This window comes from Anopheles ziemanni, chromosome 2, assembly GCF_943734765.1.
Source record: "Anopheles ziemanni chromosome 2, idAnoZiCoDA_A2_x.2, whole genome shotgun sequence".
In the NCBI taxonomy this organism is placed as follows: domain Eukaryota; kingdom Metazoa; phylum Arthropoda; class Insecta; order Diptera; family Culicidae; genus Anopheles; species Anopheles ziemanni.
The window spans coordinates 57,840,515-57,909,719 of record NC_080705.1 but is presented as its reverse complement, the minus strand read 5'-3'; the positions used below and the strand labels follow the sequence as shown (position 1 = coordinate 57,909,719).

General features: G+C 44.3%; 9 protein-coding genes across 9 annotated transcripts in view; 6 read left to right on the top strand and 3 right to left on the bottom strand.

The window, feature by feature from the left end:
- The window catches only part of LOC131281412 (putative sodium-coupled neutral amino acid transporter 11), a 25,359-nt gene extending 25,233 nt beyond the window's left edge, over positions 1-126 (bottom strand). The window contains exon 1 of the mRNA XM_058310741.1: positions 64-126. Coding sequence (XP_058166724.1) covers positions 64-126 — 63 coding nt within the window. The remainder of the gene's footprint in view (positions 1-63) is intronic.
- Positions 127-6,838: 6,712 nt separating this feature from the next.
- On the top strand, positions 6,839-14,941 carry LOC131293951 (uncharacterized). The gene is given in 12 exon segments (XM_058322000.1): positions 6,839-6,966; positions 9,355-9,956; positions 10,018-10,210; positions 10,302-10,438; positions 10,503-10,683; positions 10,745-10,852; positions 10,935-10,987; positions 10,990-11,204; positions 13,135-13,307; positions 13,380-13,719; positions 13,789-14,047; positions 14,127-14,941. Coding segments are annotated over 12 exon segments (3,195 nt in total). The 5' UTR covers positions 6,839-6,847.
- A 3,006-nt stretch (positions 14,942-17,947) lies between these two features.
- Positions 17,948-19,630, top strand: LOC131293950 (fatty acyl-CoA reductase wat-like). Its single transcript, XM_058321999.1, has 3 exons — positions 17,948-18,412; positions 18,476-18,734; positions 18,798-19,630. The coding sequence occupies exons 1-3, from the start codon at positions 17,948-17,950 to the stop codon at positions 19,628-19,630; spliced, it is 1,557 nt and encodes a 518-aa protein (XP_058177982.1).
- Positions 19,631-37,300: 17,670 nt separating this feature from the next.
- LOC131282027 (protein anachronism) lies at positions 37,301-46,749 on the top strand. Its single transcript, XM_058311408.1, has 6 exons — positions 37,301-37,602; positions 43,538-43,765; positions 43,846-43,970; positions 44,056-44,280; positions 46,138-46,213; positions 46,299-46,749. Exons 1-6 carry the CDS (start codon positions 37,301-37,303, stop codon positions 46,747-46,749), a joined length of 1,407 nt encoding a protein of 468 aa, XP_058167391.1.
- Positions 46,750-51,008: 4,259 nt separating this feature from the next.
- LOC131293949 (solute carrier family 28 member 3-like) lies at positions 51,009-54,227 on the top strand. Its single transcript, XM_058321997.1, has 7 exons — positions 51,009-51,053; positions 51,135-51,188; positions 52,138-52,357; positions 52,439-52,616; positions 52,699-53,478; positions 53,545-53,872; positions 53,946-54,227. The coding sequence occupies exons 1-7, from the start codon at positions 51,009-51,011 to the stop codon at positions 54,225-54,227; spliced, it is 1,887 nt and encodes a 628-aa protein (XP_058177980.1).
- Positions 54,228-55,657: 1,430 nt separating this feature from the next.
- On the top strand, positions 55,658-57,774 carry LOC131293948 (solute carrier family 28 member 3-like). The gene is made up of 6 exons (XM_058321996.1): positions 55,658-55,708; positions 55,816-55,969; positions 56,031-56,982; positions 57,058-57,385; positions 57,452-57,632; positions 57,698-57,774. The coding sequence occupies exons 1-6, from the start codon at positions 55,658-55,660 to the stop codon at positions 57,772-57,774; spliced, it is 1,743 nt and encodes a 580-aa protein (XP_058177979.1).
- A 300-nt stretch (positions 57,775-58,074) lies between these two features.
- On the bottom strand, positions 58,075-59,405 carry LOC131294961 (ceramide-1-phosphate transfer protein). Its single transcript, XM_058323015.1, has 3 exons — positions 59,064-59,405; positions 58,775-58,986; positions 58,075-58,630 (listed from the first exon to the last, which is right to left on the bottom strand). Exons 1-3 carry the CDS (start codon positions 59,177-59,179, stop codon positions 58,335-58,337), a joined length of 624 nt encoding a protein of 207 aa, XP_058178998.1. The 5' UTR covers positions 59,180-59,405; the 3' UTR covers positions 58,075-58,334.
- A 1,173-nt stretch (positions 59,406-60,578) lies between these two features.
- Positions 60,579-62,253, top strand: LOC131293716 (large ribosomal subunit protein eL14). The gene is made up of 4 exons (XM_058321789.1): positions 60,579-60,601; positions 60,980-61,081; positions 61,366-61,560; positions 61,890-62,253. Exons 1-4 carry the CDS (start codon positions 60,599-60,601, stop codon positions 62,103-62,105), a joined length of 516 nt encoding a protein of 171 aa, XP_058177772.1. The 5' UTR covers positions 60,579-60,598; the 3' UTR covers positions 62,106-62,253.
- A 271-nt stretch (positions 62,254-62,524) lies between these two features.
- On the bottom strand, positions 62,525-64,602 carry LOC131293947 (cytochrome P450 302a1, mitochondrial). The gene is made up of 7 exons (XM_058321995.1): positions 64,517-64,602; positions 64,366-64,448; positions 64,046-64,289; positions 63,744-63,970; positions 63,162-63,680; positions 62,767-63,089; positions 62,525-62,683 (listed from the first exon to the last, which is right to left on the bottom strand). Exons 1-7 carry the CDS (start codon positions 64,600-64,602, stop codon positions 62,567-62,569), a joined length of 1,599 nt encoding a protein of 532 aa, XP_058177978.1. The 3' UTR covers positions 62,525-62,566.
- Between the last annotated feature and the right edge of the window lie 4,603 nt (positions 64,603-69,205).

Below are 69,205 nucleotides of genomic sequence, written 5' to 3'. Positions count from 1 at the left end.
TAGTCGCAAGGTAGTAAATTCTGAGAGAAGAGGAATTTAGAAAATGATATAAGTTATATTTACTTGTCGCTGCAGCATGTAACTAAACTCCGACACGGTGTTCTTCTTAGTGCTGGCGGATTCCATCGCTGACAGCTGGCTCAAAGCCGTTGCCTTGCCGTAAGTGGAAAGCACGATCTCGCTGGGGATGAGAAACTTTTAAATTCACTTCCACCTGAAGAGAAAGCACGATTGTCTGAACCTGTTGCAAGGCGAGGAACGTGCGCACTTAATTACGAGCCGCCGTTTCCGTTACGTATCGGAGGAGGTTTTGGTTTTCTAAGCACGCACCACACTCCGGTTTAAAGGGCCCCAATAGTTGAGGGAACCGGTTGGCATCGGTAGACGCAGACACTCGGTACCATTCACTTGCACGAAAATCACTTTTCACACGGGACAGGTGTGCCTGGAAGTGGTGTGGATGTTCGGGACGCCGGAAGGATGCGCAGGGAATTCACTGAAAGACTAGGACTAGGACTCATCAATTCGGTACAGGCATTCGCTACTGCCGAGAAGCTGGGCACGTGAAGAGCTGAGAATGGGCTAATCCACTTGGGAGCAGACCACTCACGAGCCTTACGGTTTCCTGTTTTCCTTTCCGCTGGTTCCGCTGGTCGATTGAGCAGCATTCAGCAGCACGTTTGACGCTTACGCACCACGTTCCCGTTTGACGCTGCAGAGCGCTAGTCCCTTGGGTCCCATCAGAGGCGGCCTACCGGGACCGAGGACCAGTACCGGGCGACTGCCTAACGAGGGATTACGCGTGACACTGACGTGAATAAATGGTTAGCAATCGGCACGATACGATCGGACGTGTTGGATGCGAGATTTGTTTGGATATTTGATGTATTCCGTTGTGCACAACACACCAAGCTAGTAGGGATCAGGAGGTGACAAGCGATTTGAGGGAAGAATCGTGAGCTTGGATGTGACTTAGGCTGGTATCCAAAGGTCAATCCGGACAGATCACTGCCTGTAACTTCCACTTCAATACACGAACGCGTGGTGATGCAAGATACAAATGTGGAAAGTGACGTGCAGGTGATAGGAGGAGCGTTTAGCAGAACCGATTAAAACCGGGAGCACACGTCCGCACGCGACGAAGCTTCACTGCAGTCTGTGCGAAATGTGTGCTATCTAGCTCACCGGAACAGCGTCGACTTGCGGCCGAGACAGGCACGCCGCTGATGATGGCACAAGTGCAAGGATATATCCATGCCTCTCGCAGGTGTTATTTGGCTGGCGGCAGAATTGTTCCATTGGGATGGGTTTTATAGGAGAGTGTATCCTTGCATTGCGTGAGAGCTGAGAGGTGGCGCCCGAAAACAAATCGAACTTGTTTCCCGCGCAATCTTCTCTTTGTTGCTTTCTCTCTCTGTACTTCTCTCCTGCATGACATCCTTTTGCCACCAGCAAGCAACAGGAATCAGGACCTCTTCTTATCCGCCCCTTGTCACGCTCGTGGAGACAGCCTGGTTTTGTTTACGAAAAACGCACAGGCAAAGAAGAGACGGTTAATGGTTCGGATGAGACACGGTGAAGACAGAGATAGAGCAGCGAGCGTGCGCAAGAAAGGCACGAGCAGACAAAACCATTGATCTTGACATTCAAAACGTGCATCCCCCACGCACGACCACCAAAGATTTGCGAAACAGTAGGCAAAGGAATTTGGAAGAACTGCACCCGGTTTCGAAAAAGCTCTTCGATCAGCGAAGTTCACAGCGCTGAAAGCTCCATCGAGCATTTGGTTTCGAAAAAGCTTGTTTGTGCTTTTGCTAAGGACTATACTTGATAATTATCACTTGAAGGTTAAAATATTTAAAATTACGATAACTTTTCCCCTTTCCGTGGATTAATGTTTAGAGTTACAAAGCACTGACATATAAACAGAAAACAAGTAGAGTCATGTAAAAATATTATAGTTAACAAAAAATCGAAAATAATTCATCACAAAATTCGACAACACAAAATGACTTACAAGAAAACAGTTCTCACGGGCATATTTGACCAACTTTTCGAGCTGGGTATACAAAGTGTGTCTTTTTAATGAAATTGCAATTAACTTACTAGACGCATTACACCGGAGTAAAAATCAATCCAAACCGACCGGCACTCGGTTGCCTTCAGCTTTCATGGGTTCCAGCAATTATCCGAACTGACGCTGATCAACGCCATTGGCCATCCTCCATGGGCTATCCGGATCGCACAATTAGCTAAACAGTTGATGGTCATGGTCAAGTTGGAAGACGAAAATGAAAAGAAAAATGCTGAGTACACACCGACCCGAAGGTATAAATGTTTGATTTTGAGCATTCACTTACCAGTGCAAAGTTCATCTTTTTCCGAAAAAAACACACCTTGAGATAGCGGTTGACGGCACGTGTGGCAAGAGTGTTTGATGAGTGAGCTCAAACAAAAAATGGCCCAAGCTATGGTGTTTTTCCAATCGGCTGTTGAAATCGTCTGCGAATCGTACGCGATAGACTCATGACACCGGGACTGTTCTCGCACGGAAGCTGGCCAAGTGTAAACCGCATCGACAACACCTCCATCGTGATCGAGTATCGTCCGATCGTCCCTGTGTACGAAACTGAGTACTGTTGTCTGTTTGCGGATGTAATTGCTGGCGTACCTTCACGCATCAGTTCTGGCAATTCATTCTCAACCACGAAGCTGCAGAACGGTCGACGTCATTGGGGAATCGCTGGCGAGACGGTAAGTAAAAAATCCCCAAAAAATCAGACCGTTCCAAAGGCGGTCGGTCACTCTGTATTCCTCGTTATCCTGTGATTCGTGAGGTACCCGCCAAACATCATACACATGGATATTCCGCTGATGAGGCTTTTGTCGATGGGAGGCCTGAAGAGCAAATGCGATAAAAAGTTGTAACAATTGGTGTTGAGGCTCAAATTGTCGGTAAACGCTTAAATTGATCATGTTGATAAATAATATTTACGCGAATTTCGCGTCATTCCGCCAAGCAAACTACGTAAACCCGAAGAAAAGATCCCATTTTTTCAGCTTTTCGTTGAGCCTCGTTTCGGGTTGGTCTGTGGATTTGGGACCAGACATATGTACAGTCTGTTGCAGTCAGAACATAATACATTCAGCGTTTTATACCTTTGTTTAATGTACCAAACTATTGTCCAACGAATAACAAGAATTGTTCAATCGGCGAGGTGTCAGAATGTTAAGTAACACTCGTTTTAAAGTGGTTTGAACAATGTCGGTACCGGCACTTGGCTTTATCAATCCTACATTTTGTAATGTGTCTAAGTCCATCCGAGTAAGATCCATACGTGTGTGTTAGGGACAACTCAACAACCAAAAGTACATCCGTAGCCGTTGTTGACACTGTCCATTACATCGGGGATGGATAAACGGCGTTCGCTTGTTAATTAGTGGATGATTATACTACGCCGAAGTAGGTAGCGCAGAAGGTTTCCGTGATGAAAGCCATGATGGCCACACACTGATTGTAGAGAAACAGAGAGCGAGGTAACACGTGGTGGTTGGGTGGAGGAGTTACCCAGAACGTAATTTAACTCTGGCGTTGGCGGAAAAATGTTGCAGTGGTTGATAAGGTTAGTGAGCTAGTCGAAGACTGAACTAAGGATAGACAATATTCAAGAGATAATTGCTGATAATGGTATAATCCATTTCCGGCTTCAGAGGATTCTGGTTAACAGTGGTTTTAAATCTTCCAAATACATCTTGTGATACGCTGGCAAAAAAAGATGTATAATAATTTTGTGATAATCATTTTATGTGACTGGACGTAAAATATGAAGCAAAATGAAATCTTATAAAACCAAATTCTACACATTACTATTTATGTCGTAGTTTTGACAAAAAAACTCTAACCGTATAAAATGTTTGCACAGCTTGCTGTGATAGATCTGCGATATGTGCACTTCATGGTACGGCCAGGCTTGCAGTATCATTGTTCGTTTATAGACTTCCAAGACGAGAGTGATCGCGACATAACACCCACTATCTTCCGCGTGCTTTGATTACTGTATGTAAGTAGTCGTAGTTCAGCGGGTGTGACATTCCAAAGACACCGACAATTATTCTTCTAACGCGACGTACACTCGGCAGTAAATCGATCGGCAGTAAAGCCAGTAGGCTCATTTCAATCGCCTTACTATTTAATGGCCCCGGTTCAGCTACCATAAAACCGGCGAGAGTGGTTGCCTGCAAAACGTTTTGTTTTATTGCAGTTGCAGATATCGCGTCCCGTTGCTTAACACCCCTCCGCACCGCACTGCGTTAGTCATCGCAACCTGTGGATCGAAAGTGGAAAATTTGTGATGCACCGGGTAGGTTCCAGCAGTCCAACTGTGACAGATTCCCCGGAGAACCGGATTCGGTGGGACGTGCTTAGTGTTAATTTGCGTGCTTCAAGAAACTTGGGCCTATCTGGTCCGGAAACCCGCGGAGAACCCGCACCGTACTGCGGCTGGGATGAAAGTTGAGAACTGTGAACTTTAGAATGTGGCCTGACTAACGTTTTCTTACTACCGTATTACTCATTTGTACTCACATCGGATCGTAGGCGTTCCGGTGAGGGTTATGAATCTAGATTACAGATGTATATCCACTTCAAAGTAATAAGATAAGTAAGAACATTCAAAGCATTACACTTCTTTTCCATTAACTGAAAAGCTACACGCTTTTATAAGGACGTATCCTACTTTTTCTTCAGATTCGTGCATTGATTCAATAACTTCACAAACAACCCCAACGGGAACACCAAATACACTTAACGAGGATGGCGTAATTTTACCCTTGGAATCTTGGGGAAGCAACAACAAATGGAAGTCCAAGTTGTTCCTGGTTTCCTTGATGTATATTTTTGCCCCCACACAAAGTATCCGGGAGTACGCGATGCCAAGGGTGTGCTCTCTTCCAGACGAGTGATTTACGTCATTTGGCGGCGGTGTGTGTAGCCTATACTACACCTTAGTACCGGGTTGAGCAGAAGGATCGCTCCGCCGCGACACTGATCGCTGACGTAGACGTTGGTCAGCAAATTTGTGCCATTTGTCGCGGGGTTGAAAGTATTTCTAATGGCGTACTCAATATCTATCGGGTACGGGATGAAGTGACGAAGTGAGTTAGGTGTTGTTACACGCCGCAAAGGTAAACACCGGCACCTTACCGAGTATCAGTGCAACCCCAGGGGGCGGGGAGGAGAGAAGCGGGTGGTTGGGAAAAGGCACAGTCATCACCATCATCATCATCATTATTTCAGTCGAATCTTTCCACTCGTAATCTGGTGAGGATATCAGCTTCCTGGTAGAAATGGAGGGGAGGTTCTATTTGCCATAGGATCGCCTCCGTATGGCGTGTGCGTCCATGTTCGATCAATGGCGCTATCCCAGGTGCCACTGTTTGACGGGTTGTTATAAGGTAACTCTGCATCGGGCACCACCAATCAACGTACAAACGTAACGTGTGTCTGCTCACACACTCATTTGCGGTTACAACTATCGCACACATGCGCACACTTCCTAAAGGTTCATACCAACAAAAACAAACAGCCCACGTACGTGTACGTATGCGAGTGTATGTACGACGTACGAGTACTGCCATTGTGGGTCGTCGTTGAGGTGGCCACCGGAAAGGGGGCACTCAAGTTTCCGACAGTGAAAATTGAAATAATCTGTCTGCTGGAGCTAGTTTTGTGAATCAGCTCAAGCTGTACGGACGTAATTTTTACTGTGATCCTCCGTGTGCTGCCTACAGTGCACAGTAAATACGCGCATCAACAGTGAGCCACCTACTGGACCGGTCGGTGAATCGATCGATCACCTACAATAAACGCACGTAGCAGCGTGAGGAACTACTATTTTCAAGCTGAGTGCGTGATCGTGCAGTCGTGATCGGGAGGGACGCTGATTTTCGAGGTAGAGAAATTGTTTGTATCCGTTTGTTGAATCGTTAAATATGTGCACGTTGTGGTAATTACTAGCGATCGTCAGACAGATTAATATAAACGGCCGTTCCGTTTTAGGGAGAAAATGAAAACATTTTCGAGGCATGTAGCCAGTTTAATTTAGACTACTAGTTTTTTAATGTAATTTTGTATGGCCACAGGATTTAGAGGTTATATTAACTGATGAGACACTAACGTTAAATAAAGGATCAAGTGAAAGTGCTTTCCGTATACGGTAATCGTTTGAACAAAGTGTTTACTCTCCTCTTGTTTGTCGATCATACAAAAAAGATGATGGTCGAAATACTGCCCACCAGCAATTATAATATAACATTTGTAGATACATGAGTGATTTTTTAGGCCAATAAAAAGTTCGTTGTACAAAATCTTAGTTTTGAGGATGATCTGCTCAAATAAGAAGCGATAAGTTAGAGTCAAATATGAAGCGATATTAAAAGTCATTCAGTGAAATGCACCGATGAAAAGCGAAAGCCGTTAGTCGCGTACCTAACATTCCTTTTAACTGTCGCCGGATTTGTTTTTAATTACCTAAGGTGTTTGAATATGAATAAGGCTAAAAACGGCATTGCCCTGTGCCGTCGTTTGGAAGACCGGTACGGCACAGACGGACAAATTTTGATGGAAAGCCAAATCGCAATCGAAAGTGATTTTGTATCGGAATTTAAATGTTCTAGATAAATCTCCTGTGTAGAAATAAACACTAACACAATTTGTTCAATTTACTATTTTTGTTCTTTCAGAAAATTTCCAAACTTCATCCGAAACCCTACCGCGGAAAGGATTATTACAGGATAAAAAATGGCTCTGCATGCAACCATTGAGACGAGCCATAATAATGAGCTAACGATGACGGAGGAGCGCAAAATCACGACCACTCCCGTGATGGAGTTCTATCGCGACAAGTGTGTCCTGATTACCGGTGGTACCGGCTTTATCGGGCGATTGCTGATCGAGAAGTTGCTCAGGTAGGTTTGCCGGCAGGGTATGTATCGATCGTACGCTGGGTGAGGTTTCACAGTCACATTCTAGACCTTTTCTTGGTGCGCGACACATTTCGCTCCTATTAATTAATTATTCAAGCACAGTTGTCAACAAAGTGGCTTAAAGGCAAAAAGGGATTGAAAAATAAGCAACTTGTTGTTGCTTGGATTCGAGCAATTGAGTCATTTGTTTTGTTGGCGAGAGAAATGGAAAATTTGCTCCACGAAGTGGTTGCTGTAGAATTCCGTGATTTCTTCATTAGGAAAGCTCCGTTCGCAGTACTAATAATCTCTCTGATCGACACGTCGCCCAATTATTCTTTGATGGAAAAGTACTGTAAATTATTCATGAACGGATTTGAAACCATATACTAAACCTATCCGATCTGCTGGTCTGCTATTGCGTCATCAATCTGCTTTGTGTATGATTATTGTTCACCGATCATACACTAACAAGTGGGTGATAATCACTATAATTGTTAATACCAACGTTACTTCACTTTCGGAAGGTAGAGTGCAAGCATCTTTTTTCTTTGCGAAACGATTTATTTGTGTAGCGCTAAGTGATCCTACAAATACAGCTGCCATTTCCGATCATCCATGAGAATAACCATGCCCTGGTGCAGCGCATAGCAGCATGATCGAATGAACTCAATACATGAAAGATTAGGGCGGAAAAAATGATCTTCCCAATTTCTCCTTCTATTTACAACATGTCAAAGCAATCGCCTAAAAATATAATCATTTGCTTACTTGACAACCTCTTGTTTGTAGAATTTTGGGAAAGAATTCGATCTTTAAAAGTTCACTTCTATACGATATGAACATTTTCTGATGGATTTTTCATTCTAATTCATAAGAAGGCCCAGTATTCGTCATTCGGTGTCGGAGCTCGGAGTACCATCTTCATAAAATAAATAGCCTTTAACAGATTGTTTTGTTCGTCTCAAGACCATATTCAGTTTAATTGAGGAACAAAAATTGAATCAAATGGAGGTGTTACATGGTGGCCTTGAATGTATTGCGAACCGTGCTCGGATCGTTCAACCGGTCGGAACTATTCGTGTGATGCATCTTGAAGCATAATATAACGAAAGGGCTTGAAATTAAAAAAAAACTATTTAAAATTTTGTTTGCTGGATGAACGTTAACGTTCATTAGTAGGGTATAACAAACCGCAATTTATTTACCATAAGGTCGAGTGTATAGTAGTTGAAAAACAGTCTAAAAACGATTTGCACTTTTATATTCTAAATCAACATGGAATGCCAATTAGGCACGTACGTACTTCGCTGTTATAACCAGAAAATTGCATTATACAATCAAGTTTGAAGTAGCATTTTAAAGCATTGAGGTGATGTGAGCCATACCCCGTGGAGTGTTGACATATGTGATGATAACGTGTGCAAGATGGAGATGCATAGTGAAGATACCGGTGAGAAAAAAGGCGTAAAATCAACTCGCATGTAGAAAAGAAAACATTTACCGTAAATCGGAGAAGGTACAATAGGTGGTTTTTTTTCAAAATTGTTTGTAAGAAACAACCGAGTTGTTCTGTCGAATGGTCAGACATTTTTACTGCGTATCTGTCTTCTATAAACGCCTGTGGCAAATTGTAAGGGTTTCTGTTAATCTCTCATAACCGGTTTTTTGGGCGCATCAACGTTTCCTGGCTGGTGAGCAATTGAAGGTTACTTGAAGTTCAAGAAGCATAATCGTACAATTGCTCTTGCTCGGTACAATTTGTTTAGGTTTTTTTATGCGAACACTGGCAAACGGAATGGCGCAACCAATTGTTGGACTACGGTTAGCGAGGCGTTAGAAATGGAGTGGACAAAAGGAGGAAGGAAAAAGTTTTGCCTATCAAAATGGTGCCTACTCGTGACGCACTGAGATGTACGATGTGTTCTTTTGTTATTTGCACGATCAGCAAAGAAACTCGCGGTTTGAAAGTCGTTGCCCGGATTGATCGGTTTCCTTGTGGTTGAGTTAGTAAAAAAACTAGCTTCTCGGTAGGTGAAGTTCAAGTGCGTAAATGTCGTCAGAGTCGGCCGAGGTGTAGCGGAGCTATGTTCGACAGTACTCGAAGACATAGTAGCTAGAAGCTTCGAACATCGGCGGCTTGCCCCACCGTGGCTTCTGATTTAGAATTAGAATTGATAATTGATCCAGAACCGGCGACCCGGCGTTCCGCGAATGGCGTTGCTCGATGGGTCGAGTTGATGGTGATTAGCATTCGAACATGCATCCAACCTTAGCATTACCCAGCGTGTGGACGAGAAACCAGTCAATGTCATGGACTGTGGATTGCGGCGTTTGCGTAGATACTTACCCTAACACCAACCGTTGCTTTCTTCGTTCCACTTTCAACAGAATCAACGTACGACAGATCATCCTGCTGTCGAGGCCAAAGAAAGGCAAAACGGTGCAGGAACGATGTGATGACCTGTTCGGCAGCGTCGTGTTTATGAACCTCAAGAAAGACTGCCCGACGTTCGTCGAGCGCGTGAAGCTGGTCGATGCCGATCTGCAGCATCCATCGCTCGGGTTGTCCGACGAGTCGATCGAGTACATCGTCAACAATGCCCAGATTGTGTTGCACGCTGCTTCAGATGTACGTTTCGATCAGGCCCTGAAAAAGGCGATCGAGGTAAACGTGCGAGGTACACGCGATTTGCTCCGGATTGCGGAGAAGATCGTCAATCTGGAGCTGTTCGTGTACATCTCGACGGCGTACTCCAACTGCCCGCAGTCGGTGATCAAGGAACAGTTCTACACGCCACCGTCCGATCCGGAGAAGATGATCCAGTTGGTCGAAGCGATGGATGAGCGGTTTGAGGAGCACATGAACAAGACGGTGAACGAATTTATCCACCCGTGGCCGAACACCTACGTCTACACCAAGGCGCTGACGGAGGACATTGTGCGGCAGTACGGCGAACTGTTGCCACTTGCCGTAGTGCGACCATCGATTGGTAAGTACTCCCGATAAGTACTAAGTGGAAGGTGACTTCATGAGCACTTCTTTCAACGCAGTGATTGCCACCAACGAGGAACCCATCTCGGGTTGGACGGACAACATCTACGGCTTGAACGGGGTGATCGCTGGCGTCGCCCTGGGCATCATTCGCATCATGCACGTGGACGACAAGAACAAGGCGGATATCATCCCGGCGGACATTGTCGTGAACGCAGTCCTCGCCGCCGGCTGGGAGACCTACGTAGAACGGTAACGTACCAGCGCACAATCCATTCCGCACCCATGCGGAAGGTTTTTAACGCACCACCTTTGTTCCGAATTTGTTTTCTTGACGTGGCAGTTTTATCTATCATCACCTTAGGAAACTGGACCGGCCCCTCCCGGTGGCCAAGTCGAACGGGGAGCTCAGGGGAGCGGAGAAGCCCCGGACGAAAATTTACAACTGTGTCACCGGAAACGACAACCCTATCTCGTACCGTAAGTTCCTTTTGGGGTTGGCCAATCGTTCTGGATGGTTTGCTCATTTCGTTCACCCTTACAGAGAAAATTTACGAGTACTCAATCGAGGTCGGCAAACACTGTCCACCGAAGAAGTCACTGTGGATCGTGTGCCACAATACGACGCAAAACAAGTATCTCTACGAGTTCTACAAACTGTTGTATCACCTGCTGCCAGCGTTCCTTATCGATACATATTTACGAGCCATTAGACGCACACCAAGGTACGTTCTCAAGAAATAGTTGCCTGTGAAGTTTTAAAAAAAAACCATTCGTTCTTTTTAGAATTATGGATCTTTATCGAAAGGTACACAAATTCGCAACGGTCATCGCATATTTTGCCAACGGTAAATGGGCGTTTGAAAATGAAAACATGAAAAATCTCAGAGAAAGGTTAGTCTCGCTGATATGCCGCGCGAAGAAATTATTTATTCTGCGTACTTTTTCTAAAACAACCCTTTCGTTTATTTTCCAGACTGACGCCCGACGATCAGATAATGTTCCCGTGCAACATTAAGAAGATCGAGTGGACCGACTACTTCTGGACGTACATTCACGGGCTGCGAAAGCACATTGCCAACGAACCGCTGGAGAACCTGAACGAAGCGATCAAGCGCCACAAGCAGATGCGGATAGTTCACTTCTTTATCCTGGTCGCGTACTACTCGCTCCTGGCGCTGTTAGCTTTCTATCTCTGCAAAGCGGTGGGCATGCTGGTGTTTTAAAGGCCAAGCCGGATGCGGTGGTAGTGTTACGGTTACCTTAGAGCCTTCCCGTTTTGAAACATTCAAGATCTTTCATCTTCGTGGCTTTGGGAGATACGATGAAGCGACGAACTTTCCTTCAAGTGAAAAACCCCCTCTCTACGGTATACGTATGCGATTGGCTCGTTCGTTCGTTGTACAAATCATTTTGAATATTTACGATCATCGTGGAATGGTATAAATATTCGATTGGAGTATGAAAGCGAGCAACGTGAAATGTTTTTCATAATGTTAGAATTATTCTTTCGATTGTACGTTTTTATTGTCTCTTTTCATGTATATAGCAAAGAAGTCCCAGCAAAATAAAAATGCATTTTACGGTACACGGAAATTATTTGGCCCAAAGTATGGGAAGATCTCTTTTAGCATTCTTTAAATAATATACTATGGGTAAGTATGTGTGGTAAATGTGTCATAATAGATCTAATCGTCATCTAATACCCAAGTCATATTGCTTCACTTGTTAGACTAACTGAGCATAATACAAAAGATTTAACTATCGTGGATCAGGAAGATATCGTGAGGCAAATGTCGCAAAAGTTCAATAAATTTTCATAGACATAGTATTTTTCACTAATTTCAGGAAAGAGAGGTAGAGGAAAAAAACAACATAGAGAGTCGTAAAATCCTTTGTAACAATATTTCAATACAATAACAAAAAAATAGTACCGAAACTACATAAAATGGGCGCTATCATCAACATACAGTTTGTCAAGACCGGCTGAAAAATGAAGTAAAACTATCGAAAACTAGCAAAATATCAATGTCCGCTCATTTTGCGTATTTTTTCTGTGTAAACACGGATGCCTATGTCAAAAAACTATTAACACGTTGACTGCCATGGCTATCATTTTTGATAGCCAGCTGTCATTAGTTCTAAAAAGTTTTTGCCCCATAAATCAATGAAAATGCAACATAAAAAAATATTACTATTTAAAACAAATTCTTTAGGAAGCTAAGTCTTAGCTTGGCTTTCGAAAATAGTCGGTTTAATAAATGTTATAAACAAATTTTATCAAAAAAGATTGTACTAAAGAAGAGTGCTAACGCTTGGCAGTCAACCTGTTAAAATGTGTGAGCAAAGCCAATCATATGTCGAGATTAGTTGAACCATGCCAAAGCACATACTTCAATCAGAACCATCTAAAACAACCTGCTGAATTAAAAAGGCAAAACATGCGTGGTTGTTAGTGCATGAAAAAAGTGTTTTTTGCCAAACATATTACTATGTTTGGGTAGTGTAAAGTGAACATCAAATGGGTAAGATTTTAATAACCTCATAAGGTGCTTGATGCACGCTTTTTCGACAGCATTTAATAGCTCGATTTAGATTCGTTCGAAGTCCATATTGGCACACTAGATAGCGAGGTGTACGGCTTTTAGCGTTTTTTTTAAAGAATAAAATTTAGAAACTTTTTGATAACTTGTACTAAAACAAAATTTTAAATTTTGCGGTCGATGGTCTAATTTGCGAACCGGTAGACTGCCACGGTTACTGAAACAAAGCTGTAGCAGCGATACAAGGTAAAGATGAAAGAGGAATTGGTTCGTTGCAAAGCTGCTGAAAGCACAACTTTAAGGCAGAGCTTATGCTTGCGTACATTTAGGCGAGTCGTCCACATAAATGCAGGGCCCGCCGCCACGAGCATGAAAATGTGTAAAGATGTCAGTGTCCATAAGCGGATATGTGAGGTTCGCTACAAATTTAAACACAACCAAGACCTTTTGGCACCCGGTTCCGCCTGCACAGGGCGACCTAATTAACGCAGTAAACGTGCCACATGCATTGCGCTCACCCCAGCGCAGTAATTCGGACGAGGTCCGTAATTAATTACGGAACAGAAAACGCTTCAAATGGACTGCGTGCGCAAGATCCGTTCGTTAGTTACCGATTGTAGATTGGGGCGATAGGTACATTTGCGTCAGACCGTCACTGTCATCAGCCCGCCTAGCACGCGCAGGATGAGCCTAGAAGAGTTCCAGAACAACCGGTCACCGGTGGGGGACTTCTACGCGGACCAGACCGTGTTTCTCACTGGTGGTAGTGGGTTTTTGGGCAAGCTGTTTATCGAAAAGTTGATCAAGTATGCACCGGAAACACCGGGTTGTGGCTACCTCGAGACGTTGCGGTTCTAGTGGTTACTTCTTCCTCCCAGGTGCGGTGTACGGGAGATTCTTTTGCTGCTGCGATCCAAGAAAGGTGTCAGCCCGAACGAGCGGCTCCAGGCGTTGCTGAAGAAGGAAGTGATTTTCTTGAACTACGCACAGCAGCCCGAGTTATACCACTCGAAGCTGCGTGTCGTTGAGGGCGACGTGAGCAAACCGGGCCTTGCGATCGGCAACGATGATTTGGACTACATTCGCAGAAACGCGAACATTATTGTCCATTCGGCGGCGGACGTGCGGTTCGACGAGTCCTTGAAGGAAGCCGTCGAAACGAACGTGCGCGGTACGGAGCATCTGCTGAAGATTGCTGCCAACTGCGAGGCATTGAAGGTACGCACCTTAGATCGCTAAGTATTCGCGCTTAACGATCAGCGAGTTGATGTTCACCTCCTGGCATAGGTGTTCGTGCACGTGTCGACTGCGTTCTCCCAGTGTGTCTACGGGTCCGTGGAGGAACGGTTCTATCCGGCCAACGTGGACCCCTTGGAGCTGATAAAGATGATCGAAAATGAGCCCCATCAGGACGATCTGCAGGCGCTCGCGAAAAAGATCATCGAGCCGTGGCCGAACACCTACGCCTTCACCAAATCGTTGGCCGAAGAGGTGGTACGTCGCTACAGGGCAAAGGTCCCCATTGCAATCGTGCGTCCATCGATCGGTAAGAGTGTTCCTGAACGTACTGTTTGGCATGCATTCTCCATATTGAGTATCATCTCCTATTTCTTCTTTACTGAAAGTGACAACGACTTACACCGACCCGATTGCTGGGTGGACGGATAATTACTACGGGTTCAACGGTGTTGTGACCGGCGCCGGAACGGGAGTGCTACGCATCTTCCACATCTATGACGAGTACAAGGCCAATATTATTCCGGCGGACATCGTGATCAATGGGACGCTGGTGGCGGCTTGCTACGCCGCCAACCATCCGGACGAGGAGAACGTGTTCAACTGCACGATGGACGAAAACTACACGACCTGGGGCGAGGTGCGCAACTACTGCCTACCGCAGCAAGGCGTCGTAGCGGTCAAGAAGTCGCTCTGGATCCCGACCTACAACACGACTCGCTACCACTACGTGGCCGCCTTTCTAGCCATCTTCTATCATCTCATCCCGGCCATGATGTTCGATCTGGCGCTGCGCGCCCGCGGCCAGAAGCCACAGATCCTGCGGCTCTACCGGAAGGTGCACCATTTCGCCGACGTACTGCGGTTCTTCACCATCAACCAGTTCTTGTTTAGCACCGACCGGATGCGGCACGTGCTGGACGAGATGGACATCGTCGATCGGTATCTCTTCCCGTGCGACATGCGTTCGGTGGTTTGGAGCAAGTTTCTCGTCAACCACATCCGTGGCTGCCGGGTGTATCTGCTGGGGGAGCCATGGGAGACGAACGACGATGCCCTTCGCATCTACCGACGGCGCATCTGGATACACCGGTGCATGCTGGGGTTGATCTACTCCGGGTTTGCTGTCGCGGGGCTGCACATTCTCGAGGCGGCCGGTGTTCCGGACTTACGGACATTCCTAGGCTGCACTCAGTTCACGTAACCAACCGGTAAACGTGGACACGGGTGTTCTATCCACTGTTCTATCAATAAATATTCTCGAATTATCCAGAAAGCTCGTGCGGTTACATTATGTTGAGCAATGTGCTTTGTTTGTTTCGATTTAAATGAGTTGCCTAATCGAATTTAATTTACTACACTACGATTCCGGGTTTACGGTCCCCTGTTACACATTCCATCGTGAAGCTTGTTCGTGTTGGTGCCGGGTCCGAAATTGGGTACAATGCTAAAGGTGACATTTATTTCCTTTTCAGTCGAGGTTAGTCCGCCAATGAACGCTGGTTTATGCAAAGCAAGAGTACGACTAAAAGTGTGCAGCGCAAAAGTTTTACGGTTCTTTGACCCTCAAATTAAGCGTAGAATTTGGTGACGCTTGTTGTTTAAGCTTTCCGGCACCTACGATCGGTACTATTGAGGGCCGCTACAAGGGATAACATATTTTTCAATTTTTGACACTTTCTTCTTCTTCTTCTTCTTGGCGTAACGACCTCTTGGTCATGCCTGCCCGTTAAGGGCTTACGAGACTTGTTTCCCTGTTGTACGTGGATAGTCAGTCCTCTCGTACAGGGGAGGGTCCGGTCACGGTTGGGATTCGAACCCACGCCGTCGAGGTGGTGAGCCCCGGCGCTCATGAGCCGATTTTTCTAACCGGCGCTACCGCTCGGCTGTCGCGGACCCCAAACGCGGACACTTTAAAAACGACAAAAAATTGAACGATATTTTTGAACAATCTAAGATCGTCAGTTTTCATTGAATGTTAGTTTTTTATGACATTTTTTCTCTGTATTAACAACCATCTTCGTGGTAACTTAGTAAACTTTCCCCTTTTGCTTCCGGCCATAGTTTGTCATATCTGGAAGACTATTTTAAGTTTTTAATTAGTACCAGGTGCAGTAATTCAAATCAGCCGTATTTCTTTTCAAATATAACACCGAGTTGTTGGCATTCATTCAGTTTACAACATATGTAATTTTGTTCATTGGACATCCAATTGCAACAATACATTTCCTATTTTATAGCTTTTCTATTTTGCTTTCCTATTTGAAAATTACCTAAGCTTGGCAATTATCTGGATTTGAACTTGACATTTTAAATACATACTAGTTGATGTGACCATAAGCAAAACTTTGCAGTCATACGAAATGGGTCTCTAAAATTAATTTGTAAAGATTTAAAGCAATGGGAAATATTCAGTAGCTCGCAAACTGTAATATCTGAGGAACATCGAGCGCGTCATACCAGTATTATTAGTATTACTCAGCATTTTGTTTCAGTGGGTCTTCCTGTCATCGAAAAAGATTGTCCGCAAGAGATGGAAGGAGGGTGTAGAATCAAACAAGTCTTTTGCGAATAAAAAAAATTTGAAGTTCATTTAAGAATTTTTTTTTTGTTTCTACGAATAATAGGACATACTTTTAAGTACTTAGACTTATGGTAGGTCACATCAAACAGTGAATAAAAAGGCTCCATTAAATAATATATCGAAATAAATGAAATCCAGAACTGGTCATACCAACAAACAGTGTTACACTTTGTTACTTACAGCCTCGGCCACGGTACACGGGAACTTTGTCATTGATTATGGGAATCTTAGCCGTCGAGGTCCGAACTGCGGCCGTCGATGCGGTAATAGCTGCCTCTTTTTGCCAAATGTCGCTTTAAAAATGCGATTCAGCGCACTCTTTCTAGCACACCGTTTTCTCAGCCATTTGGCAAGCATATCAGAACATCCTAAAGGTATGCAATTGATTATGCGCTGTATAATTTTCTCTCACTCACTCACTCAGTTCATTCGGTACCAGTGTTCGATATTGAACGCCTGAAGTTACAGCCTCGGCCATGGTACACGGGAACTTTGTCATTGATTATGGGAATCTTAGCTGTCGAGGTCCGAACTGCGGCCGTCGATGCGGTAATAGCTGCCTCTTTTTGCCAAACGTCGCTTTAGAAATACGATTCAGGGCACTCTTTCTACCCTTGAATTTCTATAGCCACCTGGGACACATGTACGGCATAACTTCAGGCGTTCAATATCGAACACTGGTACCGAATGAACTGAGTGAGTGAGTGAGAGAAAATTATACAGCGCATAATCAATTGCATACCTTTAGGATGTTCTGATATGCTTGCCAAATGGCTGAGAAAACGGTGTGCTAGAAAGAGTGCGCTAAATCGCATTTTTAAAGCGACGTTTGGCAAAAAGAGGCAGCTATTACCGCATCGACGGCCGCAGTTCGGACCTCGACGGCTAAGATTCCCATAATCAATGACAAAGTTCCCGTGTACCGTGGCCGAGGCTGTATGCCGTACATGTGTCCCAGGTGCCTGTAGAAATTCAAGGGTAGAAAGAGTGCGCTGAATCGCATTTCTAAAGCGACGTTTGGCAAAAAGAGGCAGCTATTACCGCATCGACGGCCGCAGTTCGGACCTCGACGGCTAAGATTCCCATAATCAATGACAAAGTTCCCGTGTACCGTGGCCGAGGCTGTATACTTGTTTGTTCGGAAAAATAGCACGTTTGTAATGTATGAATCCGTATTTGAACTTTTCCTTTGATTTATAAATGATAGGCTAATTACATTCTTTTAATTTTTTATCCAAAATTTTGAAATCCTAGAGAATATTGAGATTACAAGGCATTCGCCAATCATCGCATCAATAAAGCATCAAACATTGTATGTTTCAAAACTGCAAAAGAACACTTTTTTCGCTCGCAACACGTGGTTGTATTTGTGCAAAAGAGCATGTCCAGTGCATCAAATGCACCAAACAGTGTGAAACAAAACGAAAGGACTGAAAAAAGTATAATGGTAATGAACTCCGTTGCAGGGAGAAAAAAGCGATAGCTTATAATTAAACTTTAAACATCGGTCACCGTGCATTTCGGTTGCAGTTGCAAGACTGGCACTGGCAGTTCCGCTAGTTATTACAGTTGCACTCGGTCGCCCGAGTGTGTCATCGGTTTTCTGGTGCACCTCCCGCTGTAGTCATGGCAAGTTTGGAGGAGTTCCGGGCGTACCGTTCGCCGCTGAAAGATTTCTACACGGGAAAGTCGGTCCTGCTCACTGGCGGCAGTGGTTTTCTTGGGAAGCTGTTGATCGAGAAGCTGGTCAAGTGTGATGTGGCCGAGATTCTGTTGATTCTACGGCATAAGAAAGGCGTCAGTCCGGCCGACCGACTCGAGCAGTTGCTCGACAAGGAGCCGGTGTTTGTGAACTACGCGAAAAATCCGCAGTTGTACCTGGCGAAAATTCGTGTCATCGAAGGCGACATCAGTGAGATCGGTATAGGTATGGCCAACGATGACCTCGCTTACGTGTACGAGCACACCAACATCATCGTGCATGCCGCGGCCGACGTGCGGTTCGACGAGTCGCTGAAGGAATCGGTGCAGACGAATGTTCGTGGCACGCAGGAAATGCTGATGATCGCCGAAAAGTGCCGCAAGCTGGAGGTCTGGTAACGCCTCAAGAGCGCGGAAAAAATATTAAGATGGCCTTTGAAATTATCTCAACAGATTTTCACCTACATCTCGACGGCTTTCTCACACTGCGTTTTGAAGCAGATCGATGAGACGTTCTATGAACCTCCGATCGATCCGTCGTTGCTGATCAAGGTCTCGGAGAAGGCAACTGATGCTGACGACTTCGAGATGCTGTCGAAAAAGATCATCGAACCGTGGCCTAACACGTACGCGTTTACAAAGTCCCTCTCCGAGGAGATCGTGCGTCGCTACCAGGAAAAGCTACCGATCGCTATCATAAGACCATCTATTAGTAAGTGTTAAGCGTCGCAGGAGCATTTAGGGTAAGTGTATCGGGGTTTCTTTCTCCAACCAGTTACCACAACCAAGGAGGATCCTATCGCCGGATGGACGGATAACTTGTACGGCTTCAATGGGGTCGTGTGCGGTGCGGCTACCGGAGTGCTTCGGATATTCCACATTCACATGGACTACAAAGCGAGTATCGTGCCAGCGGACACGGTGATCAACTCGACGCTGGCGATCACCTGGTACGCGGCGACCCATCCCGGCCAGGAGCACGTGTTCAACTGCACCACCGACGACAATCCAGTCAGCTGGCGCGAGACGCAAAGCCAACTGGAGCAATGGAAGGATCGGATCGCGTTTGATAAGTCCCTCTGGATCACGACCTACAACACCACCCGCTACAAGCTAGTGGCGGACGTGCTGGCCATCTTCTACCACCTCCTGCCGGCGCTCCTGTTCGACGCCGTACTGAAGCTGCGAGGCCAGCGGCCCCGCGTCTTGAAGCTCTACCAGAAGGTGCACCGGTTCTCGGCCGTTCTGCGCTTCTTCACCAACAACGAGTGGCGCTTCCGGAATGGGCGTATGCGCGCCGTGCTGGATGCGCTGGCAGCCGACGACCAGCGGTTCTTCCCGTGCGATCCGAAGGCGATCGTGTGGAACGACTTCCTCGATGACCAGATCAAGGGCTTGCGGCTGTACTTGATGCGCGATCCCTGGAGTACGCTCGAGTGGACGATGCCCCGACACCGGCGACGTACCCTGGCACATCGCTGTCTGCTCGTTTTGCTATACGGAGTGCTTTTTTGTCTGATAGTGAAGATACTGCACTTTTATGGGTTATTGAATTTCGAGGGTTTGCACGAAATTTCTGTAGATGAAGTAGAAACGCAGGCAGCCTGAGTCGGTTGAGGGAACACCACTACCAGTTAAGGGACGTTTTGTTGCATTATTCAAAGGATGTGAAAAGTAAAACAAATGATTTAAAACGGCTGCGATAAAATAAAACCAACGACGTCTGTTCATTTATTAAAAGTTATGGTGATCGACACACAAAAAATGAAAAAAAAAAAACATAATAGAAGCATTATCTTTGGACCACGAGCGTAAAGGTTAAACGATATATCATAGAACCGAAGCATGACCGTTCGTGCTAGATTTCCAAGACCAAAGAACCACAGTTTCAGCCATATTGCAAAACCAACTTATAGACAGAAATCTAAAATAGTAAAATTCAAACCGCGACATACTCCGCGACATAGCATACTTTGTACTTCAAATATTGTAACACGGTACAATTGGAAAAATAATGAGCTAAGATTTCGTCAAAATGGGACTCGGTGACAGAGTCCAGCATGGATGAATTATTTACATTGCTTTTGCAGTTCACTTCTTGAATCTTATTTACAAAAGCGATTCCCTTTTTACTTAACACTTTTTATTTAACTTCGCCCTTTACATCGTAATGCAAACAATATGGCCTCTTTGACTTTTTAAATTGCATTAGTACATATATATGATACGTTATCGTACCATTACTCTCCGAATCAAAAAGAAACCATGAGAATCATGCGGGTTCACTCTATTCAGGGCCAGGACACCGTGTACTGTAGTCCAATGTTTGCCCCTCGGAGTGGCCTTCGTCTGGAGCATGGTCAGCTCCGAAGAGCGGCCAACCGATTTTATTTTTCACGGTCATAAAATGACTGAAGAACGGACGGATCATCATCATCTCGCAGTCTGATGCGGTTGTGGTGGAAATTATCCTTTTACGCTGCAATATAAAATCCAAATAAAACCCAAACTCCCGGCGGGACGGTTGGTTTGTTTTTCCTTTTTAACGCAGACGTACCATGCGTTTCGCTTACAGGTGGGAGCTTGTTCCGTTGGATGGCTGTAGAGGAAGTGGACACTAATGATGGCGGTAATTGACACATGAAGAGCCAGAGAAAGAGAGAGAGAGAGAAAGAGAGAGAAAGTTGAACATTAACTCAACGAAGGTCAAGATCAGGGTAGGTTCACAAGAAGAGTTCGACGCGATCAGATGAAGGGTTTGATATGAATTTACGAATAGAATTTAATTTCATGTCGGCTTTGTAAATAAAGTTACACATGCTTTTCCTATTAATTGAAGTTGGAACCAACACTAGGCGACATTCACGTATACTTTTCTTGCATAATTGGTAAATCCGAAATTTCCCAATCGCGTGAATTCTAACTTAACTCAAGGAATATAATTTTCGTTCTTACATTACAATATACAAAATTTCTCAAAAATTGTTGACACTCGTACATAACTGAGTGTACGTAAATGAAACGCTATGATGAAATTATTTCAGGGAAGGGTCAATTTTGGGTTCTAATGGGTTCGAATCCCAAACGGGGCCGGACCCTCCCTGTACGAAAGGACTGAATATACACATACACAAAGGGAAAAAGTCTAGAAAGCCTTTGATGGGTGCGCATGATTTGATTAAAATTATAACATTTTAAAAGAAAGATTAAATTGTACATGATGGTTAAAAATTTTACTTCGAAAAACTGCGAAATACTTTTCTTTCACCAATGTTGTATGTTGCACTCCGATTTAAAATCGGGAAATAGAATAGAATTAAAAATAGTTCAGTTTTTTAACTCATTCTATTATTCTTGGACTCCTTGGAGGTTGTGCTGCATAAGCATGAAAGCAGTACATTGATTTTCCGCCACAATTAGGTCCAGAAAAAAAAAATCTATCTGTCGCTAAGTAATCTAAAGGCTGCCGATTGAGTGCGTGACAAACTGCATTCAAGATGCAACAACGAGACACATTCCCTTTTCAGCACACGGCAAAGGTGTAAAATATTGCTGCGAGACAGCGGAGCGAAAGGCGTTAGAAAAAGTTGCCAGACGTTGCCAGCAGGGCAATTCGCGATCCTCCGAGGCCTGCGAGGCGCACACTCAGAACAGGCCGGAGCTGCCTCCTTAGCACCAATGCCAGCCTGACGATCGGTGGGCTCGCCGTTGTCTGGCTCGCCTCAAGCCCACCGTCTGACTGCGCCGGAGAGTCCGCCATCTAGCGGCGGCTTAGCTTAGGGTCTGCGTGGTGTCGCGAATGGCTGGACGGGGGTCTGGACCGTCTGAGTCGGGCCAGCGAGACGATTAATCAACGACAGCAACCGTCTGGCTGTCTGGCCGGACTTATTGGACTTGGCTGACGAGTTACGCGCTGACACACGCTCATGCGCCCTGCGTGGCCGCATGGTGCAGCAAGGAAGGACGCGGATGCATGGGCTGCAACGCCGGATTGACGTGGTGTCGTCGAGAACCGCGGTTACGCAAGAGTGAGAGAGAGAGAGACTGTGGGCGAGACGTGCCGTGCCTGCCGTGGTGGAGTAAGTGCTAATCAATGGGTGCATGGGGACACGTGGTGAAGAGAGTGAGCGGGGGAAGGCAGATGCACCTCACCAGACTGGCAGCAATTTCGTTCCGGACACCAAGAACACGACTCCGCAGACACTTGTGAGTGTCTCATCGCTTCGAGCTTCTGCTTCCTTCGTCCTTCTCCTTTGGTGATTCATGGGTGGGGAAGGTGGGCAACGGGAAGGTGAACGGGCGGGAAGCTGCATGTATGCTGTAATCGGGCCGTCCCTCGGGGACGTCTGGAGCATGAAAAAGCGTAACATAGCAATAAAATATGATTTTTATGCATTCATCCTCACCAGCCCTCGGGCCTCAAATAAATGCAGCCCCCTCCCTCCCCGCTCCGTTCCCTCAACCGAAGCACCTCATCCAATTGTCCAAAGGTTTGTCTTATCCTTTCCCTGCGGCCAGTGGGCGTTGCTTCGACCGAAGAGCGAATCCCCGGGAGGACAGAAAGGAACAAAACAGAACGGCCCGTCAACAGGAAGAACGGAACGCGAAAAAGCATCTAGAACGACATCCGAAGCATCGAGTGCATCCGAAATTTGGTGATGTAGCCGGCAAACAGTCCGGCCGGATCCATCGCTCCGGACAACTTCGGAACACGGAACTCCTTGGCTGGACGCGAAAAAGGGAAAATTAATTTGTAAAACCAAAGTGGGCGTTGTGCGAGGTTTGATTTGTTGGCCCCCGGTTCTTGGCTGCCGTACAGTGTTGTAAGTGGTGCTTCTTCTTAGTTCTTAGGTCGCCTTGGCCTTCCGTGTCTCATCTCCGATCCGGGTGCAGCGTGCAGTGCAGTAGCAGTGGTTTGTCGTGTTTCGTCTGGTCTGATAAATTTGTTTTGACTGCGCTCTGCTACGCAAAGGACATCAATTGCAATTGTTAATGTTAATGAGCTTTTTTTTATTGCTTGCATGTTTGGTTGAATTTTGCACATCGTTTAGGCTGCCCCAAACCTGCGAGGACCGTTTGGAAGAGATGCTTTTTGTTTTAATTTTTTTATTTTTACTTATTTATTGTCACTTTTTTAGTCAATGTCGGCAAAATACTTGCACTTGTTTTGAGGGACAACGAAGATACATATCATTTTTATATTTTGCTTTTCGTTCTGTAAAATATAATTGAGTTATGTTGCATTATAAATGCTAATTTAAAGCACATGCATGCTCAAACGGAATTAAACACATTAGCTCTGCTATTAAATAACGTGGAAACATTCAATATACATTTGCGAACTACAACGTGCAGGATAACTGGCGGATCTACCTATGAGCGGATTGAGCAGCAGCGGTCGCCCGGAGCTTAGGGGGCTGGGCTGAAAACCTTAGAAAACACCGATGTATATTATTTGTCATTTATATTTTTCAGTTTTGGATATGGACAGCGAGTGAGATCAAATATATGTGGGTATACTTTGATATACCAACTTATTATCATCCATCTTACCATCTTTATCTTTGTTAATTTTCACCTTTAAAGCATTGGTAAAACATGTTTTTTTTTCTTGTTTCGGTCTAATCTTTCCGTTTGAAGTACCTTCAATTAGCGGGAAAAGTGTGTTTTGTTACCCATGTAAATTATTTTCCTTATAGCATTCGAAATTAATACAAGGAATTAATAATTAGAAAGCGATTATAAAAAAAATGAAAAAATGAATGTTAGCTATTTACACTTTACATAGAGTAGTAGTAGTAAAGGTTTATAGTGGTTTCGATCCTTTTGGCCTCTTTCGTCTCTATATACATAAATATTTTCTATTAACAATACAGTAGATTTGAATTTATCGAAAGAAGAAGAAATGGGTTTACTGAAAATGAAAAAAGGACTAAAATAATTAGTTTTCCAATAGAAACTTATGCTGTATTACGATTTGGATACGATACTGAACAGTATGAATCAGATAGTAGGGAACTTTTTTAACTTGTTAAGATAATTAAAAAGAATATGATGAGTTGCATTTAAAACAATATGCAAATAGTGGAAAAGGGATAGCAATTTCTTGCTATAGAAATAATTGAAAATCGAATCCGAATCATAATCCGATCGGAAATTGTAAGTCTTAAGAATTATAAAACTAAGCGGATTTATACTATACCAATACCTTCAATTCTTCTGCTGAAATTTTTCATGTAGTTTAATTAGCATTCGTTATAAAATATGTGTCCGAGTTTGCAAGAATAACAGATTTTTCTTTCGATTTTATTCCAATTGAAAAACATAACAAGTAAATGATAATACTGCAAACTTTTAAAATCGATAACAAGCTCTTATAAAACAAACAAATCCAATTTTGGTCTTTGGTACAGAAACATTTGGGGTATTAGATCCGCTTGAGGCCCGGAATAGATTGATCCCCCTCTGGGTAGGATTCACTTTACAATTACTCTAAACTATGGTAAAAAGGCAGATCCTTTTCTGCTTATTATAAATCGAAAGAACTCCCAATTTCCAAATAAATTCTCATTTTAGTTTAAATAGAATTCCATGAGCTAGGATAAAATTAATCCAACCCTTCATTTTGTAGACCGTTGATCTTCTTTTGAACGTTGACTTCTGAACAGTTAAAGGCGTAGTTTGGTCTCAAATTATTCCTCCATTCCTATAAACCGTATGCCACTTGAAAGAGTTTGTCTGAGAAATAATACATTAAAATCGCTTTTTGCGCATTAAAATAAGTTTTTCATTTAAGTATTTTTCATTTCAATATTCTTTCAAATCTGAAAAGTTTTGTAATCGATAAACGAAATTGGTTTTCCTTTTGAAGGTTTTTCATTTGTAAGAATATAACTGGGAAGTTTGTTTTGTAACAAATTGGATACAACAATAACTTTGTTATGAGTCGTAATGGATGGCATCTTTGCAATGTTTATTGTTTCTGCCCCTCACTTTATTGTGGCCGGTTTGTCACTCAGTCTAGCCCGGCGGCAGTTTGTTTGGCATTATTTTTTATTCACCGTCCCATTCCGCCTAATGTAGGTCAAACTGATATAAACAGTGTCTCGACAGCTACGCAAGCATCATACCATAGTTATGTCACACCCGGATCCGCCCATACCGCGGGGAATATCGACGGCCAGGATCGACGTCTCGTCCGGAAGAGTCGGACCGGCGGGGAACTTGGCCCAATCAGGCGAAAACGGAAGAGCGAGAAGAAACCAAACCACAAACAGCAAAGCCTCGACCAACAACTAACCACTAAATCTGCGTCGGAAGGCACTCTGCCAGGCGGAGAGTGCATCTCCAAAATTGGAACGATGCATTCTCGCCGGCGTTTTGCTTCACATCTGATCCATTCCCTTCGTCTCCGGTTGCTCATGTTTTCGATGCTTTTCCATCGTTCCGTTTTGCTCTCTCGTTAGCCGATCGTCACAAGTCCGCAAACCACAAATCAGCTTCTAAGCAACCGAACGGGGAACGAACGGTCTATAGACACATTGTTAGATTGTATGGCTGCACGCTACAAAGGACCCTCCCTCCGTTTAGAGAAAGAGAGAGAGAGAGAGGGGATGGGGGGAATGCAGAACCACAGCAAGGGGTAACAACTTTGGCAGCAAACTCATTACCGTCTGTCTGGTGGCTGCATTAAAGCCGGTCGATGCAAGTTAGTTCGCGGGATCTTCGACAGCGAAAAGGACACACGCTGGCCGAAGAGGCCGTTGGGCATGGTGGAAGCAATAGTAATAATATCAATAAAAAAAAGTGTACCACCATCAGCCAGAATGTTTCAGTCTCGGCCGGCTCGCGCGAATGTCTATGCATTCTAAATAAATTGGCGATTGGAAGTGTCGTCGCGGCATTTCATCGCCATCGTCTGGACCCCCGAGCGATTCCGCTCTCCCTTTGCGAGGTTTGCCAGTGTCTTACACCACCACAAACTGTGTCACTTTGCTCCCGTCTCCCTTAGACCCCCCCCCCCAACACCCCCCTCTCTCGCTGTCCTTTTTCCCTTCACGACACGAGTACTCCTCTTACCGTCCAGAATCGGACCGATGTGGTGCGGTAGTGAGTTTTTGGGGTGGAGAAAGATAATCCTGTCGTTCCTTGCCGGCAAACTGTGCCGGAAGGCGATGGAGGAAGCCTTGGAGAGGGTCGGCCCCGGTGCCCTCTCCAGCCGCTCTTCACGATCCTGCCAGTTCGTTCTAAACGCGATTCAGTGTGCTTCAGCAGACTTCTGGGTCACGTTTGTAAGGCGAGCGGTTTGTTTTGATGAATTCCACTCTACGTCGCACTTTGGGTGCAGTGGATGAGCCTTTGGTGCATCCGAGATATCTATTGCGTAATATATATTTTGTTTCCATTTCACGTGTATTTGTCTCAGGCGACGTATATTATTCTGAATTACTAAGGACTGTAAGTTGCAACGGTGTGCATTTTATATTTCGTATCATGTAAAAAATTTAATTTCCAATAACTCAAAAGTATTCTGGTTTAGTTTTAAAAATTTTAAAAACGCTTGCTTCACGTGCACTTTGAAAATGTAGGGTTTTTTACCTCATCTCATCACGGGACTTCAAAACTGATAATTATTAAATTAAAGATTGGGGGTCCGCGACAGCCGAGCGGTAGGGTCGGTTAGAAAAATCGGCCCATGAGCGCCGGGGCTCACCACCTCGACGGATTGGGTTCCTAATCGAGACCTGACGTAAAAAAAAGGCTCGTAAGTCCTTAACGGGGCAGGCATACGACCAACAAGGTCGTAACGCCAAGAAGGAGAAGAAGAAGAAGAAGAAGAAGAAGAAGAAGAAGAAGAAGAAGAAGAAGAAGAAGAAGAAGAAGAAAATTAAAGAGAAAAGATGTTCACTCAAAAATTTAATGAAATAACGGAATAATGAAATAAAGCACCCAATGGAAACCACCGACGGAAAATATGGTAAATTAAAAAATCCTCAATTTCAATTCAAGGTCCATTCTTGGTGTCATAAATCATCTAAAAAAGTATGAAATTATTTGTTATAGATACTTGATGCTTTAGCATATACTGTTTTTTAAATCTTCGTTTTATATATTAAAAATGCAAGAAAACTTTTCAAAAGAGAAGTTGTAAAGCATTCAAATTCTGTTCAATTCAAAACAAATTATGAAAAGGAGCATAAAAATTAAAAAACGCTGAAAAATAGTCAAATGACGAAGTTATATCGTGTTAACACTTTGACGTCCGCACAATTCACGTGTTAGCACTAGTTCCTCTGTATCTGGCCACCCTGTTCATTCTTTTCCAATCTTTATTAGAATTAACATACGAACAGCATATTTTATTTGATACTTGTTTACATATAGTAGTCTGTGGTGCGTGTCAGGAGACAGCATTGACAGCACCCCAAAATGATGTGATCGGATGCAAACTGAAACGGAGCCATTACATCTATAGATGTACCCGGCCGTCAGAGTGTTAAAAAAAGAGGTCGAAAAGATCACAAAAAAGCATTTTGGCAAGATTCCAAACAATTTATTCTAGTGTTAACAAGATAGTATATTTCTTTCAAATAATTGTCTTCAAATAGATGTACTTCCTTCCCAAAGTGCTCGGTGCAACAAAAAAACGTCTAAATTCTTACCCATTCCAACGTCTGCTTCTTACGTTCCATAACATGCCCTAAATAAGCACAGCCTAAGAGTTGGTGCTTTGTAAGGAAGCTTTCCTCCCGGTCGATCCATCGAGTCCGCCTCGTTGTTACATATGTGCATATATGCAAGTGCATCCGGTAGACGATCTGCCCATCCACGGTGAGCCCTGTTTTATGATGCTTCATCTCGCCCATCCCAACGCTTCGTGCGTGTCCCCCTCTCGGCCACTGATGGCCGTCGTGAATAATTTTACCTGCACATGCAAATACCTGCCGATGCGGACAAGTTGGTCACAGTAGCGAATGGTCGGCTGTTTTGCGCGACCAGGTTCCATAAGGTGGAGAAGGATGTGCCGCGTCAAGCAATCCTTTTGGGCCGAGTTTACGTGACCCACCCGCCCCAGTGGGACCATCACCCGGTTCAGTGCACATTAAGTCTATTTGATTTGAATTTGTTTGGTCTCCGCAGCCTGTTTTCGCTACAATTTTGTCTCCATCGGCCAGACGGAAGAAGAATTGAGCACACACCGAGATCAAGCGAGTCAGACGGACAGATAGACAGCGAGGGAAGTAAAGAGCGAGAGGGGTATGAATTGCAGTCTGCATCGTCGTTTCGTCTGGACTGGGTAGATAAGGTGCACTTTCCGGCAACACCGACACCGGCAACTCCAATGGGCTGCAATAAAGAATGCAACACTTAGCAGGAGGAAGTTGCTTGGGAGGAAAAAAAAATGCAGAATGAAATATCAACATACATTTATGCATACAAGGAGTCACCCGAGGGGCAGACTGTCCACTTCCCTGCCAGACGATTGAGGTTTGATGAGGTTGCAGTTTCATTTTTAGTCTCGGCATTTTGCATCCGTAGTAGAATTCCTTCATTCAAGGGGTTCGAGGAACAAACTAGGCGAGCAGCCGGGAAGGTATCGTGGATTTGCAGTGCATTCAACAACCGGATAAAATATGTGTTAGTAGATCGGAGTAAATCGGTTTGCACGAAGGCAACGTGAGAAATCCTTTGCGAATCTATCCACTCTTCCTACCCGATGAGTATCGTTATGCAATCGCATTCGAGTCAGTCAGGAGAGAAGACTTGAAGAGACGGGACAAAGACAGGCGTCTAGCCGACCGAGAACGGGCTCGTATCGTATGGCGGTGGAGAATCTGAGTCTGCTTGTTGCTGCTTGCAATGAAAACCGGAACTTCCCCAGTGGGGATGGCGTCGAGGATTCAATTAAGGCGCCACTGAAAACAACTTCAAGGACGGCAACATATGATGACGAAATAGCGCCGCCAATTATGGCATGAATCAAACCCGAGACATGCGTGGGTTTTTTTTGAAGCGCTCGTAAAACCGCTAACAGAGCATTTTTGCTTCTATTGCCCGGTCGCAACTATTCAAATGAGTGATTTTTAGTGAAGAAAGGTAATTTTGTCTGTTCGGCAGTAATGTTGGTATGCTTAGGAAAACCTCTTTTTATACCGGTTTGAAGATTTTTGAAAACTAACCTTGACGCATAGGAACGCTGCTTCAATGGGAATTATTTCTACAACTCATAAACTTTACAAACAATAATTATTCATGTCTAATTATATTGCGTCATAACATTATTTCAATAAACATTCATAATAAAATGGAGGCATTGAAGGAAGTGCTTGTTTTACATCATCTGTAATTAATAATTTATCTATCATTTTTGTTTTGAATGAAATGATAACGAACCTGCTTTCTCCGTATGGATTTGTTTTGAAGCATTGATTTGTTCATTGTATTTGCTTCGATCGAAAAGTTTTAATTTCTTTTTTTTCATTTCAAAATTAGATAAAGTTTAGGTTTCTCATAGCAACAGAATTATTTAAACCTAATTTTAAATTAAGTAATTTTTCACATCAATTTGATCAATTCAAAGTTAGTGTAAAGGTATACGTGGGTTTGAACTGGTGAGTTTTATTAAATTTTCTTCGTTTGTTAAGCTTACGCATTTTCGTCCGATTTGAAAACACGATCTGCATGAACATCCCTTATGTGGTGCGGGTTTTCCGGTTATTCATTACTCAGAAACAAACGACTTTGCCCAGAATGAAGCTGTCGAACATTTTGGGCGGATATAAACGAAATGAATGAACCCGTTGGCAAAAACCAAACCTTTCCAAAACAGGGCCTACCGGAATTGATGCCAAAAACACTTGTTGTTTCACTTTCCATCCACGAGAAGCAGAACCCTGACCAGACCAAAAAACCGTTTGCGACGCAATTTCCTTTCCAAAGCAAACGGACGGTGGCGACATTCTGGCTCATTATTTCGGGTGGCTTCGGTTGGACCAATTTTAAGGGTCTACCCTTGCGGGCAACAAAACAGGTTCAACAATGTTGGTGAATTTCCGGTTTCCGAATCATTCGGCTGCACATCCGACGACGTCATGAACCATAATGTGAGGCCATTCTGGTCATTCAAGGGGCTTGTTCACTGTTTTTGGGCCCCGGTCTTTTCGGGGTCTCGGCCATGGCCGGTGACCAAACTTGGTCAAACGAGGGTCCTCTACGTCCACGTTTGCCCGTTTCGTCATCGATAAATGTTGTTATTGCGTATGTGATGAACGTTTTTGGGCAAAACTGCAACCGAAACGATCGTTTTCCCCACACATCCACCAAGCACAAGCGTTGCTCTTCAGTCAGGTGTTGTCTGGTGCTCAAAGATCAAGCCATCGAATACAGCTTGCACGTAACGAAACGAGTCACGAAGCCAGGGCGTGATCTGTTTCAAAGCCATCGTCTTCCAGTCGTGCCCTGATGCTAATAGGATTTCTGCCTGTTTTCCAGACAGACAGTGTTGGGAAAACAAGGACGAAAATTCAGCGCATAATTTATGCGTCGTTGGTCAGTTTACATTTCACGCTAGACACCACCCGGACAAAACAAACAAACAAATTATCTTGGGGTCCAAACGACTTAATAAGTGTAGCTCAGGTGATCATGTTGGCGATTCCTGCGAAGGGTAGATCCGATTTGCGATTTGAATTGCGAGGTCAACTCAATTTTTGCATTGGCGGTTCGATTAATGGCTGAACAATCGACGGTTGTAGATTTCGGAGCCGATCGGCAATTCAAATGAGTTTTGGAAGAATTTCTTACTAGCACCAGACATCGAGGGCTCCGTACCCCAAACACTTATTTCAATGTTACTACGCTGGTTTGTTTAGACGTGATCGAAAATGATGCAAAAAACACGTGTCCCTCGTCGGCAGGACATACGGGAGAAGATCATCATAATCGGCACCTTCGAAGTCGTCCAGAGGTGGGTGAATATTCATCGCTTTTACCGTCTAGACACCCATCGGGGGTCTTGTCCGATAGTATCATGCAAAACCAATCGGATGTAGCATGGTAGTAACCAATTGATTATGAGGAGCTCCCCGACAGATTCCTCTGTATCCTTCTGTTTTACATCGTTAGTACTGTTGAAACGTAGGAAACCGGCGCCTGGGAATTCTTGCTAGCGGCGTGACGATTGTATTATGAGCAATTGAAACCATATCCAAATGCGACGCAATTGCATACCAAAGGTTAAGCTGACGCAGAGTCGGCCGATGGGAAGAAGGAACGTGTAAAATGAGAACTAAAGTTGAAAACTATGACATAAGCATATCAACATTTACTTTCCGTTTTCGATCAACATTTACTTCGATTTTTAGTCTCTTGAATTACAGCGATTGATAAGTGTTTTTGGTGTTAGATTAACAACATGAAATTGGAAAAATTGGACTAGTTTTACTTGAAACAAGGTTGAACTGGTCCAATGAGGACATGTATTGCTTGTTCGTGCTTGGCAGTGTATTTGACTACTACAAATAATTCATTGAATTGAGATCTGATGATTTTTTTATTGTAGTCTTGTAGAAATAGGCTTACATTTAAAGACGCAAGAATCTAGAACTTTAATGTCAATCGCAGCGTTATTGTTTGCATTGATGTTAGTTGGAAGACTAACGTGAAACAGAGATTCGTTTTTCCGGGCTAAGCACAGTTAATGTTGGAAAAGAAAGACTATTGAATGAGGGTGAACACCCGATTGATTTTCCTCCTAATCGCGGCTGCACGAGTTCCAAGGACGAAGTGACTCGTGGACACAAAGCAAGTTTGTATTCCAGGGTATCTGCACACAAATAGTTAGGATGCGGAATTTTCCCCATTTTTTTTAGATTTTTCCCCATGGGGCAAGTTTTTATGTGCCACCATGAAGAGTGTGGTTTAATAATAAATATATATAATTATATATAAATAAATAGCCGGACGTTCCGGCGATGCTCCGTGAAAAAGGGATTGAGAAAAGAATTATGGTTTAACTCTTTACTTGGGAGGTAAATGGTTTTAATGTTTTCATTGCAATAATGGCGTATTTAAAATAGTTGATATTTAATTGATTTTCCTGTGCGTTATAAACCGTGGTGTATATCTTTGGTGGATACACTTTGACATATGCGCTGAGTTTCAATTGTAAAATGTACAAGATTTTATAAAAAACAGAGATCAAACAAATCTTCAACAACATCTGCAGTGCTTAAACGTGTGGAAAGTTCCAGAATGAATGACATACTATATTTGTGATCTCTTGTGTAACAAACATTGGAATAATTAAAGAATATGTGAACAGTGTATAAACTGCGGGGTGAGCACTACAGCTCTACGAAAAGTGTACAAGGAAGTTCAATATATTCTGTATATTTTGAACTATAAAATTTCACTTTACAGCCTTGAAAAGACAAAAGTATAATTTAGATCAAAAAAATATTATTTAACTTTGTCTGAAAACACAGAGGGTTTGGCTATTTGTAAACCTGTCCTTGGCTGTTTTCAAACATTATCTTCACTACCCCGGGATCATGTTCACTGTCTTCATTTTGCTACCTCATAATTCAGAGGAATTGGCAACTTAAAAGTATATTTTAGAAATACTGCACGGCAGTTTGCTCACCTTACCAGCTCAGTTGAACCGGAAGTAAATGTTACCTCTGCAATCGAAACCCGCTCGGGGCACGCTTTTGGCGCACGTTGTAGGCCTAATAGTGCAACGAGCTAACGCTTGTCAACCGTCCGCTGAATACGGCGAACGGCTACGACTGCGAAGCAGCAACATTGTAACTTCAGCTCGCGTCTAGCCATCGAGCGAGAGTGTGTTGTAATTGGAGCAGGCGCGAACGTGCGACACCGCGATGGCTATAGTAACAGGGATAAAGCAGATTGACCATAGACATTTAATCCAATCAACGTGACCGCACAAGGGGGAGAGGCTTCCGTTGGTATCCGTGCGTACCTATTCCCTTCTAGAAAAGGATGTTTACATTGGCCACGACGGGGCATGTCAAAGCAATTAATTGTCCGCTACCGAACTGAAGCGACACCTCACCTCCGTCCTGCGTGCAATGGAGACGCGTGGTGCTACACGATTGGGTTCGTCTTATCTTTTGAGATTTACCATAGAAGCTACTGGAAAAACTTATGAGCAACTACCATTCATGCGGCTCGTGGTCCCGATTCGTGGCGAAGCGTGGCGTACCTCGATTATTCATTCATTTAGCTGCCTAGACCGCCCCTACCAGGCGGTCCAAGGGAAAGGATGGAGGGGGCCACCCGGGGTCTATTTTGTGCAATCGTCTGAACAAGATTGCTTTCGCTCTTACGCTAATAGAACACAAAATTACACCAAATCACCAGCTCTCGGCAGACACCGAGTCCCAGCCCAGACGGATGAGCTGGCGGCTCACGGGCCGCTTGGGGTGGGGTGCGGGTGCACGTGGATCGGGCGGGGGAGCACGCGGCCTAGGTCGTTAGACGCTGCCGACGAACCACCGGCTGTCTCCGACATCGCGCCGAGGAATGGATAGGAAGCGGAACGGCATCGTGGCTGTTCCGTGGATGGCAACCCCAAACCCCGTTTCGGCATGACGGCTTCGGGTTGGCGGACGGTGGCCGACGGTGATAACTATGCAAATCGGGCGACCAATTTCTATTAGCTCACTGCTCTAGTAGGCAGTGTCAGTGAACTTGTTGAACGGGCGAGTTCATTGCTATCAACTTATTTTGACGGACGATTTTGTTTGCCCTTTTTCTTCCAAACGGGGTGGAGAGGCCTATCTTTCCGCCGAATTGTGGGATGCTGGGATAAGTAACGTAATCTTGAACATAACATTATTGATAGTTTCATACTAGCTGCTCAACCGATTCACACTATTATATCATTGGTTTATGACGCGCCACCCACAAGATTAAGCCACGCTTGCTGATCAGATTTTGGAATAAATTTTTCAAAAATTTAAACACAAAGCTTAGCACATTAATTTAATTTAGAAAAAAGACATACTTTTCCAAACACGACATGGTGCTGATTGATGGAGGAAAGAAAAATGGACGCCCCGATCGAGGGAGTCATTGTCGCGCGCCACCCAGGCCACGGGCCTTCCCGAATAGAGTTTAATAGAAAAATATGCGCGGTCACTGCCACTTGGCGCATTCTGCACAACCAATTAGATCTGTTATGCTACGTCGCAGAGTTCACACCACGCCGGTCTAAAGCTGTCGGCTAGGTCAGAAAAATATCACAACAAATTTCTCCTCCCCCCAAAGCCACAGTGTGGAACACATCTGAAGAAAAAGAGAGAGAGCAAGAATGTAGGAGGCTGCTCGAGGCAGGGGGACAAGAAATTCTAACCTAGCCTAGGAGTGGAACGAGTGACAAATGCCATCGTTGTCGCGGTCGTTGTCTATAGTGCAGAGATCGCAGACAGACGAAGTGGCTGGCGATCGACCGGGGAAGGGGACGTTGGTTGGGTGGGTCGATGACGGTGGTGTCTAGCGTTACCCTATTGCCGGCCGGCAAAACCAGCCCCTCCGGTAACCTTGAAAAGGAGTCTGGCCGGCCCGGCTGGAACTAGGCGGTCCAGGAGAGTTACTGCTGGGTGCGAGGGAGGACCGGTGTGTTCCTACGCAATGGGACTCGTCGGTCTAGCGGTCGGTCTAGGCAAGACTAGACAAATCGCGATTCTGTGTCTCGCAGACGGTACCGCCGCACCGGTGACCCTCCCCGGCCTGGCGGTTGCGGTTGGTGACGATCGGCAAGTCTTGTCTATTTTGCCATTAAATGGCGGCCAGACTTATTTTGACTGGCACGATCGTGCGACGTACCGAAGGCGTAAGTGCTGCTCTGCACCGATCTAGCACATTCTCCAGGAATATATGGAAGCGCAATCTTAGATCGTTAACTTTGCCGTGCGGATGCGTGTACGCATCAGGATAACACCATTGGTTCGCACGCAACGGGCGAACGGATTTTTGGAGCTGATCAACCGAATCAACGACTTAGGGTTTTATGATTTTCGGGACGACTCCGTGATTGCGCGGCATTGGAAAATTGTGCGTAACTTGCGTTTGGCACTGGCCAATTTCGGTCCCGCAATGGCCACTCGGTGCGTTAAGTACGGCTTCCGGTGGGGCCTTTTGTGCGTGCTCCGGTCCCGGGTTGAATAATCCTGAACCGGGCTATACCAAAGGTGACAAGAAGACATGCTACAGACGTGGCCAATCGCTAGACGAAAGGTGGACGAAAGGAGAAACGCAACATTGTTGCCAGAAAACCGGCGGCGGCTGACGAGTGCAATTGGCCACGTCTAATGATAACATATTTGCCGTTTCCTGTTATTGTCGACCAGGCTTCGGGGGGACAGGGGCTCCACCTAGGGGCTCATTATCTCTGCCTAGACCGGCGAGACGGATCGCCTGGGAATAGATCACGCCCGGGATGAGTTTGACTTTGGCCGCGAATAGTGCTTGGGCGAGAAGGGGGAGGGTATTGCGATGAGGCCACGGTGGCTGTTGCGTATTGACAGACACCATTTGAGTTGCAAAGTAGCATCCAGGTTCACACGGGACGGCAGATGAACTCATGCATATCCAGTATCGGCAGTATTGGTCGTCTGGTGAGTTGGTGATTGTTGGAAAATCCGGAATAATTCTATTGGCATATGCTGGATTTCGATTTTCGTTGTTGTTTACCACAATAAACGAGTTATTGCATCGGGTTTTGTTGTATACTCTGATTTTGCTCTTTTTTATTAAATGAGTTTCCTTGTTCGCGATCCAGCATGCGTGAGAATAAAGATACTCATTTCGTTATAATGATTTATGCGCAATTATTAATTTTTAGTAAAATATATTTATTTATTTTTTATTTACTACCTACCAATTAATTATCTAGACAATATTGCGTGTTGTCAAATTGTTTTAAGTATTGCTGTTTTTATCTGCACTGTTTCAAATTAATCAAACACTTCTATTGCATTTTCACTATTGATTTATAACTTGTAATAAACGTACTATGCAGGACGAATGTGAAGTGTTATTTAGCAAAGGTAAATTCAATCAAATGTAATCCTGCAAAATTGAAAATAAACTCTTGTAATAGTCAAATAATCAGCCTCTAGTGATTAATGTAAATAAATGAATGAAAAATCATTTCAAAAACAAATTCCATCGCGAGTTTCTTACTTTTGAATTCCAAATTATTTAAAAAAAATATACACTTCTCTAAACAACTACATACACATACTAACAAAAATGGTGTACAATGGTTATACGTCTTAAAAAAACATGGTTTAATGAAAAACTTAAGGGATTCCAGTTAAATTTAATCGAAATTACACATTTACGTTCCAGAAATGCGAATATGCATTACATAAATTAAAACCAATTTGTTTAAATGTTATAGATACGAAAATAATATTTAAAACCAACTTAATCAGACAATGAGTATTATACAGAAACCTGCAGAATTTCATTCGGATCATTCCTGTAATGATTTTGCGAAGCACAAAGTTATAGCAGCTCTTGGATCTACTTGTATTTGCAGCACGGTGCTGCTGTTTTGCTCTGCACACTTACACTTCTCGGTTTTATGCGACGAGAACTTTTCCTACGCCCTTCACGGCACTGAATATGGGGAAGAAAAATTATGGTTATGGTTTTCCTGTTGGAAAGCTTCTTTTTAACAATATCCTTTAAGCTCTCCTTGTTATTTCTCTCTCCCTCTTTTTCCTTCATTTATCTCTTGCAATCTCTTAATTCTCTGGCCGTTAGCAACCGGTCCGCTAAGTGCCGGTTCGCGAATCGGTAAGAACCGGTTCGCTGAGCCAATCACAGCTCCCCGGCCTGTTGGGGCCGGCGCGTATAAATATAATACCGTCTTCGGCAGGGATCATTTGATTCGTAGCTCTTGGCAAGCGCAAGTGTCCAGTTCCGGCGAAAATAGAAAACTGAGCGGCAAAGTATTGGAAAGTCGACGGCAGGCACAACGTTTTTCTTGCGATAGTGTTTTACTCCGCCCCAGACGTCGCCAAGACGGCTCGTGGAAAAACTTTTCAAACGATTCAAAGTGATCCCGTAGAGAGAGAGAGAGAGTGGTTTGGTTTTTCTTCGGCAAATTTTCGATCGATCCCCGATCGTGCTTTAGCTAAAGGAACAATATCAGTGCGATCCTCGTTGAAGGGGAAGTTGGGAAAAGGCTGCGTGCCAGTGTCACTTTCTACGGCAAGGAAATTCAGACATTGACTTGTGACGATGAAGATGCTCATTCCCGTGGCCCTTTGGTGCCTGTTGCTGGCAAGGCCGGGCACCGGTGCGCCCTTCACCCTGCTCGATGAGTCCATACCCGTGCCGGAGTCAAAGATGATCGATTTTGAAAATCTGACCGAAAGCGAACGCGAGCAGTTCATGCGGGAGAACGTCAACATTACGGCGCTCAAGATCCAACAGCGGGTGCTACGGGAGCAGCAGAACAAGAACCGCACCAGCGGCCAGCCCCCCATCACCCAGAGCACCCACGAGCAGAACATTTCGGATCCCGTGAAAAAGCGGAAAATGTAAGTACATGTGCAGTTTTCTATTTGGTTTTTTCGCACAATAACTATTTCGGTCAAAAAGAGGCGTTTGTGTTTGAGTATGGTTTATAGCTGCCGTCGTTGGCTAGTAAAATTAATAGCCGAAAGGAAAAACCGGTATGGCGCTGGATAGATTTGGCAACGAAATCGAATCGTAACTGTGAACTGCAATAGTTCAAAAGGGGGCGTATAGGAACTAGAGGGCGTAAAAGTGGACGAGAACCAGTTTTCCCTATTTTTAGGCCCACACGTTTTTCCGTTTTTCATTGCGTTGACCATTTTTTTTTTTTCGCGCCTCAATGTATTCCTCGTGTTTTTGCGATCGCGGAAAAGCGCCAGCGAAACACGGTGCGAGCTATGAAAAACTGCACCGACGCAAATGAGAGTCACGAATGAAGTGGCATTTTACCCGTTCCTTCCATTTAGGTTCCGCGTATTTTCGAGGAAATTTTCACACGCAACATTTGCATTGCCTTTTTCTTCGCCCGTTACGTTTGCTTTTGCATCGTTAATGAAAATTTCCACAGCCTCAACGCCGCGAGCAATGCGGTGAAATTTATCACTTAACTGTACACAAAAATGAAGAATTAATAATCGCACACGGGCCGCGGAAAGGTGAGACCCCGAGGGCGCATCCCGATGATAGATTGCTTACTGTTGCAGCGGTTGGCGAAATGTCGGCCGATTGCGATCCGGGTGATTTATGAAGTGCCCGACGTTGTGTGGCCGATTTTCCGACTAGATTGCAGCGGACACTGAGACGCGCGGCCGACGAAGGCATTAGAAAATAAATTAATCGCTACTGTGACTGAGACACTAGTTGGTTGTTTTTGAATCTAGGAAAAAGAAATAACCATTTCAATACCATTTTGAGAATGTATTTGGTTGTGGAGTCCTGAAATGTAGCGGCTTGATTTCTGCAATTGAAATCAAATTTGCAATCATCTTTATTGGAGCTGCAACCTCTGGCATCTTTTCCTCCGCTGCATTTGCCTTTGGCATGCATCGATCGGCCAAACCGGCCGCGACCGAGGAAACCGATCCGCGTGAATGTTTACCAGATACTATAGTGTGCGTGTGTGTGTGTATAATTTGCACCACTTGTCTAAAGTTCAAATTCGGGTTGAAGTCGGCCATAAATGGATGTTTATCTAGTAGCGGGGGAAAATTTACCGACATTCCAATCCGAGTTCGCCAAATCGAGTGCAGCCGACCGGATGCAGTGGAAAGAGGGGGAGGGGAAGGGGAATGTAAAAGGTCCCAGGCGGCCACTTCGATTTTCATCGGCTCACAGACTTCATACCGTACTGTTGGGACGATTTTCCGGACCCGACACACCCCACTACCACTACTGCGGTAAAAAGAAAAACAAAAAAGCCGATGAAACCAACAGCTGATGTGAGGTAGATAATATTCTTAGAAAACTTCCCGGCGGAACCTGTTTCTCACGGCAACAGCGGACACGGCACGAGCATGCGAAAGGTGAAAGGTATGCCAATGAAGAGCAAGAAGAAGGCGACGCCAGCATCAAGCTGGCGGGCCCGGGTTGCGTAGACATTGCGTAGCCGCCGGCAACGAGCACGTGGCTACCGGCGACCGGCTGATGAGTGATGAAGTAGTGCTGCCTCGTGTGCCGCCTACGCGACTAGCGCGACTCAGCTGATGAGCAGATTGGGGGAGATGCAAGAGCAAGTTGGTGAAGGTCTTTGGCTGTATCTTATTTTCTCCTAATTAATACGCGTGTAGGAGGATTTGGGGTGATGCCACTAGGAGGAGTGAAACGAGGACACTTCGGGAATACCGTCATCAAAATGAACCTGAGTAGTTCTTGGAATGATATATTTAAACAAAAATTATAATACGGTTTCTTTACTGGTTTTTGACACTATCAATCTTATTTGTAAAAAATATACTTTGTATGAAATCTACTGGATTTAGGTTCAATGATTAAACTAAATGCTAATAGATGTGTAAACGCATAAGAAAATGTAAAATTGTTAAATTATTTTAAAATATTTTTTTAAAATTTTGCTTAGATTTATAAGTAAATTACCAGATTTCCACATCACACGCAACATTTACAATTTAATGAAAATCAGTGAACATGTGTTTAGAACAAATTTAGTTTAGATGTTTGAATGTTTACTGCTGCTTTCTTCTTGAAATCGTCGAATGCCTAAGTGTATGACTAATACTGCAAGCTAACCACATGGCTGCTCACGATTTTGTTAGAACCAAAGTACCTTTGTCCCGAACCAAAACTAGATGCAGTTTTGTTGCACTTGTTCTAATTTTCCAGCACATTGCACTCAACATGCGTCATATTCGTTGGCATCTGGTCAAGAGATGTGCGCTTCAAAGAGAAATGAAAGGTACAGTTTACCATTGCTTAGCATTATCAGGTGATGTTTTCCCGACAGAATTCTAGGGGATGATTGTTTTCAAATTCATCCTTCAAATTTGAAATAATCTAATTTTTATCGTTCTACCAGTGCATTTTTGTAGAACATGAACATATTTTGAAAAAAAAAATCACATTTTCTTAGTTATCTTGTTTCTCCGTCATGAGTATCTCCGTTTCGTTCGCACCATTTGCACCTGTTGGTGGGAAATTTCTCGCCAAACGGTTTCATCGACGAGGCGGGATGAAAAATGGTTCCCCGTTTGTTCCTCACCATGCATTTGATGTATCATAAAATGAATGGTCTGATGCATTCCTTCGGTCTGGCATGTAACGCGTCGACGCTGCCTAACGCTACAGGCTGGAGAGCATTTAAAAATCTTCCACACCACGCAGGGGGAGTCTGCGTTTCAAAACGATCCCGACCTTGGGAGTCGCAAACCATATTTTATCCACTCTACCAACCGGCTCCTCCAGATGGAATTTTCCGTTAAGCAACAATTAGCATCTGGATCCCCGTATTCCCCGTGGCCGAAACGCGATGTAAGCAAGATTGCATCGTTTCACCGTCTAAAATCACTGTAGTGCAATAGGAAAAGATGAGATGTGATTCCGTCGCTGGTGCAAAGTGCAGCTCGCCTACCTCATGCCACGATTGCCTGGTCTTCCACATGGTGCATTCCAAAACTGTGGTGCTTGCTGATTGCCCGTTCCCGGTCAGGAAAAGTGCATAAGTGCACCGCATTAAGCCGGCTATCGAAGCGGCGGATGACGAACACAGTTGTGCGACCGGCTTGCATAATAGGTGCAAAGAAGAGGGAGACAAAAAAGTGCATATAATCGCAACCGCCTGTCAGACACGACAGACAGTGCCATCCAGACGAACATGATGACTCAATGTTGTCTCATTGCTGGTCCCGGCACCAGATGTGCGTCTACGATTGCCTCTTCCTTAGCTACTGTCATTATTAGCTTTGCTTCAAGCCACAGTTTCCATCGCGAGCTATGCACGGTTTTTGTGTGTTTCTAATAAAGCCCAACAGATTTTTCTGTCAATCGGGCAGCATTCTTATGAATTTTCCTTTTATTTCATACTGGTTTTAGCTGAAACTGGTTTTCAGACATTGAACAAAAATCCAATGTGGCCCTTGCCACTCGTACCCCATCCCCAAGCTGGCGGTCGGCATACTATATTTTGTGAAGCACTATTGTCCTTACCTCGATTTTCCGGAGATGACGTTTCGCTTGAACAGAGTACCAAACCAAAGCAAAAAAGAAATCTCACTAGAATGTAAAAACCACGTTCAAGGTTACTATGTTGCGTGATAAGGGAAGAAAATTTCCAGGGAAGAAAGAGAAACAGAGGAGTAGCTTGAAAAAGGAGGAATCTAGGTCTCGACACGACACGACAGAACCAATGTGTCTGGGTGTGCGTGCGAGTGGTATGGGGTTGTTGACAACTGCTGCAGACTCAATTCCTCGGCTTTGCGTGGAAAAATCAAATGCAAACTATGTGGCAACATGTGTATGCATTCTTGCCAGCTGAGGTGAACAACACTGGGGAAAACGGATGAAGGAGACGAGCGTAGTTGTTTGTGGAGTGCATACCGGTATTCTAGTCTAGTCGTTCTAGGCCAGAACCAGACCGTTCAATTTTTGTTTTTACGCTTTGCCCCTCGAGGAAAACCACTCACGGAGGTGGCGAGGTGTTCATTTCCGACCAGAGATTAACAAACTGGCCGTCGCAACACCACGCAAACAACGCGCCGCGCGGTTTGTGCCCTGTCAAGCATTACGACGACCCGCCCAGTAGCCCAGATTGGTGGAATAAATCGCTCCTCACACCCACCTCCACTCCCCCTTGCAACATGTGTGCGAAGGCACGCAGACGATTCGCACCCGAACGGACGTAGCAGGGCCCATTGGAAGCGGGAAACCAGAACTATCCGTCTAGACAGCCGGCAGACAGACGGCCTCTGGTGTTTGTGCATATGTGCACCGAGGCGACGGCGTTGGTGCGTTTTCTTGAGGCCGGCGGCTGAAGCATTCCAACGGACAGGGTAGGTGCGGTCGATGTGGCAGGGACGCTGGGAAGGGTTCGGTGGTCTCGCGATCGACGCGGCACGTCGTCTTACACCTTGCAGTTGGTCGGTGCGGCATCTGATGCTGCATTTTCCTAGCATTCTTGACACGACCGGGGTTCGACAGTGGACAGCGTCGGGGAAATCTGATGCCGCTAGTTTCACGATGCAGGTGATAGTAGTGTGCTGCGCCGTCCATTCATCTAGCGGTGCTTGCTCTATAATTTTGCCAACCATTTGCGTCCTCCTCGTTGAAGCTAGCGACAATGTTGACGACGAGTTACCCGCGCTATCATTATCTCGTTCATCGGAGTAGGCTTTGAATGAAGCGCCATGGAGATTCCACCACGGTGTCCGTGCCACAATCAAAGGCAAATTATGCAGCAGACGATCCCCCGGCTAGGGCAGGGTGGAGGACGGCTAGAGTCGGGGATAGTTTGAAGAGGTTCACTTTGAAGTGATAGTTTCATCCTTCTCAACGGCATCTGTTGTCGCCGGTCTGGGCGTCTTCAGCATCGTTTGGATATGAAATAGTGACTTCCTCACCAACTATCATCCTACTGGACCTCTCTTTTCTCTTTACCCTTTCTTTCTTCTTTTTTAATGCACACATTCCCGCTTCCATTGGAATGCAGATTTATGTTGTCGCGCGTGTTTTTCTCTCGTTTCGCGCCACCCCCAGCATTCATACGGCCGATGTCCACACATACACACAACGACTCGAAACGGTGATCCATTTATGGAACGGGTGTGCTCTGAGCCGGTAGGGCTGGTACGACGATGGCGGCAATCGTCTAGCCACCGTCTGGAAGCCGTTGTCGCATCTGACATGGAGTTATAATAAACACGCGACGAGCTAGAATACTTGAACGGAAGGAACGATCGCAAATGAGACAGGGCGCCTAATGGAATTATCCAAGGCAGATCATTTTCATCTTGAAAAATCAAAAAAATTAAAAGCAGCTTGATCAGCAGCGTGCTAAGGGGATTTCGAATAAATTTCAAAACGGTAGTAGTATGAATGAAAATCTTAAATAATTAAGTGTTACATGCAACGAGCAGCAAATAAAAATATGTATCCCTATCAATCGATCTACTAGCGTATTTTGTTGATTCAGGACTAGCCTTGGAAACGACATCGATGGTACCAATATTTTATTACACTATTAGCACAAAGAAACACCAAATTGTGGTTTATTTTACGGATATTTACGGTGACCAGCAACTTTCAAATAGTCAGGAAGTTTGTTGTTATATTTTATGATTTTATCCTTCAAAATTACTTTCCCCCGGAAAAGAACAAAGAAAAATATAAAGAGATATAAAACCAAAATTAATTGGTATAATGAAAACCTGATGAAAACTTTTACTAAATGAAAGATTAGTTCTAGGCTATTACTTTAATTTATGTCTAATGCCCAATACTCACCAACAGATTCGCCGAGCACATTACTGGTAACATTAAGCACATCATCGAGAGCAACCTCATGCGCAATGATACCGTTGGACAATTGGCGACAACGCACGAGATGGCCTTTTCCGCCGTCTGCGAGATTCCCAAAAACACCAACTTCAGCCAGTGGAATGAGGACAACACCTGGAATCTGTACTTCCGTCTGCCTTACAATAAGCAGTATAATTCTGTCTACTCGGCTGTACTAAGGTTGGTAGTGCTGATTTGTGTGTCAAAAAAGAACACGAGTTGGAGGGTTTGTTTATCCTTGTCTAACTCCCTCCTGACAGACTCTATGTGAACGGCATCAACTCGACTGGTACGCGTAACCTGCAGGAGTCCGATAACTGCAAGAACCCGGCGGATCAAATGATTCGCATCACGACGTCGGTTTACTACCGTAAAAATCGTAAAGGTAAGCCAGAGGGCACCAAAGTCGATCGAGAAGCCCATATCACTAATCCCGTTTGGTTTTGCATTACGCCTCCATTTTGCTGCAGATAACACCTCGATCGAACGCAAGAAGCGCGTCTGCAGCTGCCTCACGATCCCGGTGTCCTACCGTGGCTGGATCTCGATGGACACCCTGCTGGCGGTGAAAATGTGGGACAAGCCGAAAAGCAACTTTGGCATCGCGATCGACGTCGAAGACATGGACGATCGTCCGCTCCGGGCGGCCGACTTTTTCCAGCCGACCGACTGCTCGGAGGCAAGTAGAGGCAATGGTAAGTGTGCTTTGGCTGGATCTGGCTTTCATTACTAGTTTAATTGGTTAACCCAAACCAAAACCCCACCTCAAAACCACCAACACACATCATCGTACAGCAAAGTAGCAACCAGAATGGGACCTCTATTAGGAGGCCGATGCATATGGACTTGCCTATGACGGTACGCCTCGGTTTTGGCGCAAATTAATTGTAAACCCACCTGTCTGTGTCCACATGCCCGGAAACTGGTAAGCAGAGCGCATTTGTTGTAAACAACTCAACGTCAGCGCCACAGAGCTCGAAGGCTAAGCCATGGCGTTTAGGCACGAGACACACCATTCCGCTCGGGTGTCCGGTCTATATTCGACAACAGCAGGTGTTGGCAGGGGCCGGACTCGTATGGGCACGGGTAGGGAATTGTAGACAGACAGACAGAAATTGTATCAAACGGTGAATTCGACACCGACGCATTCCTGAGGCGCATTATTCCCACGTTTGTTTACGCGTACTGGCTAGCAATGTTGGGCGAGGGCGCCCAACATCAACTGTGCATCGCGTCGGATAGCACACCTCATCAAACCGTACGCCTCAGGTGTAGAATAACGGCCTACGCAGGCAGGAACTTTAGCTTGCCGCAGGGAGACTCTTGCTTGAGGTTCATTCCAATAGTATACTATAGCTACAGCTCCTTGTCTATGTACCGCAAGTCCTGAGGATACTCACCGAAAATTCATTCATAATAGTGGACACATAAGGGGCCGGCCAGCGGTTTGAATTCGATATCCGAGCCAGCGGGTGCCTGGCAACACACGCCAAGGTTCAACACATTTGGCCATTGCGCTTAGGTACGGACTTTACTGATCGGTTGCTTTGGAAAGTTGTTGTTTGCCTCATGTCCAACTCTTCCCACTTGGTTCCCGTTTTTGGCCAAACTATTTCAGGAGAACGCACTCTTTATCGCAACAGCAAAATTCTGCAGACTGTACGTCTCGCGATTGGATTGCATTTTCGTGCATGGCGTGAGCCGATTTCCCTTTGACCATTCTAAGCCGAGCACGTTTGCTGTGTGGACAGTTTTGTTTGTCCATCGGGAAGTGGTTCCGATGGCATCGCCCTTACCACGTTGCGACGGTGTCTGTTAGGTTAAACCTCGGGTACCCGTTCTTCGGGAGTGCCTGGAAGGTCCCGGGATTTGACAACCATCATTGTTATTTTATGATGACTCGTAGATATGTGACAAAGGCACACGTACTTATTTGTCATAGTGCATTTTGATACGTTGAGTTATAAAGCCATGTGTAGGGTCCACTCGCTATAATAAACCGGAATGTTCACAATAGTTCACAGAAATTTTACAAAAAGCTAAAACAACACCTTCAGCACATCTGGTATGTACTGACAGCCGAAAGGTAACAACAACAAACAACGATAATAATTATCAGTTTTTTATGGCTTTCTCGCTGCTTACGCCGTTTGTTTGTGTTCTGACGTTGTGCTACATAATATGTTTTAAATGGATTGTAAATTTCGTTTTTTATAGCTTAATTCGTTTGATACTTTAAATTTTCCAAAAACGAATCTCTTATTACTCACTTATGTTTTTGCTGTTTTTATTGTTTATGTTTTCTTGTAAGTGAAGGGATTCAAATTTGACACTGCATGTGCGTGTACCCATATGAAATGGATTCAAGATTTGCCTTTTAAAATAAAACTTACCCAAAATTAACCTGACATAATTTAATAAGCTGTTTCGATTTTCCTAATTGTTCTGAAATGCTTTTTGAACATTTGTCGAGTGTGTTGATATTGTTTATTAAGAAAGGAATTGTTACAATGAATCATCTAATGTCGTTACATTTTAATCGTTCCTTACAGTTACAACCTTACTTCCATGGAGCTTTTTCCGAAACTCACTCTCATGGACCCCTAATGAAATGGACAATGTGCCACAGTAAGTAATAAAATTCGTTTCATTTCGATCAACGACCGGTTCTAACTCGACTCGACGGATTTGTTTACCCTTTCTATCTGATTAGCGTCCCGCGAATAGATATCGGCATCTATAAGACTATGCATCACAATCATCGCCCGTTCCTTTCCAAGAGCCAATATGGATACAACGTGCGCCACCATGTGCCCAACGGTGCCACTGCCGGCAGTTACTCGGGCAACTCGTACGAACACGACGTCATTGACGGCATGGTACACGTCTCTGGCAGCACCAGCAGCAGCAGCAGCAGCAGCGATATTTCTGCAATCAACCACCACCACCATCAGCATCATCATCAGCACCACAAGGTGCAACGCCATAACCAACAGCAATACCAGCAGCACCCTGTAGCCATGAGCAAAACGCATAAGAAGCGACGCCATCTGAACTATCGCGTGGGCGAGAGCGAGGAAAACCAGTCAGCGTCAGCGTCGTCATCGTCATCGGCCGGGTACGATTCGTCGGCAGCCACATCCGGGGAGGACCGAAAACTATGATTCAACTATTGCAGGGAGATCCCGACAATGATCACTCGGTTCTAGAGGATGCCAAGCAGCAGAACCCGCTTTGGCATAAACGGTAGCGAAAGCGTTGGTAATTTTGTAGGTGGTAGTAGGCGTATAAGCACTAATAGTAGTACCTATAGACGTAAGTAATCGGGCTCGCTCACGAATGCCCGTGGAATAATGCGCTTCCTTTTTGAGTTCCTTTTAGTTGCTCGTTTCTCAGCATTTTGTTCTTGTAAGTGCTGCTCGTTATTCGCTTTCTTGCGTTGGGTCGATGGATTTTGAAAAAGAAAGGATAAAACACATAGTTACAAAACACACACACATACACGAGCGTACGTTAATCGGGGCACCAGCTACGGGTGCCAGAGATGCTGAACTCCTTAGTAGTATTGTACTTAAGTTGCTTTACGTAGGCTAACCCTGTTATACGCGTTAGTCTTTTACACATAAGAGAGCACCACTGGACTCAGTTCAGCAGGATAAGCATCATCTCAAAACGCATTCGTACCGCTCCAAGTGCAACATTGATTGAATGCGAATGACGATCGCCTTACACGCTTCTAACTTTCAATCAGGTTAACTTTACACATAGGCTGGATAAGATGAAAAACAAAACCCGGGCTCTGCCTGACCGAACGACTGACCTACTGAAAACTTTCGAGGGGACGGACGACGCGATCGGCTGCATCTGGTCGCACCAAAACGTAACCTGGTAACAATCGTGTAAATATTCATTTCTCATCTATTTTGCTTAGTACTTTGTGTCACTGAGCACGCCGTCGGCTTCAATTTGCTGCCCACGTATGTGCCTAGTTGTATTATTTATTGTACTGAAAGGCCCTCACTGTTTCCGACTATTACAAACTTGGATTTTCCTCACTTTCGCACAGTAACTTTGTGTTTTTCCTAATATGGCCGTCTAATTTTGGCCACCATCGAAACTCTTTCTCATACCAAACGAAACGAACTGATATCAAAAACTGATTTCGAACGGCTCCATCAATGTATCTTCATTACTGTTTCTGCTTAAAAATAATGGAGTCCCGGGGCTACTTCGGGGCGAATTACCGACGCATGGATTGAACAACCTGTAAATATCTGAAGTGAAGGAATCAGCCATTAATCACGTTTATTTTCTGTTACGGAAAAATGACCTGTAAGAATTACTTTTATTTCTATAAAATGTATGCTATTTCGTGTAATAGTACGATTGTTAAGTACTGATGCGTAGATGTGTAAGAGAAAGAGACAAGGCGGGAGTGAGGAAAGATGAAAGGATTTATTGAATCGCTCAAATGCCGCTGTTAATGGCAAAACGTAAGTTGTGTTTAACATTAAGAAACTGACAAAATAAAGATTTCAAATCAACAGTAAATTATGATTTATGAAATTATTAATTATGATTTAAAATTGTAAGATAACTCCGAATCCTTTCAATAACTAACTCAACAGTTAACTCATACCATAACTCAATCATTCAAGTAACATTTAAAATAGATGTTTCTTCGATTCTTGTCGGCAGTACCTATTTATGAAAACAGATTTTTTTTAATGGACATGTAACTCCATTATGGAAGAAGAAGGTTTGCGAGAGGGTATAGTATCTTGAAAGGCTCATCAATAAAACAGCTATTTCAATTTCAATATTTAACCTATTTAATTCGCTATTAATTCCAAATAGTTGTTGATTTGATCAACGAAACAAGTTGGAGTAATAATCAGTTCGACTATCCTCATAAATTTATCACAAATTGTTTGATGGTACAGTTTGGTTCCCCCTCCTTTGGTGGCTTACACTTACTAAATACTATTTATCTAAGATTGTTTATTCAACAGATTCGTTTTTGGTCTAATGAATCAGTGGTTTCCCAACATGAGCGGTACAAATCGATATTTTAACTGTATATGCAGTCATCACTGGACTTTTAACTCGGATCGTTTATCGGTTTCGGAAGTAGTTTCGTCAGGTCGAGACCGGTCAGCGGTTGTAATGTCAACTAAGCAGTAAGTAAGATTAACTGGATATTTTACATTTCCATTTGTTTGATATAAATTGTGTGAGTGAAATGCTAGAGAATACATAAATTAATATTAACTTAACAGGCTAACAAGAACACAGGTAGACACTAGGGGAACGCAATTGAGAAATGTAAATGTTATAGTCAAATGGACCGCATATGCAGTGAAAGATGCAGGGAAGATGGGAAGTAAACCACGTTTCTAATACGTTTTAAAAAATAAACATCCTGTAGGGACTCATACCGATAATATATGCCCACGTCATTGAGTGTTGAACTTTAATCTGTAAAATTTTTAATCACCATATTATTGTCATGTGGCCACTTTTCAAATGAAATCAACACTTATTTATAACCGTATTCTAGGCTACTCTCTCATAACAGAGAAATAGATCCTATTGATATCTGGATAAGATTATTTGTCCAACCGGTGCGATATCGAAACACTTTTTACGAAAAGTTAGACGTACGAGCAGGATGTCGAATATTTCGTGAATGTATCATAGGCAGTACCGCCTCCAAAGTAATGAGGCTGTTTGCCTTGAATGTCGCGTGGTTTTTGAGTGGCACAATGAGCTTATCATTGATAAGACAACAAAAATCTGTCGTCGGACTCCATTGATAAATGATCCGGATATTACGGTGCATTTGAAGCTCTAGGGGGGGCCAACGGTGTACAGCGGCAGCTTGGTTTGAGCCATTCGGCAGAGCAAGACAAAGCCCTTATCACCTGAAGTGGCCGGGCGCATGAGTGGAGCGCGGTGGGTTCTCAGATAATTTCTTACGGATGGGTTATCGGGCATGCCGCTGGAGGCTTCGAGGGTAGTAGAAGGGCTTTCGAAGGTGTTGCTGGCTATTGATATGATACGCGACTATCTACAGCCGCAGTCGATTCAATAGAGTTCGCAGGGTTGTAAAGGAATATTTGAACCGCCATACAGCTCAGTCCGATGGTCAGTTTGCTTGCAACCGGTGCTCGATTAGGACGGTTTGGTCAGAGCTTGGTACCTCCGACAAGCCTACGGATTGGTGAGTAAAATCGTTAGTGTATGGGTGTTGCAACGCAAGCGTGCCAGTAGTGATGTAGAAGGTCAGGTGCGTCATTGAACCGTGGCGCAAATATCTGAAATCAAAATATGCGATAAACGAGTACTACCGTGTGAACGCTGCGCCCAGCTCTTTAGTGTATATGTTTATCGGTTTGTGTTCGTGTTGTGTTTGTTTACGATGTGAATTTGAGGCATAACATGATGCTCCAAACAGCTGGCAGCTGTTCTGAAGGACAGGGAAAGGAATAGCCATATCCAGAAACGTTACCAGGCTTAATTTTGTAACTATTTAGAGAGAAAATTACCACGTGAATACTCCAGCCAAAAAGCACTCCATCGTATCTAAGATTCAGCCGGCGCATGCCAAATATTGGAGCACATCCAATACATCATTGTCAATGGCGTGGCGCATGATAATGAACAAGTAGCAGGTGATGTGTGATGTGAAGTTGGGGTACTACTTCAAGTCCACTATCCTCATCCCAGTCCAACATCAGTGCCATCCGATTTAGATAGGTTTTTCCATGACTAAACAGGCAGCATAATTACACGTGGTACGATTCCTCCCACGCAGTCACGTTCGAGTATCGTGAAGTATCGGCATTTTTTCTCGTTAGCCCTTGAACCAGTTCGGAATGGACTGCAGACCTAAGGGCACGTACCGACGACCAGGAGAACATTTTGTCCCGCCCAGTTCTGCAATCTATCATCGTAAAACTCGTTTTGTAAACGAAAAGTAATAAGTGAAAGTAACTGGATAAGTTATTTCATGCGTAATTCACGCATTACGCGCCATTCTGCAACGTTTCAACTCAGTGATTCGGTTGGAAGTTTTAACCATTCGTGAACGGTGACAATAAAAGATTGTGAAATGAAGCCATACTTGAACGACACCTTGACAGTGAATGAAACAAAACAAGAAAAACCCACTTGAACCATCATTCAATTGAAACTGAACTAACCAAAGATATGGATTGAACTTTACGCGGAGTGATAACAACGGTTCCAAACGTCCGTGTTTGCTAATGAATTGCGTTTGTTTATAGGTTTTACCCGATTTCCAATTTAGTGTTCACCATGCAATAATAGGCTGTGTGATGACCGCTGAGGTTTTATAGAGCGATCGGTAAAGGGCACTGTGTTGAGATATTACGTCCTGGTTCGGTAGAGACATTTCACGATGAGTGGCATACAAAATGAAGCATTCCTAACAACGGAACAGGAGGTGGGTGTATAGACTTTGTTCCCAGTTTAAACAATTCCCTATTTTAAATCGGTTCCCAAACGTGTATTTTTATTTTAACAGGATGGTAACACACTTACGAAACGCAAGTCCAACGGTTTCACGACGATCGTGGAGGTATGTACTGTCTGTTTAAGACTCTACGCCAGTGATGTCAAACTCGTTTCACCTTGCGGGCCGCATTTCCTCCCAAAATAGGTTCGCGGGCCGCATTTTCTCCCGAAATAGGCTCGCGGGCCAAACCATATAATTGTTTGGAGTGATAAAAATACGTTCTTATCAATGTGGTTTTATCTTAACAGTCAATCAAGTTTTACATTTTCACATTTTTTCATATTATATTACTTCTTTTAAAATTTACAAATTTTGAGTAAAAGAGAGGGTTTGTTGCTCAATCGTTTTCCAAATTCGAATTCAAAGCAAGTTTATTGAAATATATGTTGCAGTTCAACACTATTGTGTATTTTGTTAATGATTTTAGAAAAGTAAAGGTATATAATTACAATAGCTAACTTATTGCTCCGCATCTGTTATTTTGTTTGGAATGGTCTTGTAGTTCATCACGTTTGTTTTCTATAAACACTATTTATCCACTTGTCTAGAAAAATGTGTGTAAAACCTTCGTTCAGTTCTCTTGCAATTCGCAGTTCGTGAAAAAATTTACATTAAATATTTTGGTATTTGCTATAAGCCAATACTCAAGGATCCAAACTTTCGATGTAATGTTTCAAAGGGGTCGCGGGCCGCACCCAATGTTCTTGCGGGCCGCATGTGGCCCGCGGGCCGCATGTTTGACATCCCTGCTCTACGCTGTTATGGGCTGTTAAGTCATAAACTCCAAACAATACGTTTTGCGTTGTTGTTTTTCTGTTACCCTTATCTTGAGACGGTAGTAGAAGAGATCTATTGCACTGTTATCGTCTTTCTTTTTATTTGCAATCATTAACTCGTTATCGCGGCTGCACTCGTACTCGTCCCCGGTCGTCATGATAGACCTTTGCCAAAAGCTCAATGTTCTGCCGAGCCCCAATTATACGTACAGCTAAGCATGGTTGTGTAATCGTAGGGAATGCCAGCGATGTCGTACCAAAATGATGATGGGCCTGTCTCACCGCAGGACAGTTCGATGGCGAAGCAAACAGCGGGACCAACAGAGACACTCTACGACAGACTCAGCGGGGCCATCGGGCGCCACAAGAAACACATCCAATTGGGCGTGTACATCATACTCAACGTCATCGTTATCGTGTACTTCGGTTTTGCCACCAATTATTATTTGGAGTATGGTAAGTTGATCGATGGGCTTCTTGTGTGAGGCCGGTTTTTGGAGGATTAAATGGTCAACATTGGATTTCGGTACCCTCCAGAGCAAGATGACTGCGGTATGCAATGGTGCACCGGATATGGAATGTTGGTGCTGCTCATCGGTTTTGTCTACTTGGGACTGCTGTACTACTATGTGGTAAAGCCGTTGCTTGGGAGCCATTTTAGGAGCTTTATTATACAACCTACAACCAGGGTAGTGACTCGTTTTTCCAAATTATGGTATGTGTTAGCAATGTGTGACTTTAAAAGCTCGGTTTAAGAACATATACAATACTGTTAAATTTAACATATTTCACTTCAGGTATGTTCGAGTAGGAGTGGTGTGCTTAGTACTAGTCGGGTTCGGTGTATTCGTGTATTTTGAAACGCGCGATCAAACCGAACGCCTGATATCCCTGGCCGGAATGGCCTTCCTGATGGTGATATCTGCCCTGCTGTCCAAGCACCCGACTAAAATAAACTTCCGTCCGGTCGTGCTTGGCGTGGTTTTCCAGTTTCTACTCGGATTGTTCTGCATTCGCTGGGAAGTTGGTCGTAGCATCTTCTCCTGCGTCGGCAACAAAGTGGCGACGTTCCTGAACTACACCGCCGCCGGGGCCTCGTTCGTGTACGGATCCGTGCTGGTCGGTGGGGGCGAGAATGAGTACGCAATCTTCGCGTTCTCCGTCCTGTCTGTGATATACTTCTTCAGCTTTTGCATCTCGATCCTGTACTACCTGGGCGCGATGCAGTGGGTCGTGCTGAAGCTGGGCTGGATCTTGCAATCGATCCTTGGTACAACGGTGTGCGAGAGTGTGATTGCGGCGGCAAACATCTTCCTTGGCATGAGCGAATCACCGCTGCTTATTCGGCCGTACCTGAAGGACTTGACCCACTCAGAGATTCATTCGATCATGACGTCTGGTTTTGCGACCGTCTCGGGTACGGTGCTTGCGGCGTACATTTCGTTCGGTGCAAACCCGGCCCACCTGATCACGGCCAGCGTAATGGCCGCACCGGGGGCCCTTTGTTTCGCCAAAATGATCTACCCGGAGACGGAGGAAAGTAAAACCCGCTCGGACAACATACAGATGGAAGAATCGTAAGTAGCACCAGGAATGAGAAAGCTACGAGTTGATTTTCATTGCTTCCCTATCCTTCCGTACAGCACTGACTCGTCTATATTAGATGCGGCTAGCAACGGTGCCAGTGCTGCCACTCCACTCGTTCTCGGTATTATTGCCAACCTCATAGCGTTCGTGGCATTTGTTGCGTTCATCAACGGCATGCTGTCCTGGTTCGGTTGGCGTGTCGGCTGGGAGGACATATCGTTGGAGATGATTTTCGGTGCCATCTTCCGGCCGCTGGCGTTCGTCATGGGTGTCCCGTGGGACGACAGCTACTACGTGGGCAAAGTGATCGGCATCAAAATGATCGTCAACGAGTTCGTCGCCTTTGAACGGTTAGGGGAGTTCATCAAAGAGAATGCAATTACGGTAAGTGTGGCAATTGGAATAGTTTTAGCTAATTGCGGTGGCTGAAAATTTGTCTCTATTCTCTCCCTTCTAGCCACGTTCGGCCGCGATCGCGACGTATGCCGTCTGTGGATTCGCAAATCCTAGTTCGATGGGAATCATGATTGGCACGATGAGTGCTATGGCACCTGACAAGCGTTACATCATCACATCCGTCGCCGTAAGGGCCTTTTTAACCGGTTCCATTGTCTGCTTCATGACGGCTAGCATCGGTGGGTTGCTAATGGATGATACGATTTTCAACAATTTCGGCCGCGCCATGGAACCATTGGTGGTGAACGGAACGGCAGGGGAATCCCTTCTTCTTAGCCATTAACTATGTTAGAGTGTAGTGCGATGAAATAGAGGTAACGAATAAAATACGAGATAATAAATGCCATCAGTATTAAATTGATCGTATTATATTTACTTAAAATCGTTTTTATAAAAATGTCGTTTTTGTTAGAAGTATGTTTTTGTTAGCAAGAAAGAAAATTGTGAGAGTGAAAAAATTAAGCATGTTTGAGATTTGTTTTCTTTTTAGGTAATGCGTTGAATTTATTCCCTTCCTTCTTATAGTTTCGTTGGTCATTTTTCGGTCTAATCTGTATGAATGGACTGAGTACGAAAACGGCAAAAAAGGAGTTTTATTTAGAAGATTTTTATTTAGAAAACCACAAAGAACCAGACTCATATACGGGGCCAACACGTGGCGTTGAAAACACGTGGCACTTGAAGTTAAAAGGCGGGAAAAACAATCAATGAAATGAAGCAATCCATGAAATATTTCAAGTTATCGTCCAACGGTTCATTCAATTCAGAGCGGTAATAATATTTTACAAACCGTTGAAAACTCTAGGAAAAAGGTCGTTTGAATCAGCTTTTTATTTTTCTCTTGTACAATTGTTATTGGTTAACTCATCATGCATTTCTTTCCGTTATCTTTATACAACCCTTACAGTTTCGCAGAAAGCTATTAAAGGGATGGCCGCGATAAAATGATGAAACCAAGAAGATTACCGAAACAAACATCATTCCCCAAGCCACACGCCAAATGAGATGCAAGCTTGCAGTGTTGTTCTACCGTTTAGAAGAAAAAGACAAACTGTGTTCGGTTGAAAATTTGAAATACCTACTACACGAGACACATAAGAAATTGCTGTCGCACCATGCAAGCGTTAGTTCATTCATTCATTCGTGCTAGCCTTTATAAAAGCATCACGGAGCGCGATCGAGGCCGCAGTTGAATGGCACACTTGCCGGCACGTTAGGTAGACAGAAACTTGTTTCAGTGATGCGTGTAAATCCCCAACTTTGTCGTAGGTTGTGTGATGGTTTTAGATGACGTTTTGGGGCTTTTTACCATCTCCACTCGTTGCTCAAACACAGGTTACAGCTGCGTGAGCCATTCGGCCAGCAGTGTTTCGCTGGGACGTTTTCGAAAGAGTGTCAGTGCATAAAACGGATGTGAAGTTTCATTTAAAAAAAGCATAAAATACACATAAAAGTTCGCGTTGAAAAATAATTGCTGTGAATACTGAGCACGTCTCTAGAACATTCAAGTTATTGCACGTTTGGAAATGTTAAGCGATAGTTTTGTAAATATGCACGCCACTGCACGGTAGTAGAGAGTGGATACTAACAATAACAAAACTCCCCCAGTGCATCCGGGTCTTGAATAGTGGTTGAAGAATGTGATGTTTAACTTATAAACTGTGATATCAATCATTTTCGAGAACTGTTTACAACTCATACGGTTTACACAACATGGCACTGAACGAAAAATACATCCACAGCACGGAAGATGCTCAACCCTCTGTAAGGTTCGCGACAGAATCAACGGTATGAAACACGATCTTATAAGATACTTCTCCATCGTTTCAGCAGGTTAAGTGACAAGTTTGTTTGATTTGGAATTCCCACAGGAAGCAATAGCGTTATCTAACCTCGACGAAAGCGAATCACAGCCACGTGGAGAGAATAAACCTTCCAGCATCAGGCGATACGGAACGATCACGGCGATAAATGGCACCGTTACAGTATTTTTTGCGTTCGCTACCCACCATTACATTTATCTTGGTAAAGCCCACACTCCGTTGTCCTTGAAAAGGCCTTGTAATTATTTTTTATTCTATTGCAGAAAAAGACTGCAGCACCAACTGTACTATGCAGTGGTGTGATGGATACGGCATGCTGGTTCTTCTGCTGGCATTTGTCTACTCGGGGCTGCTGTATTTTTGGTTGATCAAGCCAAGAATGGGATCCACAGTCAGCAGGTTTTTGTCTCCTACAAAAACAACCTTATCGAACATATTCCATAAGAAGACGACAAAAGCGATCGTGGGCGCGATCGTGCTGCTCGGTTTCGCGCTATTCCTTTACTTTGACTCCCGCCATGATGCGTCCCGGCTGATGTCCCTAACAGGGATGGTTGTTTTGCTTGGCCTTTCTTTCCTGTGTTCGAAGCACCCGAAAAGGATCAACTATCGGCCTGTTTTTATTGGTCTGCTCGTACAGGCTCTGCTTGGTCTGTTATGCATCCGCTGGGATGTGGGACGAAGCATTTTTGCCTGCATCGGAGCGAAAGTGGACACATTCCTGCACTACTCGTCAATCGGAGCCTCGTTTGTCTATGGCGATGCGCTCATCAACAAGTACTCGGTGTTTGCGTTCTCCGTGCTAAGCGTCATATATTTCTTCAGTTTCTTCATCTCCATTCTGTACTATGTCGGGGCGATGCAATGGTTCGTGTTGAAGCTTGGCTGGATTCTGCAGTCCATCATGGACACGACCGTTTGTGAAAGCATCATGGCTGCGTCGAACATTTTCCTCGGCATGAGTGAATCACCGCTGATGATCAAACCTTATGTGAAGGACCTTACGCACTCGGAGCTTCATGTCATCATGGCGTCAGGGTTTGCGACCGTCTCGGGGACGGTGCTGGCCGCGTACATTTCCTTTGGCGCCAGCCCAGGACATCTCATTACGGCCAGCGTTATTTCGGCGCCGGCCGTTCTTTGTGTGTCGAAGATCATCTATCCGGAAGTGGAGGAAAGCAAAACAAGCACGGATAATATTCAAATGGAGCAATCGTAAGCATCTCTTGGGTATTAGTGATATTTTAAAACTTTCATTAAGTTACATTTTAATTTTCTATGTATTAACAGAACAGACACCTCCATTGTCGATGCTGCTTGCAACGGGGCAAATGCAGCCACCTCATTGATCCTTGGCATCATCGCGAATCTGATTGCGTTCGTCGCGTTCGTGGCGTTTGTTAATGGCCTGCTCGGCTGGTTGGGTATGCTGGTCGGCATAGAGGATGTATCGCTTGAGTGGTTCTGCGGGCATATTTTTCGCCCGCTTGCGTTCGTGATGGGAGTTTCGTGGAAGGACAGCGAGCACGTCGGTAAAATCATTGGCATCAAAACGGTTGTGAACGAATTCGTTGCCTATCAGCAACTGGGAGCCCTGATGAAAAATCAAACCGTAACGGTGAGCAGTAAATTGACGACAAACAAGCCCAATTACTCATTACTGTTGTTTTCCTCCTTTGATTAGAGCCGTTCCTCTACGATCGCAACGTACGCCATTTGTGGCTTTGCCAATCCAAGCTCACTGGGCATAATGATAGGAGCTCTTAGTGCAATGGCTCCATCACGACGAAGTGCCATCACATCCGTTTCTTTCCGTTCTTTTATTGCTGGTTCGATCGCTTGTTTCATGACAGCGTGTATTGCTGGTATGTATGCAATGCCTTAGACATAAGATATATTCACAGTAACAACGTACTGTTGTGTCTTCCAGGTCTATTGATTGATGATTCACAATCTATAGCGATGCAGGAACAGACACTAGGAGCACCGGCTAATTTAACATTCTAGTATGAATAAATTTAAATGGCGGTTTATATATTGTCACGACGTTGTTCAATTTATTTGCCAACAAGCAAACCATTACAATTGTTCTTATTACTTTTTCTGTCTTAAGCGGGTGTGGAATGTAGGGCATCTAAGCGGTCTTTATCGTTGACTATTCTAATGTCCTTAAGATTCTTGCTTAATATGTTTCTTTTTTTGTGTAAGTAAATTGAGCAAGTGATATTACAACGATGCACCTTTTTTTAGCAACAATATCTTAAGCACTGTTTTGCGACAAATCGGTCCGGCAAATTCAGCATATTTTTCGTGAATTCTGTCCACAAAAGAATATCATATTCCTATGCTCTAAGCATTACTCTTCAGCTATTTGATTGGTATTTTGTTTAACGTCGGGGGGTTTTAAAGCAGGTCAATACAACATGTACAATACTTTATGTTACAACATTGACTAACTTAAATCGACAATTGTAAAACAAGTTAAAAGCGCGTAAAACAAAACGTACCCACTAAGCGTAATCTTAACATTTGTTGTCGATCCGATCCGAACCAGAAAAAGAAACCGTTCATGGCAACCCGTGCAGGTCGTACTTGGTGTAGAGATCTTGAGTGCGATTGTATACGTCCCGTGTAACGGATAGCATGTCCGGCAACAGTTTTATCGCGATGGTTGCATCCATGCATACCTTATCTAACAGTTGGTCCCGATTTGGAAGAGCGTACATTGCAACGTTGGCGCCTTTCCGTATGAGCCATGGATGAAATTGAGCAAGGGTATCATTGTAAGCGGCCTGGCAAACTCCGTTGGTTTTTCCATCCCCATCGAGTTCGCCTAGGCGCCTCAAAAACTCCTGTATAAAATCTGTAACAACGAGAGAATAATTATCGCTAATTGATATCACAGCAGTGATGCGATGCAGCCAACGTGGCTCATGACGATAGCTTTTAATGGAACACGTTAGCACGATAAGATAATTCACAAGTACGTGGAAGCGAATGCACTTACCCAAACCACGGTGAAGCCGTAGCAGTGTTCGGCTGCCGGATACGTAGTCTTTTTTGCTGAGCAAATTCGATTCCCGTTCGTACTCCATCATCGTCCGGATCGTGAGAAAACTTTCGGCATTTTCCTTCGCACGCAGCTTTTCCAGGATCTCTACCTTCTCCTTGACGTCACTGCTCACGAATCCGAACACCGTTCCCATGAGCTGAAAAAATCTGGCGCGAACGACCAAAACAGAACAGAACCCATCATTGATCGAGGCAGTTTGGAAGGGGGAAAGATGCTGATTTACTTATATAATTCCTTGAACGCCTCCAGATATTGGTCCACGTAGACATCGTCATCTCCCGTGAGGCTTTCTGTGAACTTTTCGTGCACCTTATGAAGATCAAACTTTTCCGTCGACATTGTTCCGATGCGTGAAAAATCAAGGCTACGGTGGTCCGAAAGAAAAACGAACGTTCCACGAAGCAGCTGAGTTGAGCAGATATGTTGTTGATACGAGATAAATTACGTGCAGAATCTAGCTACCGGTGCTATCGTCAGCAGCGTCTCGCAATCGTCCACACACTAAACACAAAGATCCTCTTTCGGCTAAGTTTTGCTTTGTTGGTCGAGACAATTTACTACAATGTTTTTTTGTTGTTGTTGTTTTTGTTCTTATTCGGTTCTGCCATCAGCTGTTTGTTGCTGGCAGAATCGGGATTCGGAAGATTCGAAGATTCGATCCCTAGACGGATTCTAAAGATTCGAATCCCATTTGACAGATTCTAAAGATTCGAATCCTATCTGACGGATTCTAAAGATTTGATTCGATTAGGATTCGAATCAGATTTGATTGATTTGGGACTCGATTTGATTCGATTCTGACTTGATCCAAAACTGTTTGAATCGACTCACAATGATTTGAGTCGAATTAGTCACATAACTAGTCGATCTAGAGACAATGTAATTGATTTAAGTATACTCAAATCGAACGCTGGGTAGAATATCCAATGGACATCAATGGATCCATCACTCAATGTATTGAGGTTTTTGCGTAATTTGCAAGTTGAGCTCTAGAAAAATTCCTGGAACCAATTTTTTACAAACAAATACAGTAGAATGTCTATTATCTGAGTTGTTCTACCCAACCAAACCTATTTCATCAGGACCAGACTATTTTTATCGGATTCTGAATGGGATTCTGGGGATTTAGATTAGGACACACAATTTATGAAACATTTTTACAGCAAAACTTAACTTTTGAATCGACCAATTTTCATATGAATAAATTCGAAACGAAACACTTTATCTTTTATTTTGATCACGAATAGGCTTTGATTATAAAAATCACCCCAGCCAGCAATATCTGTCAATTTTTGGTGACGGTCCGCAATCGGGTCTAACGGAAGCACGGATTTTCCTTCTACTCGCCCTCGCCTATGTTTTTGACAGATAATGCTGGCTGGGACTACCTTATTTGTGGGAACATGAGTTTATAATCACAGTTTACGGAGTTTTGTCAAACGTTCCTTTAGTTTACAACACATGTTTCAATACTTCGTTACCAGCGAAAATACTAAAAAGGCCTTTTAAAAACGTTTTCCCGTACGTGTTTAACCACTTAATTGCAATGTATTTAAAATATTTACCAATATTTTTGTATCAAATTCAGTAATGAGTCTCGAAGTTTGTTGAATTTTAAAAATTTATCAATTTTCTAAAAGCCCTTTCTGGAAGCAAGTTTTCGGGGTTCAAGAAAGTGCCACCTCTAATCACATCAATCTGACAGCCATTATTTTCCTGCGATTATAGGACCGCTGTCAACGTTCTTTCCGGTTCAAGATGGTAAGCTGTGATGTTCTGTTTCTCTGCTGCTCCTCCGAGAATTGTCGTAGAAAATGGTGAAGTTACGCGCTGTTACTCAAGGAATGTGCAATACCATACAGAAAAATGATATTGCCGGTGAAGTTGACTTCAGTGGCGTTGGTGGGCTGTGAATATCGGTCAATATTACAGGAAACCGCAAGCCCTGTGCCACATGTTTATCTGTCAATTGTTCGCGTTGCTTTTGGGAACGCTTACCCTACCACCAGCCCATGGGGAAGTGTGAAAGCCGAATCGGGTTTGCAATTAACTTCACCGTTTTCTAACGACATCGGCTTCGAGCGGATTGATGCGAACCCTTGTCAACAACGTACTAAAGTTTTCTTCACTTGATTGTAGCCGTTCAAAAGGTTTGTGGAAACTGGCCGCGTCGCCAAGTGCGCCGTTGGAAAGTACAAGGGACGTCTAGTATGCATCGTCAACGTGATTGATCAAAATCGGGTAAGTGTTGTGCCAATCGTCTTCGGATGACTCTCATTTTAGCCGTCCACCTAAAAGGCAGGAGCGAATAAAATACAAACCTTCGCTTCAGTGATGATGTTTTCTACGGAAAACTATTATTATCTTAGGAAGAGCCGTCCGATTACAAACTGAAGAATTCTTCCAAAATCTGAAGCCTTCGCGTTAAAATGAAACGAGTTATTTGAGACGTTCTTGATTGCTGTAGCGCTGTACTAATGTTGTTCGTCGTTCATCCATTTCCATTCACCGTCATCTGGATGTAGGTACTGATTGATGGCCCCACCAGCGGTGTACCACGGCAGCAGTACTCTGTGAACCATCTGCATCTGACGAAGTTCCGTGTCCGCTTCCCGTTCACCGCTAGGACACATAGTGTCCGTAAAGCTCTTGAGGACTTGAAGATCAAGGAGAAATTTAATGAGACGAGATGGCAAGAACGTGCGGTCGCCAAGTATAAGGTGGGTATCTCAAGTGCATCCGTATGTCCATCGTGCAATATCCGGTTTTATCCTCCACCGATTTGTATGGCTCGAAAAATTCGTGAATCTGATCCATAACCGTGATGAACCCTCTTAACTAAACACATGATAGGAAATGCCGGCTGATACAAATATGAAGCTAACTACTGTTCTGAAATAGGAAAAAGGATTCAATCAATCTTTCGAGTGTAAAACAATTGGGTAGAATTGCAAAATTGCGCGATCGGCGAGATAAAACACCGGCGCCTTTAACGTATTTACTACTTGTCAGTATCTTTAACGTTGTTACCTTCTTTGCTTCTGTGTAGCGTTTCCACATGAACGATTTCGATCGGTTCAAGCTCCGCCTGGCCCGCAGCGAACGCAACCGCATCGTGACCGCGCAGTACAAGAAGTTGAAGCGCGAGGTTGTCAGCAACGGTATGCTGTTCGGCAAGCCTGTCAAGGGCACCAAACCGCTGCCCAAGCGACGCAACCGTGTGTCGAAGAAGGATGACAAGAAGAAGGTTGCGGCCAAGAAGTGAGCGGTTAAAGGGGAATGCTGAGCGTCGTCGGGTGTGTGTTTCCATCGACTCCAGGTGGGGAATATATAATTATTAAAACCGTTCAGACTAAAATCAACACAAAAGCGTGGAACATTCTGTGGAGAAAGTAAAGAAAGAACACACAACACGTTTGGTCTCGGTTTTCTTTATTTTCGGATGGCGGCTCGTTCAAAAAGCAGGTTGACGATCAATTTGTAGATATGGCATAAATATTGTTCTATTTATTTTAAAGCAAATTGATCTAAAGCTATCGTTCTTAATCGTCTCAGTTTATTATGAGGTTTTCTCGTATTCTTTCTTTAAATAGCAAATGGTTTAAAATTCCTCTGTAGGCTATTTAACTTTTACCATTCATAATTTAATTTTGTAATTTATCAAATCCGTTTACTATGCTTGCATTGCATCGTATCATAACATTGAAATAGATTTTCTTCCCATGTTTATTTTGGTCTCGGCTTGAATCGAAGCTTAATGGGTTGGTCTGGTTGATTAATAAGTTTCGTCTTCACGTCCATTGGAACGGTGCCGGCCCATTCAATTTCGAAAGAACGCACTAGCTGTAACGAAAAGAAATATTGATGGAGAAATTTGGTAAATGGGAAGTTCGTCTCAATCGGTAGCGGTGTTGATGGTTGGTTACCCTTAGCAATAACACTAGCATGCTCTGCTCGACAAGTCTACGTGCAATACATGATCGCATTCCGTGCCCGAACGGAAGCACCAGGTATGGGTTCACAGGTTCCCTCGTTTCGCGAACCCAACGTTCCGGGATGAACTTATCCGCGTCGCGAAAAAATGTCTCTTGCCGGCAGGAAATCATATTCTGCGTTACAACCACCGTTCCACGCGGTACTTGATATCCTCCGAGAACGTGATCACGGTTCAGGATCCGCCCGACGCCGACCGAGATGGGATTGAGTCGAAATGTTTCCTTTAGCACCGCCCGGCAGTATGACGCTTCCGCTTGATCGAATAGGGTAAATTTTGTTTGAAGTTGTTTGGTGTGAAAGTATCCTGTCATTCGAATTTACTTACAACCCAACGCGGCAGCTCCAATTCGATTATCGCGTGGATCGGGTAAGATTGCTTTCGCCTCCTGATAAAGTCGTTCCTGGACGGTGCTTGCGTGCCGTCCGAGATGGTACAGCGCAAAGGCGATGGTATAGCTGCTTGTATGAACCCCCGCGAGCAACAAATCGGCTGCCATGCCAATGATATCGTTTAGCTCCAGGTTCGGATTGCGCAAATATTCTTCCATCAGCGACTTGGAACCATGTTCGCCACTGGCCAAACGTTGCTGATCTTCGTCGAAGTACAGCAGCTTCTCCGAAACGAGCTCGACGGCCGTCTTCTCCATGAATTCCTGCGCTTTACGCAAACGTCTGTAGGTGGGCGTTTCGAAGTAGCGCCACAGCTGGAAGCCCTGATCAGTTGGAAGGATACAGGAGTTGGTCGTTTCAGCCGATTCCATCAGACGGCTCGACAGTGAGTTTGGTTCCATTTGCTCCTCAGAGAAGCTATTGAGCCGCACGTCAAAGGCCAGCAAGCATATCACTGCAACGGAAAAGAAGGTAATTTTTCGAGCGATTCAACATTCGAATAAAGCCACCTTCGTACATTCCAGGTTTAAGCGAGAGATGGCCGGCATAAAATTTTCCATCAAGACACCGTCTGCATTGTCATCGTTTTGGGTGGTTTGGGCCGAATCTTTCAGCATTTTTTGGGTCCGTATCACGAACTCCCTGGTAATCTTGTCGGTGGCAGGTAGAAAGTTTCGTACGCTTTGCGGAGAGCTAAGCCCCTTTTGAAGTTCTGATCTGATTTTCCACCATTCTATTCCATTCCTTAAAACAAACATCGAAAAACGAAACTCCATCTTAAATTAAACTTTCATGCCTTTCAATTATCCTTGAACATACGTCGGCAAAAGTCCCGCCGTTCGGTACACATTCGGACGATCCTTTCGATACTTTTCCAGTGCGGTATGACTACGACGCGATGGATAAATGCCGGGTGTGCGATCGTCCAGGATGGTGGCTATATCGGCTGGATCGTACAGCCAAACTATATCCTGCCCAGGAACCATCGTTTCTCTAACGATCGAGCCATACTGGGCGTACTTATCCTCCCCGGAACGGTGCAGTTCGTCGAAGCTGTAGCGTCCTGCGCATGGGCAATTCGATTTTAATGTAAGTTTCGTGGTTTGCGAACTGTAAGCCATTACAAGATTTATGCTCACCAATCCCTGGCAGGTATTGATACAGGTTACCCAAACCGAGTGGGCCTCTTGGTCCAGGCATTTCATCGAATCCTTTGACACCCCTGAAATGAGCGTTTAACCAAACTCTATTACCAAATGTTCGAGCTTGAAGGCCCTGTTTTCTGCATACCGGACGCTGCCGGAGGAAAGTTGACATTTTTGTACGACCGGCGATCGGAGCAGCTTGGTGATCGCACGTCCTCGGGGAAGATTCATTGTTATTGCACAATGTGAGGTCTCTCTACTAGATCGACACGGGAAAAGTACTGATCACCGGTCGGGCCCTGCCGGTTCACTGAAAGATCCAACGTAGCGATAATCGGTGCCAGTCACAAGCCTGGAAAGCAAATAAGATCGTCTCTCAACGCCTATGCATTCGGTAAATGTCCGATTGATCAGTTGATTAGCCCTTCGACCGCACGCACACTAATGTTCGACCCGAAATCTGTGTGATCCACATTGCCTACGTCCGCATCCAGCGGATCCAATAGCGCGAAATGTGCGTTCGATGCTTTCAACAATTTCAAATATAAAACTAACAATTGGATTCTAACCAGTTTCTATGTTAGTTTATCGATTGATTTCACATTTCAGTTTCTCTCCGTAGTACCGGCATTATGTTATGTTTATTGTTGATCTCTCCACCATGCGAGCACGTAACGCATTGTAAGCGTTTTTATACAGCCAGCTCCAAACTGACCGCGAATGTCTTACACGCACACCACAGCAACGATCTTCGGTGCGATCTATCGGTAGAGTCCGCGGGTTGGCGGTGGAATGCATTGCTAGGCGCACGCATTTGACTGACCTTGAATAATAACATATGAGTCAAAACATTCGTGAGCAAGATCCAAGAAAAGCGAAACGCGCCCCTCGGGAGAGAGAGAACACCACGATCATATGATCGCCATTTGTAGGACAGAGGAGGGAGAGTTTGTTGCTATTGTGGACGGAAGCAGAGAAAAATTGTCTTGGCTTAACTGTTCCTGTTGTGACGATGATCAGGAGAGGGAGGAGGAGGTGGATGTGTTAATAGCCAAACAATTTGATGAAGTTATTTTACGAACAACGTGACAGAGTTCCGGATCGTTGATATTTGCATATCATGTAGGTGGCAATAAACCACATTTGTTTAAAGATCAATTTTAATGAATTGGGTCAAGAATGAAGCAGTTCTGCTTATCGATATTGTATTTCGCGAAAACGTGGTTATTGTAAAGGTAAAAGAGAGGAGATTGTAATAATTTTTAAATGGATGAAAGGGGCATAATTTTGCAAGAAACAATTTAGTCTAATTTTAAGATGTACAGTTTTATGATAACCTTGCATAAGTTCAACGCACATGTACTCTTAATCTATGTGGCTTCTTTACAAATTGTATTTCTTTTCCGGTCATGTTGAACTTTGATAATGCAGAGTGGTAGGATCGAATATTGTAGAAGAAGTGGCCGTAAGTCGTATGAGTTGTTAAACATATTTCGACTGAATTTAGTATTAATTAGCCTTAACATTTTTTTACCTTCGCTTGGGTGAATTGTGCGCATTGATTACCCATTGACAGTTAAAAAACACTCCATTAGTGCATGGCTATCTTTAAAAATTAAACACATTTACTTGCATACAAGTTGTAAATCCATGTTCTCAAGTCACCATTTTCTAGTGAACACATTTACACTAAAATTTAATTAATTCTTCTACCACAATCGCCCATCGCTCGGTATCTCCATGGCTGGTGTTTCGGGTGCCCGGACCTTCTCCTCCAGCGCGTAGCAATCAACGGTACACAGCACATACTGATTCACTTCCACCGGTTGCTCTCCTCCAGTAAGTCCATCCACTTCATCGTCGTTCAGCTTGCCAAATTTGTTGTCCGTTCGCTTGAAAGTGTGAACAAACCGTACCGAACCACGCTGCTTGGTTTGACGATATGGTGATGTTCCTTGCGTGGTATGGTGACTTTCCTTCGCTTTCAGCACAGGATATGGCTCCATGCCGCGGACAAGGATTACCTGCGACTGCGTAGACAACACGTTTGAGGTTTCCTTCCTGTCCTGAGCTCCCCGTAAATCGACTAGCGCTGGTTCGTCGTAAGCCTCCCTGGGAACAGACGGCACAGTTTGCAATGGTGCTTTGGGTTGGGTTTTGAGGAACTCCAGCGGGAGACAATCTGGCACTTGCGGCTCCGGTAGAGGAGCAACAGTTGTCGGCAGAGTCGTCTCCGGGGGATTAGCGGGGAGAACTGGATAGACAAGCGCTGGTAACTCGGGAAGCTGAGAAAAGGTACAGTCTGAGCACCCGGAAGCGACGACACTTGGTGTGGAGTCATCAGTTGGGTCAGTAGTTTCCCCTACATCCCCCTCGAAGACGTTCCCGACAAGCTCGGTGAGTTCGTACAGGGAAGTTTTAACTGGTTCCTGCCAGGTATTCCCTGACAAGTCTTCTTCGTTGTTCTGCTCCACTGGTGGCACAACTGGAAGATTAACTACAGGAAGTAGGGGCAACAGTTCACTTACGACACAATCTGGACTATCTCCCCAGGTTTTCGACTCGCAAGGTTTCGATTCCGGCTCCCCAGGGGGAAGTCCGTACACTTCGTGAGGTACTCCCGGAGTTGTCGTTGGCGGTGCCTCGGTTGTAGTGGTGGTGGTGGTAGTGGTGGTGGTCGGTGGAGGACTTGTTGGTGGTGGTTCGTAGTGAGTCGGTGGTACCACAGCCGGTGGATATGGATATCCCTCACGTTTCACGATCGATCTTCCCAAGAAACGTCTTAGATCAGGAACCTGCGATCGAACACGTTCCAGATTGACGTGTGCCTGCCGATTAAAGTCGTGCTTTTCCTGATCACGCCCGAAAAAGTGGTCCCCATTGAAGTCCAGCTTGTCACCGGCTGCGTTCTCGATGTGTGTGGTGACCGCGACGGGACCATCGGTGCCATAGTTTACCACAGCCAGCTGTTCTACGAAGGAAGGTACGGGCGGGACAGCTGGGAGATCACCACCAGGGGCGGCCAGTATATCCCGGGCCAGCACCAACAACAACCCAACAGGAAGAAGCGTTCTCTGCGTGAAGATCAACGTGAATCAGGACAGGTACTCCTGTAAACTTTACCCTCAATACTTACCATCGTGAGAACTATTCGCGTTTGCCGATGGAATTGACAACCGTGGAAGATTTTTATACCTCAAAAACTGTGGCATCCACGAACGCAAGGTGGGAGAGGTGAACAAGGTCGCTTCCGGAAGGAACCTGATTTCATGATCCCGTAGGGCTTTCGGATAGGCGCTAAACATACCATGTCACTGAACATGTTTTCACTGTGTTTCATGAATTCTCTCGATCAGATCGTTCTCTTTATTGAAACCTACCATTTTCCGGTAACTTTCCGGAAGCGATGTTTCGTCTCTGATGTGTGACTACCTAACACTAACAGCAAGCTTTCGTTTTATTTCTCGACATTACTGCGCTGCACTGGAGCTCGTTCGACTATTCGTTATCGGGGTTTTAATATCATCTTTAGGGGCTTTCAAACGCTCGTACATGACCGCCATGTTGACTATCGCCGTATTGGCTACGACGGAACAGTGCGGCTTTCTCCGTAACGGAAGTTCATTTCTTATGTGCATCCTTACTTTATGTTTCCTCAACGGTGCCATTTAACGTCAATGTCAATGAAATGGAATCTTGCTGTTTGATTTGCGATTTTGTTTTGGATGTGATTTGGTTCGGAAGCATGGAATAAAAAAGCGGTTTTAGAAATGAAGATCTATTGCCGGAGAAATGTGGCATACGAGCAAGCGTTACGGTACTGAGGTGTGAGTAGTTAAAGCAAAGCGTATTCGGATCGAAGTGCGTTTTACTTGCGATCGTTTCTAAAACAAAAACACTCACACACGTGGTGTAACGCAGATTCCCTGCTCCTTCATATATCGCATTGTTTTGCATATATCCTAACAGCGTGCTTCTACTTCAAGCTGGTATGGCAATTTGTTGTAAAATTCTGGTTATAGCTTGGTTACTTCTTCAAGCATTTCGTTTCCTATGGTACGATATGACGTAACGGATTTTGAAGATTTTTATCTTGAAACAGGAAAAGCAAGTAAGACGGAATCGGGGGAGAAGGAGTGGAATATTACGTTACTATATCATCATAAGTTAAAAAAAAAAAACTATCCACCGTAGCTCATGCTTAGTTGCGACTCTTAAAACTTATCATTAGACTACGCTTAAAATTATGGCAATTTGCAAAAGTACAACTAACCGTACGGCTTGTGGGCTAGAGAGGGTAAAATAAACGGAAAGACAAACGTTGACAATGAACACGTTGCTGTTGACTTATGCCAGGCACGGGGGTCGTGGAATGTTTCCCGGTCAAACAAATAAAATAAGGTTCATCTCATATGGGGAGTTAATTTTGATTCAAAAATGTAAACTATGACAATCGAACATCTCATCTATGTAATGGTGTGAGTAGTTTGCTAATGTTCAAGATAAATGACCATCAAGTATGTGCCTACGCCTTCACATTCGTGGTTACCAAACGCCACGGGAAACTTGCTAGCAAGCAATGACATTTAAATAATGTAAAGCGTGATCGTGATCAAATCAAATAGAGTAATCAAGATCTATCACCAACAAGGGAAGGGTGTCACCTGTAAATGACTTCATTTGGTTCTGTAAATGACCTTTGCAAAGAAGTTTAAAAATGTATTATGATGGATCCATTGAGTTTACCAAAATGAACTGCCGCCATTGATCATTCAGGCGGTTGAAATAAGAAATAAGTTCGCTTCCACAATTTAGCTTGATGGAAGCTGCAACG

Excerpts from the sequence above, each read along its gene's own strand:
- LOC131293950 (XM_058321999.1), top strand. The coding sequence starts at position 17,948 with ATGGCAAGTTTGGAGGAGTTCCGGGCGTACCGTTCGCCGCTGAAAGAT. Across the intron at positions 18,413-18,475 it reads AAAAGTGCCGCAAGCTGGAG|ATTTTCACCTACATCTCGAC; the intron begins GTCTGGTAACGC and ends TTATCTCAACAG. Across the intron at positions 18,735-18,797 it reads TATCATAAGACCATCTATTA|TTACCACAACCAAGGAGGAT; the intron begins GTAAGTGTTAAG and ends TTCTCCAACCAG.
- LOC131282027 (XM_058311408.1), top strand. The coding sequence starts at position 37,301 with ATGAAGATGCTCATTCCCGTGGCCCTTTGGTGCCTGTTGCTGGCAAGG. Across the intron at positions 37,603-43,537 it reads CCCGTGAAAAAGCGGAAAAT|ATTCGCCGAGCACATTACTG; the intron begins GTAAGTACATGT and ends ACTCACCAACAG. Across the intron at positions 44,281-46,137 it reads GGAGGCAAGTAGAGGCAATG|TTACAACCTTACTTCCATGG; the intron begins GTAAGTGTGCTT and ends CGTTCCTTACAG.
- LOC131293949 (XM_058321997.1), top strand. The coding sequence starts at position 51,009 with ATGAGTGGCATACAAAATGAAGCATTCCTAACAACGGAACAGGAG. Across the intron at positions 53,479-53,544 it reads AACATACAGATGGAAGAATC|CACTGACTCGTCTATATTAG; the intron begins GTAAGTAGCACC and ends CCTTCCGTACAG. Across the intron at positions 53,873-53,945 it reads TCAAAGAGAATGCAATTACG|CCACGTTCGGCCGCGATCGC; the intron begins GTAAGTGTGGCA and ends TCTCCCTTCTAG.
- LOC131293948 (XM_058321996.1), top strand. The coding sequence starts at position 55,658 with ATGGCACTGAACGAAAAATACATCCACAGCACGGAAGATGCTCAACCC. Across the intron at positions 55,709-55,815 it reads CGGAAGATGCTCAACCCTCT|GAAGCAATAGCGTTATCTAA; the intron begins GTAAGGTTCGCG and ends GAATTCCCACAG. Across the intron at positions 57,386-57,451 it reads TGAAAAATCAAACCGTAACG|AGCCGTTCCTCTACGATCGC; the intron begins GTGAGCAGTAAA and ends TCCTTTGATTAG.
- LOC131294961 (XM_058323015.1), bottom strand. The coding sequence starts at position 59,179 with ATGTCGACGGAAAAGTTTGATCTTCATAAGGTGCACGAAAAGTTCACA. Across the intron at positions 58,987-59,063 it reads GCGTTCAAGGAATTATATAA|ATTTTTTCAGCTCATGGGAA; the intron begins GTAAATCAGCAT and ends CGTTCGCGCCAG. Across the intron at positions 58,631-58,774 it reads ACGGCTTCACCGTGGTTTGG|ATTTTATACAGGAGTTTTTG; the intron begins GTAAGTGCATTC and ends TCGTTGTTACAG.
- LOC131293716 (XM_058321789.1), top strand. Across the intron at positions 61,082-61,365 it reads ACGTGATTGATCAAAATCGG|GTACTGATTGATGGCCCCAC; the intron begins GTAAGTGTTGTG and ends ATCTGGATGTAG. Across the intron at positions 61,561-61,889 it reads GTGCGGTCGCCAAGTATAAG|CGTTTCCACATGAACGATTT; the intron begins GTGGGTATCTCA and ends GCTTCTGTGTAG.
- LOC131293947 (XM_058321995.1), bottom strand. The coding sequence starts at position 64,602 with ATGAATCTTCCCCGAGGACGTGCGATCACCAAGCTGCTCCGATCGCCG. Across the intron at positions 64,290-64,365 it reads TCAATACCTGCCAGGGATTG|GACGCTACAGCTTCGACGAA; the intron begins GTGAGCATAAAT and ends GCCCATGCGCAG. Across the intron at positions 63,971-64,045 it reads ACGGCGGGACTTTTGCCGAC|GAATGGAATAGAATGGTGGA; the intron begins GTATGTTCAAGG and ends GTTTGTTTTAAG.